This window comes from Aulonocara stuartgranti (genome assembly GCF_965226115.1).
Source record: "Aulonocara stuartgranti genome assembly, chromosome: 7".
Classification (NCBI taxonomy): Eukaryota; Metazoa; Chordata; class Actinopteri; order Cichliformes; family Cichlidae; genus Aulonocara; species Aulonocara stuartgranti.
Window position 1 is genome coordinate 18519968 of NC_138945.1, and position 70540 is coordinate 18590507.

General features: G+C 40.0%; 4 protein-coding genes and 2 long non-coding RNA genes across 9 annotated transcripts; 4 read left to right on the forward strand and 2 right to left on the reverse strand.

Annotated features, from left to right (window-relative positions):
• Positions 1-2327: 2327 nt before the first annotated feature.
• st6galnac6 (ST6 (alpha-N-acetyl-neuraminyl-2,3-beta-galactosyl-1,3)-N-acetylgalactosaminide alpha-2,6-sialyltransferase 6) lies at positions 2328-8626 on the reverse strand. Its single transcript, XM_082538717.1, has 6 exons — positions 8452-8626; positions 7991-8063; positions 6223-6423; positions 4895-5307; positions 4705-4812; positions 2328-4624 (listed from the first exon to the last, which is right to left on the reverse strand). The coding sequence occupies exons 2-6, from the start codon at positions 8012-8014 to the stop codon at positions 4438-4440; spliced, it is 933 nt and encodes a 310-aa protein (XP_082394843.1). The 5' UTR covers positions 8015-8063; positions 8452-8626; the 3' UTR covers positions 2328-4437.
• Positions 8627-10172: 1546 nt separating this feature from the next.
• On the reverse strand, positions 10173-14808 carry st6galnac4 (ST6 (alpha-N-acetyl-neuraminyl-2,3-beta-galactosyl-1,3)-N-acetylgalactosaminide alpha-2,6-sialyltransferase 4). 2 transcript variants are annotated; one of them, XM_082539462.1, is made up of 5 exons: positions 14453-14808; positions 14210-14356; positions 13233-13642; positions 12193-12300; positions 10173-12074 (listed from the first exon to the last, which is right to left on the reverse strand). In XM_082539462.1, the coding sequence occupies exons 1-5, from the start codon at positions 14627-14629 to the stop codon at positions 11888-11890; spliced, it is 1029 nt and encodes a 342-aa protein (XP_082395588.1). In that variant the 5' UTR covers positions 14630-14808; the 3' UTR covers positions 10173-11887. The 2 variants fall into 2 exon arrangements, with proteins under 2 accessions (XP_082395588.1, XP_082395589.1); XM_082539463.1 differs by having other exon boundaries at positions 13551-13642; positions 14453-14807.
• A 677-nt stretch (positions 14809-15485) lies between these two features.
• Positions 15486-23218, forward strand: miga2 (mitoguardin 2). 2 transcript variants are annotated; one of them, XM_082539636.1, is made up of 16 exons: positions 15486-15635; positions 16476-16647; positions 16726-16936; positions 17051-17166; positions 17281-17401; positions 17901-18028; positions 18776-18893; positions 19052-19158; positions 19308-19411; positions 19818-19890; positions 19983-20069; positions 20180-20278; positions 20910-21044; positions 21144-21197; positions 21299-21415; positions 21985-23218. In XM_082539636.1, exons 2-16 carry the CDS (start codon positions 16552-16554, stop codon positions 22183-22185), a joined length of 1767 nt encoding a protein of 588 aa, XP_082395762.1. In that variant the 5' UTR covers positions 15486-15635; positions 16476-16551; the 3' UTR covers positions 22186-23218. The 2 variants fall into 2 exon arrangements, with proteins under 2 accessions (XP_082395762.1, XP_082395761.1); XM_082539635.1 differs by having other exon boundaries at positions 15487-15635; positions 16412-16647.
• A 5093-nt stretch (positions 23219-28311) lies between these two features.
• On the forward strand, positions 28312-32896 carry dolpp1 (dolichyldiphosphatase 1). Its single transcript, XM_082542043.1, has 8 exons — positions 28312-28448; positions 29122-29222; positions 29399-29483; positions 30555-30654; positions 30953-31051; positions 31996-32124; positions 32262-32351; positions 32760-32896. The coding sequence occupies exons 1-8, from the start codon at positions 28373-28375 to the stop codon at positions 32794-32796; spliced, it is 717 nt and encodes a 238-aa protein (XP_082398169.1). The 5' UTR covers positions 28312-28372; the 3' UTR covers positions 32797-32896.
• An 18614-nt stretch (positions 32897-51510) lies between these two features.
• LOC309710858 lies at positions 51511-51858 on the forward strand. The gene is made up of 2 exons (XR_014277816.1): positions 51511-51640; positions 51722-51858. It is a non-coding gene; the product is annotated as an uncharacterized lncRNA (long non-coding RNA).
• A 784-nt stretch (positions 51859-52642) lies between these two features.
• LOC309709715 lies at positions 52643-56795 on the forward strand. 2 transcript variants are annotated; one of them, XR_014277583.1, is made up of 4 exons: positions 52643-52845; positions 56139-56350; positions 56428-56577; positions 56659-56795. It is a non-coding gene; the product is annotated as an uncharacterized lncRNA (long non-coding RNA). The 2 variants fall into 2 exon arrangements; XR_014277582.1 differs by having other exon boundaries at positions 56428-56795.
• The last annotated feature ends 13745 nt before the right edge of the window (positions 56796-70540 follow it).

Sequence of the window (70540 nt, forward strand, 5' to 3'; positions counted from 1 at the left end):
AAGTTTATTAGATTGATCAGTGTTGCTGAACTATGAATATTTTGGGCGCAGTGTATTTTTTACATACAGGTATAACAGAATAGCGTTAGTGTTATTTATTTAAACTTGAGTATAAACTTATACAAAATGCAGCAAGATATTAAAAAAACGTTTTATTAATTAAAAAACACTATATCGGATTCATATCGGTATCGGCAGATATCCAAATTTATAATATTGGTATCAGACATAAAAAAGTGGTATTGTGCCATCTCTAGTAGAAACGCTTGAGTCAAATGTGTGACCCACCTGCCCCTGGGACTCAAACCTGTATTAACAGTTTTGCTTCACCTTTTATTAAAATAAATAAATAAATGCATATAAATATGCAACTGTACATACTTTGAATTTCTCCTCTTACTGTGGCTCCCCTGCAGTACTTTCAAAGCCCACCAGGGGGCCCAGGACCACACTCTGGGAATCACTGATCTAAACCATTTAAGAGAAAAGGTTCCTTTAATGCCCACACAATTCTCAGTCCAGAGACTAGGATACTATGATCCACTGTGCCAAATAGCATAATCATTCGAGTCTGAGATTAATAGAAGATGAATAAAAAACATCTAAAAGTGCTTATTCTGTGCTATTGTGTGCTTTGAAACCAGACTTCTCACCATTGAAACCATTTGACATCTTTTTCCAGCACCTTGGACAGGAAAGGAAGTTTAGAACTCATTCAGTTTTTCTGTTTTTGTTTTTTTGTGAGAGAGAGCTGGCTGCACTACCACATGTTTGAAGATGGCAGGGAGAAAGACATGTCCCTTTTAGAAGACAGACATCAATAATGGATAGCACCCTAGGCCTGACTGTGTCTTCTTGAATAAATGAGTGGGAATAATGTCTAGGGAGACACACAGAGAGCTTAAGATGGGTAATCATTTCAGCCAATTTAGACAGAGAAACAGGCTCAAAGTGATAAAAAAAACCAAAACCAAACAACCAAGGATTTTGGGGGAACCGAGGGATCATAGGCAGCTGGAGTCATTACCGATAAAATTTTCACATATAGCTGGAGTCTCTGGAAGAGAAGTGGTAGGTTAGTGACTGATAACAGTGGTAATGGTACCAAGTAAAAAACGAAACCTGTCGCAGTTATTTGAGATGTCAGTGTGTCAGATGTGTATGTGGCTAGAGACTGGCCACAAACATATGTCTTAGAAGTTATTTTTAATTTAGAGACCACAAATAGGTTTTCAAATTATATTTGACCCTTTAGCATTTGTATGTGTATTTTCTTAATCTTTCTCATCTCCTTCTTCTCCCCCCCATTTCTACCTCATTCTCTTTTTCCTCACCTCAAGCCTCATTTCCTGAACTGCAGTCAGAAAAACCTACTTAATCGTTTTCAGTATTTTCAGTTACTTATTGCCAGCAGACTAGACATGCAACCGTCCCATCTCCAGACAGCTGACAAGCCAGCTAAACAACAGCTGGTCAGGAGCTAAGATTATGCCTGCTGATGTCAGGCTTGAGTGTCTAAAAGACAGAAAAATCACACTTTCCCTCTGACAAACAGTTTGATTACATTCTCCTCCAAGTATCCCAAGTTTCCAACAAAAATGTTAGAGCCATTTCAAAGAAAATATGGCTAACAGCAGCTAACAATGACAAAAAAATAATGCACAGAAAATTTCAGGATATCCCCAACAACTCACCTCATTATCACTGTCATTGGACAGAAGTCAGCTTCACGGCTCATGGAGTCCTTTCACAAAGTTTTATAGCTTCCTCTGGAGTAAATAGATATTGACACTGGTGGTCAGAGGGCCCGGTGGCGCCAGTGTCCGGCAGCCTCGCCTCTGTCAGTGCGCCCCAGGGCAGCTGTGGCTACAATGTAGCTTGCCATCACCAGTGTGTGAATGTGTGAATGACTGAATGTAGTGTAAAGCGCTTTGGGGTCCTTAAGGACTAGAAAAGCGCTATACAAATGCAGGCCATTTACCATTTACACCCGAGGTAGACATCAGACTGACAGCTTACAGTCACAAAAGATGAACGATGGCCAGAGGTGCTTGTTCTTTGTCTTTGGCCACAGATTTGCTGGTACTCTTAGCTAGGTTTATGCACTTGAACTTAACCTAGTTCCATTTTTGTACTCCCCTGACTGCAATCTACTGACATCCAGTGATGAGATTTAACACACTGTAACTTTAAAGTTGCAACTTAATTTTAACAAATTAACAATATGAAGGAGCTAACTGTGCTAAGCTAACAGTGGATATTTAACCAGCACAACACCAGTGGTTCATTAAATAGTCAGTCAAATATTAGCAGACAAATCATACAAATGGCATTTAACACATGTTGTTTATTATCCATAACTGGGATTTTTTGCATTATCTCCTGCAGGAAGTCAATAACGTATCTGTTAATGATGTAACCTAGTCTCCATTCATTTCTAAATGGCAACAAATGTTTATTAAAACACAAAAACAATTCACATGCTTGAACTGGCACTTAAACGTTTGTTTTTTCATTAAAGAAACAAACAAACAAACAAACAAAAGAAAACACACACGTGGAGAGCAGAATGGACAAATGAATGTCCCTCTGAGTCTGAGTTTCTAAACCAGTCAGTTAAACATACATTTGCATTTACAAAAAACCCAAAACATGTTGCTGCCTTTCTTCAAGCTGGAAGCTTTTCTTGTAAGATTACAAGACCTTTCAGCTCTCAAACTTTTTGTATGTGTTTTGAATGTCACTGTCTCAGGTTCCAAACTTAAACTGACTAAAGTTTTTTGGTACATCTTCGCATTTATCGTAATCCTGCATTAATTCAGTCATGTTGGTTATAGCTGTTGAAGCAACACTTGACATTGTTGTACTGCATTCTGTTATATACACATTCTGATATGCCTAAAACTGTGGTTATTGAACGCCTGAAAATCTGGGTTGTATAAATCTACTTCAGGCTGTTATCTCAGTATATATAGCAGGCAACCTAGTTGTCAGCAGTCAGTACAATTTGTGTATCTTCATAGTCTATAAAAATTTATTTATTTATTTTTTACTAATTTTAAAAGAAAAAAGGCTCAGGCTTCTGGACCTTAAAATCGCATTTCATGCACAGTGATGACAGTTCAAATTCTTAAAGATAATTGCAAAATTCTTGTCACCATTTAGGAAGCTTCTCTGCTTCAAACTGAGATTTCACAGCAAGAGCACGATCTGAATTACAGCCACATGCACCACGACACCACTGAGGTGAAACGGTTTAAGGTCAGATTCAGGCAGACAGTTCACTAGTAATCTTCAACTGGCACTATACTGTAGAAAAGATATTGCTCCTTTCAGAGAGGAAACGTGTGAATTTTACACTGTACATAAGTAGCTCCCTTATTTTTGACCCTCTAATATGCCCTGGTCTCAGAATATTGGTCATTTTTGGAAATTAACCTTCTGCATCTTTGTTTGAAAGTCAGCGCACAGTTAGTACCTATAACTAAAAAGGTCTTCCCATAATAAATTGGGTTCCCATGTGATTTAAGAGGTCTGATTATGTCCACAAAAGTAGCATTTCTTTTTCTGTCAGAGTTGACTCAAGAGCAGTGAAATATTGTTAAATTAATATTTGGTGGTACTCTTATTTCTAAGGAGCATAAACACTATATTATAGTTATTTTAATTGACACTAAATCTTAGGTCAGATTGTCTTATTATTTACATACAAAGTGCCGAATTCAGACTTACTAAGCTACTGTTAGGATGCTTTGTGTCAAGAGCTGAAAAGTGTACTGTATGTAGACAAATTGGATTCATCCAGCTAAGATACTGACAATGTATTGTCAATGGTTTCTTGAACTTGTGCTCTTACACTGTATCATAAGGCCCCAATATAGATTATAATATAGATTATTTGTACACTGGATTAGGGATATACTGGCTATGGCTGCAGTGATGGCAGAATACGATTCCTGTGTATGAAACAGAAAACTATAGCTATAAAGAGTACTTTATAGGCCACTTAGTTATAGTTGATTAGACATGATTGCTGATCCCCTTTCAACATGAGAAACTGCATTTTTCAATATTTAACAAAAAAAATAAACATGTAAAAAATCTTTGTAAATTCATTTTCTATTTACAAAAGACAAGTCAGTGTGGAATATACACCAGGTTTCAGGAAAAAGGCTTGAAACTGAGCTTTTGTAAAAAACAAAACAAAACAATAATAATAAAAAAAAAATAAAAAAATCCCATGCCTCTATTCCGAGATGTGGTCCAATATTAGGCTTTTCATCGGTTTCTGAAAATATCCATCATTCATACTTAGTCTGGTTTTTTTTTGTTTTTTTAAAGAGGTCTCATCCGGGGGGAAGTTCCAATGAAATCAAACCGATAAAGCTCATTTGTGCACCTGTTAACTCCAGAGAAAAGTCTTCAGAAAAGTGCTTTTTACCATTTGGGATGAGTGAAGCTGATGTTGTACTGCTTTCCCCAGCGTGCAAACACCTGTTTCTCTGTAATAAAGCGATGGTGGTTTCCTCTTCGGCTGCTCTCGTGCTGGATGTATGTTACACATTCATCACCGCCCCTGGGCTTGTAGTAGTGGTATGGCATCTTCTTGGATCCAGATTTTCTTCTGGAAAAACAAATTGATTTCTTTATTGGTTAACTGGTTTAAATTCCCTGTAATGGGTTGAAGTCAAATGTTATACTTACCCACAGTGATTGGGTGGAACCATCCCATATACTTTGATATTATCACATATTTCAATGGCTATGACCATTGTGAACCAACCTGTGCTCAACCACGAGTGAGATTTTTGTCTGAGAAGAAAAAATAAACATATAGGAAAACAGCATTTGGTTACATTTATCAAAACATTTTATAACCACCCTTAACACTCACCGGTCACGTCCTGTCTCTCTTTGGAACAGGCTGTCAAATCTGCGCATTTTGCTCGGTGTGACAGTGAAACAAGAGAAGTCTCTGTAGGTCATGCTGACTCTCTGGATCAATCTGTACAGGGTTCCTTTGGCATCTTTCCCAATCTTGTTTGGGGGTCCCCAGAAAATGATCACTGGGTGGCTGTCTGTATGTCGTAGGAATTCATTAGGTCTCCGGACCACCCTGAAAACACTGGAGTGGGCTACGACCCTCAGAGTGGTCCGGTTCCCGACGTCAGATTCATACCCCGTCGTAGGGGCGTCGTTCATGCGGATCACACACTCGGTGCGGTCAATCTCGTCTCCCGCTCGACTACCCAAGACGTGGCTGGAGCTCGTCACCAGTGCACACTCATGACAGTGCATGGTCATACTCTGAAAAGAAGCACAAGATGGAGCTTTTTAAGATAACATATTAAAACAATAGCTGTCCGCAACAGTGGTGTGGTGTCTATATTTTACCAGTTTAAGTGCTGATTTAATTTTTAAAAAACCTAAAAACACTAAAACTAAATGCTAAATCCAGCTGACAATGCTCATAACAATGATAATAAGTTAATATAGACGTTTTCAGCAACACGGGTCATGCAAATGTGTGTGGGTTTAGCCACACATAGTCTATGATAACGTCCATGTATCTGCCCAGTCTTAACAACTACAGCCCAGTGTGTTAGGCAGGGTTATCACTATATCAGATTCTCGCTACCTGATTAAAATAATAAACTTTATTGACATGCAGTATAAGAAAAAAACAATAAGGGTTTCTTTCAGGGAGTTTCCGGGTGTTTTTAGCTCTGATCACATTATAACGGTTGGCAGTGGGACAATTTGGAGGCAGTGCACCTTATCCCAAGTCTCTAACTTCAGATTGGGTTGACATCCCAGTCAATGCAGTTTTTTCCTGAAGAGGAAAAAAGCAACATTTTTTCTTTACTATTGGCTGGTTCAGGAAGCCACCCCTATGCACAGATAAAACTCAACTTGGATATAGCGTTCACAGGACAGCCTGAGCTGGGCCCAGTTTAATGACATCCTGTTACAGCTTCTTCCAAAATACATATTAGTAAATTACTTCAGCAGCATTTGATGCACTCCATTTTGTCTCCATACCTTCACAGGTATTTAGAATAAAACACAAGATTATATATCCAAATGAGTGTCGCAGTCAGTCTCTAAAACTAAATTAATTTCACTCGCATTACCAATCGGGAAACTGACTCTATATTGATTTCTGTTTCAAAGTTCACTTATAGTTCCAGCTTTAACTTTGAGTGTTTGTGCACAACCTACTTTGTTCCCATAAACTGGCACATAGCCGTCTTTTCCTGTCCATTTCCTCAGGTCTGTGGTCTTGGTGGCATGGTTGGTAGCCACATGGAAAGAAGCGTAGACAGCATCGATGCTGCTGTTATTGTTGGAGCTGTACAGGATGAAGAGCGTCATCAGGATGAGGATGGCAGCAAAGATCACCATCTTGTGGCTCTGTTGTCCCTGCAGAGTAAAACACAATGGTGCAATATACAGAAAAACCATTTACTAACATGGAAACTAGAGGCAATACTTTTACTTTTTATTGGATTAAGAAAGGACCATGAAAACCACAGTGTGTGAGAATGCAGCAGCAAAATTAAATGTTTTAAAAAAAAGTGAAACTGCACACAACCACGTTATTTTAGATTTTAATACACAAAAAGGCAAGCTCTAACTGGCCCTGATTCTTGCTATGAGTGACTTAGTGTAGGCCTAAATCATACACAGTGTAACAAAAAGATGTTTTAGTGGCCCCATCTGGCATACTTACATACATGCAGAGTGAGACAAAAGCTGACATAAAGTTGTTTCCTGTGTACAAACAAACTGTTAATGGAGAGGCAGCAGCTAATGAGGCTAACCCTCAAAACGCACATGCTCACTGTCTGAGCCACTCACCACCGGCTGACCACTGAGTGTCTGCATGATGCAGCTGACTGACAGCATGAAAATAGCAGCCTGTGACATGCCAAGAAAGTGGTTGTTTCCCAAAAAATGGCCGCCAATATTAAAACTGGCGGAAATCACTTGCTGAACTATAATATGTCAAACATCTTGAGGCATGCCTCTCAACTCTTTAGGCACTACCAAAGCAGGTCATCTCTTTGCTTCATGTATAACCCTTTCGTAAATCCTGTTGACTACATCCTTTTTACTAATATAAACAAAGATATTAGATAAGAAAAACACATACAGCCACAAGTGCCTGCTTTTTAGCACCAGCTGCTGCAGCATCATCATCATAAAGCTGCTGGCTCACAGGCTGATCGACCGGCTGATCATTGCAGCATTATCATATGTCACATCTCCCAGAGTGACATACCACTGACCACTTATGAGGTTTTTTTCCTCTTTCTATCCAGGTATGCTTTTACTACACTGTCAATGTGATTGGGATCATTGTCATGTTAATAAAAATGAAGCCACAGTCAATCAAATGCTTTCCAAATAGTACTGCTTCGTCGAACACACTCTGATCGTAGTTTTCTGTATTACTAATCAGTTTTTATCAATTTTGTTAAAATCCCAAACTCCACTGGCTGAAAAACAGCCCCAAACCATGACAGAACCGCCACTGTGTTACACAGATGGCTGTAGAAAAGGGGTGGGCAACTCCAGGCCTCAAGGGCCCTGGAGATTTTAGATACCACCCTGTGTCAACACACCTGAATCAAATGATTAGATCATTACCAGGCCTCTGGACAACCTCAAGACATGTTGAGGAGGTAATTTAGCCATTTAAATCAGCTGTGTTGGACACATCTAAAACCTGCAGGACACTGGCCCTTGAGGCCTGGAAGTTTCCCACCCCTGCTGCCGCCGCTCATGGTTTCCCGTCAACTGAAGCTCCATATGCATCTCTCAGGTCTTTGTGCCAAAAAGTGCCAGGGACAGAAATGCTCTTGATGACCAGCAACCTTCTAGCCATCAGTCGAAAGTCACAACAAGTGCCTGCACTTTTTAACAGCACTAACAAAGATACTAAGGGCAAGAGGTATGGTGCCACCACACCCTCTAAAGGTCTTACCTTGCCACCCAGCCTGAGCCCCATGCTTCCTGATCAGTTCCAGCACACGGACTGTAATTGTCTGTCATCATACCTAAACAGGAAAAGGTAGACTAAAACAGACATGCACACAAATTCATCCCACTTCATTTAAATGGCGCCACTCGTAGTGATATTATCTAGTTAGCTGTAATTAGTCTAATAGCATGTTTAGACACGTAAGTATTTACAGGCTATGTGCTGGTGTACCTAGCAGCCGTCATACAGCTGCTAGGTACACCTGACAAATGTTAAAGCCAAATATTACACATTTTGATACAAAAACACCATCTTAAATGCGCAACCGGCCGCTTTCCGCGGGGTTACGCTTTTCTTTACTGGTTATTCTTAAGAGCAGCGTCCGGCTAACGGTGCTAGCATATCAATGAAGTTGACGGGTGATAATGGGTTAACGGGGGCCCGTAATGGTCCGGGTTTTTTACCTTTTCATGGTCTGTTTAGCCTCCGTTAACGCTCTCCCTCGTTTCTCTCGTGCCTATCTTCCTGCACCACTTTCTGACGTCATTGCCCCCGTCCTCTCTGTGTGCCTGCAGAGCAGTGAGCACAGCTGCGGACTCCGGAGCTCATAAACAAACGTTGCTACGGTAGTTTCCAGGATGTAGCCTGACATCGTCACAGATATGTCCTTTGTAATCAGGTTTTATTTTATGTCTGTTTCTGTTATTGTTTTCAGTTCATTTTAGTTTCACCAAGTTTTAGTCTTTTAAATGCTGCTCCATATTCCATAAATTAAGTAACAGATAATATGCATTGCACAAAGTCTACATAAAGCTTTGTGAAGACAGTTGATTAACAGGAAAGTAGAGAACACAACCCAGGTTGCCAGTATTATCTAAAACTAATGTGTTAAACATTTTGAAACTGAAATCAGGTAAGGAAGCATCTAAACTGAGGCACAACAGCACAGAGCTTTAAATAAAGGCAAAAAACAATCTCACATCAACTGAGGGAGTTCTTCAGCCTTAAAAAACAGACAATAGTACAGAGATGAGTAACTGTTGACAGCCTCTAGGTGAGTGAGGCCACCTAGACACAGGAGGAATCCCACCTCTGAAACAGACAATCTGAGTCCACCCACTACAACACTGATTCAGATCAGATTTGTCACTGAAACCTACCTGAAGCTTTGCTGCATGTGTTTATTCAGACCTGGGATGTCTGCATAATTGTGAGTCATCTGCCTTTGCAGTGTAATGAGATGTATTGTAATATCTGTCCCAAATTTTCCAAATCTTACTTCTAACAAAAGGCCTTATAATAATAATAATTAACAAATTAAACTAATGAAAGCCAAACTAAAAGTAAATTCTTTATAAATAAAAACTGAACTGAAATAACTACTTCTACTCTGGGAACTAATGAAGTAAAATGAATTGAAAACACAAATCCAAGACAAAATAACAATAACATAAAATAAACTATAAATTGAGATTCATGGGTAAGTGATCTATGTGGAGTGTCAAATTTGTTTAGCGTTTCTTTTTGGGGTTTTTTTTAATTTTTTTTATATGAATCTTCATAACTTTTTCAATTCTGGGGGGAGCATAATGGCATGAAGTGACACAAATTTAGACACGAAATTAGTTGATTTCCAGCCAGACACAACTGCCCTCTGAGAGAAATACTAAATGGCCTTTGCCTTCTGCTAACTAGTCTTGTGCTGATTATTAAGCTAATTTTGAATCTGTGACAAAGTTCGGCACAAGTGAAGAGTCTCACTTTCCTCACTTTTCATTTCTTTAGTTTAGTTTCAGTTTAACACAGAAGGCTCCTCTTTGAAACATTTTCTGTTCCCCACAATCCCTATGCTATGTTATACTGGAAACTTAAACAACAACAGTATATACTTAGGACATGCAGTCTATGAGTAACACATTTGGATTTATGCACTTTATCCTCCCTTTAAAAGTAATGTTTTATTTAATCCTGTATTAACAAAATGGAGGTATTTTATACAATTTTAAAATAACAAAAGCTAACAGAAGTGAGCCAATCGTCTTTCACATCCGCACACTGACTAATCGGATATTGGTGAAAGCACCGAGGGTAGACAAAGAATGTCCAAAGCACTGAACTGAATTCAGATGCACATATTCAAGTAAACAAGACTCTGAAATCCAAACTCGCACATACAAACAGAAAGTGTTCTTTAGCAGGTTTATTCATGATAACACTTATCTTACAGTGATGAGTGTTTACATTCAAGTTTGTGCCTTCAAAGGTTGTTTTTTTTTCTTCCTTTTACCATATACATGGACTTTGGCTGCTAAAACACAAGTAAATTTAAACACTTCATGTCTGAAGTACACATCATAGTAAAACGCTTCCTCACTAGTGCAAATACTGATGCAGTCTCTGTAATAAGCCACCAAATAAGCATTATGCAACTGAAAAGGCGGTGCTATGTTTTTAATAGTAACAGGCAGCAAAATATAAATGGTAAAAAACTTTAAAGATGAAATTTAGTATTAAAACAAGACAATGAGTCTTCCTTTGCTCACAATTGTTCATTCAAATGTAACATTTTGTCACACACCCTAAAGGGTTTTTTCAGTTTCCGTGAGTGTGAGCGAGTATGTGGCCACCAAAGCAGATGTGAAAACAGCAAACTGCAGAATCACGAGTTCAACGGCACCACAGAAAGACCTGAACACGTTAATGCACATTCAATGAAATGTTGCCACTTCGAGCATTTTAACACTGTAACTCGCCCATATTGTTACAGTTACTGTGTTAGCAACAAATGCAAGCATAAAGCTTTCAGTAGAGAGCTTACAGCATAATAGCAAGAGGTTTTTACAGAAATAAACACCAACTTCAAGTTGCTCAAATATGCTTATTTGTTGAAAAAGTTCAAATGAAATGCAACACAAAGGCTTGTCTGAAAACAGCTTTCCTTTTAAAATGTCCCGGGGCCATAAATACACTATTACCTCAACTGTGCTTTAATGCTGAATCGGCATTGTCATCTTTTGATCACGATCATGGACCAAGAGCGTGTAAAACAATAATAGAAGTGCTGAAGGGATTAGTCATTATTTGTTCTAATCAGCTGGATTTTCTGGTGGTTGACTTTCTTATAATAAGTTATCTTTCATACAAAAATGCTAAAATGCCACTATCTTATGCGTGTTTAGATTTCTGTGATGGTAAAGTAAGTGCCAGTTATTTTCTGACAATTTGTTATCGATTCAAAAGCAGCATTAACCTAATTGTGACCCTACATAACTATAGGCTGTATATAAAAGATGGCCATGATGGCATAGTCATCATGACACCCATTGGTTAGTGAGGTTCTTAATGAGAAATTGAGGGACAGCGTCCACCACAAAGTAAAGCTTAATCTAATTACTGTCTGTTTTGACTCTGAGGGATATAATTTATAAAATCAACATGTTATATTCAGTAAAACCTGAAACTGAGACCACAAACTCATAACAAGGGTTGAAGGGCTGTTTTCGTGTAGACTTCTATTAAACCAGATGAAACCAGATGGGTCGCCCCCTGCTGGCCATTTGAAATGAAGCACCTTTAAAGAACATTAGCTTTTTTTAGCTAGGTATATCTTTTATATACAGTCTGTGTATATAATTATAATGCACTTTCTGTCTCAAATGAAATGTATATAATTGCAGCTTTATATTACACAGGCCAGATTGAAGCATGAAGTAAAAAAAACTGTGCAGAAAAGAGCAAAAGTCAAGGCACAGTTATAAAGAATCTAAAAGCAGCTTTGGTATTGACTGGTTTTAATTTATGGTGTTGTGTTTTAATATGTTTTTTTCTTGTAGTCCTACTGATCTCTGCAATACCGAGGGGCCATTATCATTTGTTACCAGTAAAGCTTAATCTCATTCTTCAGAGGCTCCAGGAGGGGTGTTTAAACTCTATCCTGTGGCGTGCTGCCCATTTGGCATAGATGGCTTTCTCAGTGATGAAGCGATGGCCTCCACGTTGGGTGTGCTCATGGACCTTGTACATCTTGCACTCATTGATTCTGTTTTGTTCATAATAATGGTAGGGAACAACACTGTGATTGGCTCGGCTGTTGACAGGAGGGAAACAGTAGGTCACTAAAGATAGTAATAAGCCACTGTATGTACATAGAATATATACACACATAGAAAAAAAAGATGGAGCTTGATTATGGATCATAATCTCACCTGCAGTAGCCGTCATCAATCATTCCATAAACATGGATGCTGTCGCACATTTCTATGGCCAGAATCATTGTGAAGAATCCAGTGCTGAGAAACGCCCCAGTTTTCATTCTGAGTGAGAAACACAGAATATTTGTTCTTCCAAAAAAAGTTTTGCAAATTCTTACAAATTCAAAAATAAATCCTACAACTGCCACCAGTCATAATCTACACATTAGATCATAACTGTATCATACACTGTACAGAAGAGGGTATGTAATTATTTAATTTCCTGTAGAATTTGTAGGTTTGCTCATTTTCCAAATGAAAGAGAACAGCCTCTATTTTTATGGTAGTTTCATTTTGATGGAGAGAGACAGAATATCAACCACAAATCCAGAAAGAAAAACACATAACATTAAAGTTAGAAATTGATTTGCATGTTATGGAGTGAACTGTATTTGATCACTAAGCAAAACATGAATTAGTACTTGGTGGAGAAACCCTTGTTGGCAAACACAGCGGTAAGATGTTTTGTGTAGTTGGTCACCATGTTTACACAAATCCCAGACTGGATTACTTATTTTTATTTCCTCCACTGTATTTCTTTTTAGAGACCCTCATTTCCTCAAGAGGTTTTGCCATTAGCCAGGCTGTCATTGTGTAAAGAACGTCCTCAGTAAATGACTGACCTGATTAAACAATGGGAACACTGAGTAGCTTCACCCCCTTGTGGTAAAAATATGGTATTACATAGAGCCCAGCCCAAGCGCAGCTTCAATTGATATCTCTTTGACGCTCACATTTTTGGATTTCAGATTATAGCAGTTATTTCCTCACATTCTAACTGTAATTCATTTAAGAAAAACTTAAACTTTGAACACAAGAATTCACAATAACTTCCTTTAAAGTAAGGTATCAAGATTTAACTGAGTTGATTTAAGGCTGAAATGGGTAAATTATATTTTCACCTTTAATATTTTGAATTAGAGAACAAAGTTATACAGTGTGTAAATGGCTACACTTTCTATTTGTACAACTTACGAGTTAAACTCCTACCGTACCTGTTTTTTCCCGTTTCGTTCTGAAACACCCCGTCACAGTACTCAATCTTGTCTTTCGTCACAGCATACATTCGGACATTTGGATATTTTTTTGCCATTTTCAGGAGGGCATTGAAGATGTGTCCTTTGCCATCTTGCCTCATGTTCCTTTCAGGACCCCAAAACACATATGTGGTCTCTGCTGACTGCTGGAAATAATACTGCTCATTTTTTACCAGCAGGGGAACGCTGGTGTGAGACACAACACGAACGGTGGTGCGCCTCCCAACGTCTTTCTCAAACCCCTTAGTGGGCGCGTTATTCATCCGGATCACACACCCGATTTTGTCTATCTCCTCTCCGGCGCCAACTCCGAGCATCTGACCTGAGCTGGAGACCAAGGCACACTGACTACAGTTGATGTCCAGTATCTGTGGAGAGAAAAGGGGAAAGATGAGAATTTTTTAGGCTGTGGTTTGTGCACATAAATCAGTAATTGGATGGTTATAGCTCAGCTGTTATTCCATTGTAATTACAGAATGTGCTTTCATAATGTTTTGTGTTGGGCTAATTAAAATAGACGAAATCAGAATTTTAGGTCAAGTATGTCTTGCTGGGAACAATCGGAATTGATTATATTATTTACTGGGTTCAGCTGTAGACTCTGGATGTGCAACTCAGGACTTTCACAGACTTTTTCCAAAGCCACTCCTGTGTTCTTTTGTGGTACGCTCTAGCTTTTTGTCTTGTTGAGATGCAAATGTATTCACAGTCTGACAGAAATACTACAGATCTGTAGTAATGGTTTTCACCCTAACACACACAAATACAATCAACAGAGACTGACAGACTGACAGTTGCATGCCTTTGTTATTTAGGTTAAGAAATGCACTGTATAATTAATATGAGTGGCTATCAGTTTTCACGGTCACCATGAACTAAGGGAACCAGACCTCTGTAAGCTTTTTTTGTGTAATCCTACCCTCCTCGTGTCTCACCTGGTCCATTCTGTCGGGCTTGATCCTCTTGTAGCCCTCGAGTCCCTTCCTGGCCGCAGCAGGTGATGGGCCGTCCCGTATCATCACATGTCCAACCCAAAACAACAGAGGGAGGCTCAGGGTGAGCAGGCAAAGCCAGCGAAGCATCTGCACAGGCGGATAAGATGTAGGAAATGTTAGGGTAGTGCAGCTCCGCACACATTATTAGCGATCGGATGGGTTAAATAAGCAAGTGACTCTTACCAGAACGTTCATATCAAGGCCTTCGGCAAACCCCTGCTTCCAATGGCCCGGACGACACTCATTTTTCACGCCGACTCGAGAGAGACATGCCCAGTCAGCCACCGTCGATTCATGATCACAAAGGTTCCATATCAAAAGATTTTTAATTGCCTTTCCAGCTCTGTCAAATTCCAGCATCCGTTTCTTTGTGCGGTTACTTTCATTTTCATCACGTAGCCGACCACATTATTCTAGTCTTATTTGCACCATGTTTACATCAACTACCATCCGAAATCTGCAAGCTGCCCGTTTCTTCCCCAGCTTTGTTGACACAGTACCCTACAAACAATTCCTAGGACCCGCCTTGTAAATTATAACGTAGCCCGTCTTTACAGAATACGGCTTCCGGGGCCACTATTTCGCAACAAACTATCACCGGAACAAACTTGATTAAAAAAACATTACTTACCAGAAATAACTGTAACTTTAATAACAATAACTATAATAACTATGAATTTAACTATATAAACAATGATGGTATACGTTTTTATTGTTAGTATTTAAATTCATATAATGACATTAGACATGCGGAGGGCAGTCACGCCTTTATTCTGAAAGAAACATGCCAAAACCGGAAGCAGTCTTCTCAATACTTTTGGTTACTTTAAAGTAGCCGTCCATGCGACGTTCCAGTACCCCTCGTAAATTTTCTTTCCCACAATAGAAGGAAAGTAATTTATAAACATTATTTCAGATGGTTAAACTACGCCGTCTCAATACTTTTTCTCGTTATACTATTCTGGTAGCCTGACTCCAATGTTATGGCCTTTAGCATATAATTAAGAATATAATTATTCAATAAACGTAACCCATTTATGTCCCTTTAGCATTGTTTTTAATTATAAAGTATATACACCGCCTTGAACTTTCTAGCAGTATTTCCCCTCTGTTTGATCAGGATAGAGTGACGATATTTCAAGAACTAATATCTGATTGGATTAGAAAAGTCTTTGCCCCGCCTACTCTTTTATCTGATTCGTCAAGAAATAGGTAACTGTCTTCACACCTCACCCGACTGGCCCGTGTCCGCGTCGGTATTCTTGCGTTAACTACGTAGGGCCTTGGGGAAAAAAAAGAATCCACCGTGCGACTTTCACTGACTGTGACACGGGGATGTCCTTCCTTGAAGCCTCGGATGATCACGGTATGTACCTACGCAGGGATTATGTTATTAGTTGTGCCTCTGGGGAAGCTGCACACAAAGCCGCCTTGAAGTGTGTGAGCTGTCAGCTCACAGACTTTGCTCTGAAGCCAGCTTGACCTGGTGATGCTATGATGCAGACTGACAGATAAGGCTAGCCGAATAAGCTAGCTGACGTTAGCATATGCTCATCTAAAAAGATAGTTTCATCTTTGCTAGTGCTAATATTTAGCTGTCCTTGACTTGAGCTTTAAAGAAAGACATAAACCCTGCTGCTGAATTTATGGGGAAAGCTCTAAAATAATTTGTGTCAGTTGAAATTACTGTCTTCTGCTTCCTGGACTGGCTAACAGCTAGCTTTCGCTTTAACATATTGTCAAAGTTCTTTCAACTAGCAGCCTTGTTTTCAATAACTTAAGTCTGCATGGAACATAGTTGTGCTTTATGTACACTAGTTTGCTTCAGAGACGTAGAAAGTCAACCAGTTTCTCATGTTGAAGCCACAACTACTATCTTTTGTTAGGCTTTGTCTCGTACAGTATGTTGAATGGCGTGCTTGTTGCCTATTTGCATACCAGACACTCCAGACTGGTTAAGTAGTAGCTGGCAGAGTGTCAGTCTGCTCTCCTTCCAGGTCAAACCATAAACCTGTACAAGTTAAGTTTTTGTCTGGAGAGTGGTACAGTGAAAATAGTTTCTACTAATAGCTGGTATTATAATGGCTGTGCAGTTAGAAGCACCTACACTTAGGTACAAACCTTGTGCCCTATCTGTTGTAGAACAACAAGACTGCAGTTAGCCACTGGATGAGAGAGTGGTTGATTACGGATGGTTCATCAGCAGGTCCTGAGCTGGCTGATCTCAGACCAGAGGGGAAACTTAATTTTTGCTGTGGCCTGAAGGCATTATAATTCCTGAGATGTCAATGAGACGAGGAGAAGGGATGTCCATCGCTCAGGCTTTGGCCATGACTGTAGCAGAGATACCCGTCTTTCTCTATTCCACATTTGGGCAGGTAAACACCTTTATACAAATGCACACACAGAGTGTACACTATGTTTGGTCGTATCCTCACTGCTTCTTCTGCTGTCAGTCCATATTTTCCCAGCTGAGGCTTACACCTAGCCTGAAGAAGGTGCTGTTTGCCACAGCACTGGGCAGTGTGGCTCTAGCTCTCACTGCTCATCATTTAAAAAGGCGAGGAAGAAAGAGGAAGCAGGGAACACAAGAAAAGGATGGCCAGAAGACAGTGGGAATACCAGAGTCGCTCATGAAGACAGGACGGCCCTCATCATTAAAGAGAGGTGTGAAGACAGAATATTATGTTTCTTTTTTAGGGGAGGGGGACGCTGTTTAGTGTCTTTCAGCAGTGGTTGCTGTGAAACATTCAGTGAGGAAATGTTTTTCCTTTGGGACAGCCCCATTTACTGGTCGACAGATGATGAGTCCCAGCACTCGAAGCAATGATACGATGAGTGGAATTTCCTCCCTGGCTCCCAGTAAACACTCAAGTTCATCACACAGCCTGGCATCTGTAAGTTTCATACTTTTTTTTTGTCATGTTTGCTTTATCTTTGACTTATTTATTTATTTATTTTTTTCACCATCTTTGGGTGTATATGTGTCTGGATGCTCATTTCTGGCTTAGATGCGAGTCCCAAGCTCTCCAAATCAGTCTGCCAATCCATCCACACCTTGGGAGGCAGAGCCTGTGGTGGAAGAGTCAGGGGCGGTAGAGGACGCTAATGCAGAGAATCTCTATTTAATGGGTAAGTATTCACTAAAACTCATGTTTTGTTTTTTTTGTTTGTTGTTGTTGTTGTTTTTATTGTTTAATATAAAAACAGCGTAAAGCCACTTTTTTTTGGGTCTTTTTACTATTTCATGCTGACATTAGAGCACAAGCTATCTATAATTACATTGCAACCAATATTAATCCGTATCAATTTAATGCAAAAATGCCAGTTCCTGTAGCTCTGTGCCACTGGTACTTGTAGTGCAGTACCATTATTTTTCAACTCAAGAGTAATGTGCTTAAAACTGTTTTTGCACATGCACTGCAGCCTTTAATTTCTCTTTTAATTAACTGGGGAACTTTATGTGAGTAATAAAATCTTTCAATGAATTGGACCGACATACAACTGGTTTTAGTCTATGTAAAATCTGATTGAGCCCATGTGTGAATTGAACTGTTGTGTGCTACATTTAAGACGGGGCAAAACTGCAGACAACGTTGGGATTTGAATCTAATTTTTCGCTTCCTGTTAGGCATGGAGCTGTTTGATGAGGCTCTGCGAAAGTGGGAACAGGCACTGAATATTCGCCATCAACCCCACTCAACATCCAGCAACAACAGCCTGGCTCTGCAGGGAGCAACATGTGGAGACGTTACCACGGTAACTATTAAACTGTTATTACCAGTGTGTGGTGGGATTGCTAGTCATTAAATGATGTCAAGCAACATTTTGAAAGATACAATGTCTGAAATTCAAAGTCTGAACCTCAACATATTTTCCACTGAAGATCACTCAAATCACTCTGTGGGTCTAAGATGGGAGTGACTCCAAACCACCTGAAGCTATCGTTGGCTTCAGTTTATCAACTATCATAAGCTTTGTCGTTTCCCAAACCAGATATGCATTGGAGTCCACTTGCACAGTGGGACTGTGACTGAACTCTCACTATGAAAAGTAACTCAGTAAATCATCTCTGCTATAGCTGCTGGAGAGCTGTCATCTTTCAGTGAAGGCTGAGGTCAGAATATAAATGGTTACACTGGGGAACATTAAAGCTGAGATTTCCTGTTAATCTTATAAAGCATTTTTATCCCTCAAAAGGCAGAAATAATCAAATACTTTACCTGATGTTGTTGCAACACATCAGTGCATTAAACAACTGCCTAATAATTATAGAAAAAAAGAACTGGTCATAAACTGTTGCAAGACTTTTATTTATTAAAAATAAAATAAAATGATTAAATTTAACTATAAAATGTGATGCGGTTCCAGAAAAGCTGATCAATTTCGCTTAGTCTGCCTCCTGGATTAGAGCCCAGTGCCAGTTTAATTTAACTAAATAAACTAATTCTTGGGTTATTTATTATATAATATTAAAGTGGTATCTTTATTATTTTTATTTTACAGGGTGAAGCCCAAAATAAAGTGTTTGCTGAGAAGTTAGAGACACTACTGCACAGAGCGTATCACCTACAGGAGGATTTTGGGAGCAGTATCCCAGCAGACAATGTGCTGGCAGACTTTGGTAAGAATTTCTGTGTGACCCTATCAGACAATATAAATATTATTAATCAAAGATCATACATTTCGACTGTTGGCTCTTGGCCTCTGTCACTGCTTAGAGCTATATATGTGTGCTTCCGGTCTGGCTCTGGCAGTTAGCTTGTGTTGTTCGTTTGGCAGAAAGTGAAGGAACGCTAATCTTGCCTCAAGTGGAAAGTTTCCATAGACTGCAAGAGGACGATGCTACTACTGTCACTTCTGATGACTCCTTCTTTTCGGCTGCGGAGGTGAGCTTCTTTCCCCTGCCCTCTAAAGACCGACCGTCAGAAAACACAGTACACTCCAGACCCTTCAAAAAACCTCCCCCTCACTCGTGTATTCATCTGTGTACACACACATACAGGCTGTGCACTGAGGTATTTGTGTTTATGTGCAGCTGTTAGATCCCATGTCTCTAGGGGAGGTCTATCAGCCAGCAGCCCTTTATGAAGAAGCCCTGTCTCTGGTCCATGAAGACAAAGTGGCCTATAGGACCCTGAGGTAACTGTTATGTGAGGCATTTTTATTTGTATACTTAAAGATGCACTGACAAATACTTTTATAAAAATAGTATATATTACTGTAGATAATGTCATATGAGTCACTGTCTGTTGTATCTGTGGTCCCTCATAGACTTTCAACTAAAACTACTGAGAAACGCAGTTTAATTGTCAAACATCAAAAAGCCTTTAGCAGTTAAACTGGTGGAGACCAAAACTGAGCAAAAAGTGAATTTTTTTTTTAGACTCCAAATTAATGCTGGTGTTACTTTTTGGATGTGAAAATGCACATTTTAACAAAAGGTAATAGTGGTGCTAAAAAACAAAACATCTTATACTCCAATACACAGCAGCCAAGAGAAGCATGAGCCTTTGTTGACTTAAATAAATCTTTCTGTGTTTACCAGGACTGAACTACTTGAATGTTATAGTGACCAAGACTTCCTTGCCAAGCTTCACTGTGTGAGGCAAGCATTCCAGGTTGGTTTCAGCAAACCCACACTTCATACGTATATACATGTTTAAAACCAAATTACTACAGAAATTAAACCAGTGATGCTTTTCTTTTCCAGATCCTATTGTTAGATGAAACCCATCGTACGTTTTTCATGGAGACCGGAAAGCAAATGATTGTTGGTTTAATGATAAAGGCGAACAAGGTAAAATACTCCTCACTGGATCCTCAGTTATGAATGTCCTTTTGGACAATTTTAAAGAACTGTAATTATTTATTTTAATTGATCTCATTTGATCTTTTGCTTCATCTCAGAGCCCCAAAGCTTTTCTAGAAAGCTATGAAGACATGCTGCTGTACACTCAGAGAGAGGAAACGTGGCCCATCACTAAGATGGAGCTGGAGGGTCGAGGAGTGAGTAATCATGCTGTTATTCAAGTCATCACATCAATGTGATAGTGTATGTGTGTTTACGGTAAGCATGAATGTGACAAGTGAATACAATCAGTAGCTATTAATTGCAAACATCAGTTAACATTTGTATTTTTTTTTTTTGTTTGTTTGTTGCTTTTTGGTTTTTTAGTGAAAATATTTAAAGGGACCGATTGCTTAATTTTTTTAGTTTCTCTGTGACAGATATAACCCACTCATGACCAACACACATGACAGTGTGCTCAGCTCTTTGAGCTCTTTGAGTCAGATGTACATAATTTTAATATGTTGCACATTGCTGCCACCAGCTGTTCATCAGTAGTATAGCTTCAAACTATCCATAGGACATGTTCACACATGCTTGGGTGTGTGTATATCTGAAACAGACCGACCAGGAGCCCACTCTTACAAACCTCCATGTCACCACAGTAGATAAGAAAAAAATACAGAAGTTTTTTTTCTTGTACAACAGTTGCACAACACTATCTAGTCCTTTATGTGTTCCAAGTCAGGTATGCCTGATGCCACAGCAGTTCAAAACATTACTGCTGCTAAAAATAAATAAATAATGCCTTCACCATTCCTCATGGTCCACATTTCCTGAACATTGCAGGTGGTTTGTATGAACTTTTTCGACATAGTGTTGGACTTCATCCTGATGGATGCATTCGAAGACCTGGAGAGTCCTCCTGCCTCTGTGGTGGCTGTGCTGAGGAATCGCTGGCTCTCTGACAGCTTTAAAGAAACGGTTAATATGATGCACATGCATCAGCACAGACACTTACTCCATATTCCACCAACATGCTTATAACGGTTTCTCTAATAATAGTTTTTAATTTTCTGGCAGGCTTTGGCGACTGCTTGCTGGTCTGTCCTAAAAGCCAAAAGGCGTCTTCTTATGGTGAGTTTATACTAGTTTTAGAAATTAATACTTTTTAACAGCTTTATTTAAACCTAAAAAAATTTGTTTATTCTGATAGCTTGTTCTTCTGCTCTCTCCAGGTTCCTGATGGATTTATCTCCCACTTCTATGCCATATCTGAGCATGTAAGCCCAGTTTTAGCTTTTGGCTTTTTAGGACCCCGGCAGCACCTGAGTGAAGTGTGCACAATTTTTAAGGTGAGGCCATACAGAGTATATGGTTTAAAAATATTTCAGTGCAAGCAGACACTATCCTCTGTGCAGGAAAACCACTAGCATAATGTACAACTCTACAATTCTTACAGCACATGACACTAAATGTATAATTTATACAATTGTATAGTGAGATGTACAGCAGAGGATGCAAGATGCTGCGAGATACTTTCTTTAATCGGGTTATAAAACTTTATAGAAGTGCAGTGTTGGAAGAAAAGAGTCAGAGTGAAACTCTTAAACCTACATTTCCTTTAATGCAACTCTAAAGGTTCTTTGCCTGCTGCTTTGTTAGAGCACATTTATATACAGTTTGTGCCAAACCTAATTTCAATATTTTTTAGATTTAAGTAGCAGCTCCTGAGCCACAGACATCATTACATGCAAGAGCCTTTACAGTCAAAGTAGTAGTAGCTGCAGTAACAATGATGGGGGAACTTGCATTCATGTGGCTCAGAGCTAACTAAGCCACATGAAGTTGTCTTCACGTGGCTTAACAACACACACATTATCATACCATCTTTTCATTTTGTTTTCTCTCCTTTCACCTGCAGCAACAAATCGTGCAGTACCTTAAGGATATGTTTGACCACGACAAGGTCCGCTTCACCTCTCCACAGTGTTTGGCCGAGGACATCCTGAACCTTTCTCACCGCCGAAGTGATATTTTACTTGGGTATCTGGGAATCGATAGCCTTCTTGAGATCAACGGTGCCCTGCCCAGTGACCAAGAGGGCTCTTCAGGGACCAACTAGGAGGAGTAGGGTAACAAAGAGCTTCACTGGGCCTTGTACCAGCCAACAGCAAAGAGGCTGACGAGTTGGGAACAGCAAGAAGTCACAGCTGAACAGTGTGTCGATATTAAGACTGGAAAGAATCATCCTCCTGTGATACACTGAGAACCAGCATTATTCATTTATTCATCCGTGTTTCATTAAACATGACGGCTTAAGTAGGACATACTTTCACTAGTTCTACAAAGTCATTGGTCCTTGTACTAAGGAGTGAGTGTAACGATCCCACCTCTTTTATGTTGCTGCTGTGTAGTCATCGAGAATACAGACTGCAGTCATGTAATGACAGACGTGCAAGGACTTGTCTTTGCCTTGTTGGGTGAGTTCTTGAAAACAGGCCTGACGGGAAGCATTACCAACCCATGAAAACTGTAACTGTGCCCGCTACACTTTTACTCCACATGGATTGAGGGCTTTCAGAGAACTCTTCATCACCTCTGGAATTAAGGGGAATCATGGTGTGGGAAACAGCATTTTGTGTTTTATTTTAAATTAAGTAAGCTTAAATGTTTAAAATGATGAGATTTCCTGAGAGTTCTTGAGCACTTTGGCCAACTGATTATTAGTGCTGCTGGTTAATGCAAAATGGGGTGGGTTTGTCTCCACACTTGTCCTTAAATCCTCTTTAATGTCTTTATTTATTTTCTCCACTTTTGGTCAATCGAGCTTAAAATGTGGTGAAACCAAGAAAGTCTGTTGAATGCAAAAAGACTTGAAATAGTGTAGGGTTCTGGCATGTTACTCATGTTTGACACCAGTGTTCACAGTTGCAGTAAACATGAGTGTTTGAAGAAGCATGTGCTAAGGGATTATGAAGGTTTACTTTCTATAAATTACAACGCAAATATTCAGATTTAAATGGCAACAAAAAACAAAACAAAACAACACTCCAAACACAAAAGAGTGTGAGATGTGAAATACCTGTCTGAAAACTATTACATAAAACACAACAGTTTAAGAAGACGCTAAAGACAATAAACAATGTAAGACTTGAGTTCTCTTGATTTGTATTTGCTAATTCTAAAGTCTGAATCTGAGACATTCTCCCAGTTTAATTGCTTAAAAACATTTGGGTCTAAAAGTGTCCAGTCGCAAGTTGTACCAAATAAGCCTTTAACAAAGTGGATACTACTCACTTGTCCTAGCAGGGAAAGTACGTGTTACTAATGGTACCAGTAGCGCTGTGTTGTTCACACGACATGAACAGTAGAGTCTTTCCGTGGCAGTTTCACTGGTTAACATTAAAAATGGCTTTAAAGTAGGTGAGCCAGTGTTGGGGCCCGAGCACTGTGCATGTTTGCTCACTCACTCACTATCACACCTTAACAGCACACCTACTGAATCATTTATGTTTTTGTTTACATCTATACTTTCAGTGATAAAAGCTCGCTGTGGGGTTGTTTTGGGGTTTTTTTTGTGTAAGAAGGTGGACACCTGTGGAGATCTTGCTTAGAAAAAATATATGTAAACAGTGACACAACCTCTAAATGAAACATTGCCATTTAGTATTCTTAGGAAGGATATTTCTGATGTTATAAAGATCTGTAATGAAGAACAGGGCATTGTACAGCTGGACTGTCATCCACATAAGTGCACTGATGATAACGTCTGAGTCTGCTTTGCTATCCAAAGTACTGTGAACTTGTTATTGAATGGCATTTATTCCGCAATTATCGCATCGATTACACCACTACTGCACAGGCGCATTTCTGATACGCAGATATATACAAAGTAAATCGTCTTCATGAAATTGAATTTAAAGATTATTTATTTACAGAGAAGCACAGTTGTCTGAGGGGAGGAAAAAAAATTTCTCTGAATACTTTGGGCCGTTTTAGTGTCAGTAGTTTATCTTATGAGTCCATACAAGTGTATTTCTTGTGGCAGTGATAATCCAAATCAAAGTCTCTTAAATTAAGAGCTTTTATTTTCTTTTATTTTGATTCAGTATTTGCAGGGTTATTTGGTGTTTCTGTCTAACATGAACCAAAACTGTAAATTGAGCTTTTACAGAAAATCATTTGGTTCCTCATTGTGACAGATGAGCATTTTGCACTTTAGCAGAAAAATCCAAGAATGTCCAATAACCCTTTTTTAATAGCTGTTGATTTATTTGTTGCATCAAAAAACTGACATATTATTGATAATAAAGAACATAAATGTTGTACAGTAGAGAAATTATCTTTCCCAGATCACTATACATATGATTATTGTTAATCTGCTATCTAGGTTTTGTTTATGTGTCCATCTTGTTCAAATTCTCCCCTTTTAACTGTTCTAGTAATTTTTATACCATTATTTGTCATGCAGGTAAATGCTGTTATGGAAAAATGCTTCTGTTTAGTCTTGTGTCCATAGATTGGTCTGCTTTTTCTCAGAAATACATCAGTGTATAATGCTACTTGTAGACCCAGGCTTAGCCTTTAGCTGTAAGTTTTAAAGATCCCAGATTACCAATATTTAGGAATTTCTAATTTTAAAAAAAATTATGCATGGAGTCTTCTTAACATATATTTGATGCAAGAATTTCAGGTGGCCAAACTATAGAGAAAGATTGGTTTTGTTTTGAAAGTCACTGCTATGTTTCAAGTGTCCTACTCATGCCTTTTGTCTTTTCTATTGTTAATCAACAGCAGAAACTAATCTGATTTTAATTTTCCATATTAAATGTTATTTTTTTGTTAAATGATATTGAGTTATTTATTTTACTTCACAAAAGTCAAACATTCTAATTGAGAGTTTTAAAAGAATATTGTTAGAATAGGTATATCAAAAAACACTGGCTTAATTTTGCGTGGGTTCCCTCCGGGTACTCCGGCTTCCTCCCACCGTCCAAAGACATGCAGCTTGTGGGGATAGGTTAATTGGAAAATCCAAATTGTCACTAGGTGTGAATGTGCGAGTGAATGTGAGTGTGAATGGTTGTCTGTCCCTTTGTGTTGGCCCTGCGACAGACTGGCGACCTGTCCAGGGTGTACCCTGCCTCTCGCCCTATGACAGCTGGGATAGGCTCCAGTGCCCCCCGCGACCCTGAAAAGGATAAGCGGCAGCGAATGGATGGATGGATGGTTTTTAAGGAAGTACATGATCATAGTAGATAATAAGAGGAAAAAAATCTAATGTGACTAAAATATTGGTCAGGAATTTTAAATCATTATTATTATTATTAGTAGTAGTAGTAGTAGCATCAAAAGAGGGCAAATATCATCAGTATTCCCAATTGTTCAGGTGATTATTGTCATCATGTAACTGTCCCCTATAAAAGTCCTGAATTTAAAAAGTACAGTTCTTACATACTTTATCTTTATTTTGTCAAAAGATGATATATGCGTCCGTGGTGCTACCACCCTTTAAAAACCTTCAAGACTGATGTTATTTATTTTTTTTATCGGCCTCACGTGCAAGCGATTATTAGCTAGCATGCTAACACACTAGCACCTACCACAAAATTACAAATCTACTAACATTTAGCTCGATTATAGCACTGCTCGGGTGGATACAGGCATAGTTTAAAGTCAAAAATGTTTTTGTTTCATCATTTGCTGCTCCTTTTAAACTATTTAAAGTAATAAGAAAGAGATGGCGGCACACAAGAGGTAAAAGCTCTGTAGTGATTCAATAGTAAGCCACAAATCTTACAATAACTTTGTATAACAAGTCTGGATAACTTGTTACTTTTTATCCCAAAAGAAAGACATTTTAATTTTTGAAAAAAAGGACATAAATGGGAATCAAAAATTCCTTACACTGCATTTATGATCAGGTTTGTCTTACAGCCTGAAAGTTTGTATTCAAAGTTAAGGCTGTTTCCAATATGAACTCATGCAACCAATTTAAAATAAAATTATAATATTTGAATCATCTAATTTTAAGAGATAAGCCATGATCTTGATATTAACCTCTGTGCAATATTTGTTTCCCTCCCCTGTATAAAATGAGAGTTACGCCTGTGGATGGGTGAGGTACACCAAGCGGAGTTTGTAAATACATTTGGCTAATACAACAGCCAGACAAAGGTTATATGATCACTAATTGTTAAAGCTCTTTTAGAGAAGTATTGATGTTTGTGTGTGAACTTTATAAGCAATTTAGTTTATTTAAATTATGTTAAACTGACTGGCAAATTGTGGTATAATATACAGGTGTTCTGATTATTTTATATAATGTCTTTGATATAAATAAGGTGTACAAAATACCTAAAAAAACAAACAAAAAAACCCCAAACTGTATAGCTCCAAGTTATAGTATTTAACCATAGATATTATAAAGAATAAACACAAAGCAGGTTGTGCCAGAGTTTTATAGTTTTGGATTTACTAATTAGTTTATATTTTGTTTTGTATTTTGGTTTTAATTCAGTTTAGTTTAGTTTTTACTTTTCATTGCTTGACAATGTTTAGTTTTACTTTTGTTTTTATTAGTGTCAGTGTTAGGTTTAGTCCCTTTTGTATAGAGTGCATATGCCAGATGCAAGATTTAGAATTCTCAGTAGAAGTATCATTGCAATAAAAAACTGAACTTTTTTGAAAGCAGTTGACTCTCAGTCTTTTAGACATCCAAAATTTCAATAAACATGTCTATTAAAGCCTCATCAGCTCAATTATGATAACAAATTTTCCCTCTGTATTAGTATTTTTATTTTAGTTTGTTTGCAAAATTGTTTCAGTGACTTTTAGCTTTTCTTGAAAATCTAGTTTTTATTTTAGTTAAGGAAAATATTTTTCACATCTAGTTTTCATTTTCAGTTCAGCTTTATTTAACTATAATAACCTTGGCATGAGCACATCCCCTGCAAGTGTGGCATTATTGTATATTGCACACGTATAACCTGAAAGAGACTGGTCATCTATAGTTAATGTGGGAACCTATGTGCTGGAGTAGCATTACCCAGCACCTTGGCACCACTGACTGGTTTGTAAAGACCGCTGCACTCTTCATTGGCTAACAGCTGGTTAATTCCAAGGCATAAGTCACTGAGCTTCTGGCTTCCTGACATTTAGAATGATAAAAATTTGCAAAATGGACACAAATATGACACAAAAGGAATGACTGAGCCCATAAAATCATCAGGAAAGTGTTTACAGGGGTTAGAGCTGAAGGCAGTTTTCCCACAGACTTCTGTAGGACTAAAGTCTTTTTGCAACCACAGCGATTTGCCCCTTGTGGTCAAGAAATAGAAAGCTACGCCCATGTTTAGTTGTTTAATATTCTCAAATAAACCCTTCTGGCTTTGAACATTGTTCAGGAATGATGGCGGGCCAGTAAAGTGTAGGATAGTGAAAAGGCTCAAATTAATCTTAATCAGTAATGAAATTAATTCAAAATGCACTGATACCCCCATATTGGCCCTGCCATTCACCTATTAGCAATTAAGATGACATTTATGTGTTGTGTGAAGGCTAAATGTACAAATATTTCAAAACACTTCAGTTTTTAAAAAAAAAATTAAATAATCTGCTTCTTGGACACAAGGTGGAGTAGGCATCTATTCCAAATAAAACAAGTAAAATAACACAAGTAAATATTAAAAAACAAACAAATCCACAGACCACTTGCATTTGTGTTTACCTTAAAATCTTAAAGTCAGTGTATAATTAGTTTTGAATGACAGTTCCACTTTTTAAGTGGCTTATAATGGATCTATACAGTATTAGTCACAGTTTATCAAGTCTCCTGTAAGGATAATTTATACCTTAGCCTTTGTAAAGGTTAGCTTAAGAGTACTAAATTATGTTTTGACATTTGACAATTTGGCTCAAATTAATTCATATTTTAACACACAAAGAAATCTCAGATGCAAATTAGGTCAGTTATTCAAGGGGTAAGCAATAGTCTGGGTTCATGCCTTAAATTAATTATTATTATTAATTTCATGCCTTAAATTAATTAAGACAATTGTAGATCATACATGTTTTTGAATGAGTGCATTTTTGGTATTTTAATGTAGGCGGCCCGTTTTTTTTTGTTTTTTTTTTTGTTCATTCAATAATTCTTCTCTATGGACAAAATAGCTCGTCTGCAGATTGCAGCTGGGATTGGTCGTCGCTTCCACTCTCAGGGGACGTTTAAGTGCTGAGCTCCGCTCTCCATTGGCTGGACACGTGTCTGGGCGTTTCACTGTGGGACTGCCCGGTTGTGTCCGGGTAAGATGGCGTTGGAAGAGCAGTGCTCGGCACCACCTCGATGGCGGTCCATATCTTTGACACACGTAGAGTTCCCCGAGGGTACGTACACTTAGCGTCTTTATGTGTCTGCTGAAGCTCTGTCGACACTGGCTGTTGTGTAATTTTTCGGGCAGTGCGTGTTTTGTTGCTGCTGAATGAACACGGCCGTCGGTGTTGCTGCCAAATTGTGAGCTGCTGTAGAACCAGCAACACAGCGGGAAATGTAACCCGGACTGCAAAATTGTGAGACAGCGTCGCATGCGCAGTTTGTCACAATGTCCACAATGAAGGCTAGTTAGCCTGCTAGCTGTCTTTATATCGTCTTCGGTATTTTCTTTCCGCTCTCTGCTAATACGCCGTGTACTGTAACGGTTATTTGGCCAAACTCAAGTATTTAAAAAATAGGAAAAAAAAGGTATGACTACAGTAGAAATAAATTGGTACTCCTCGGAAAGCATTGTAGCCAGCATTGTAGCTAACATACTAGCTAGTCCCATGGCCTGATACTGATCAGTGTGACTGAATCTCATTGCACGTATATGTTTGAGTTGCACCCAATAATGTGCTCTGTTAGTTTAAATATGGCTTAGCTACTTAACCACACCAGCTTCCTTCTTGTAGCCACAGTGTCTTGGTCATCCGGGTTCACTGAGAGACACAACTTGTCACTCCCACCAGTGACTTCTACTGTTTATGTGCCATTTAATATCTGTAATCTGTTAATGTGTTTTAGATGATCTGACGGGACACTTGCTGGCCTACATCAGCCTCATCCCTATAGCAATTCTTGTGGGCTTTGTTACACTCATAGTGTTTAAACGGGAACTGCACACGGTGAGTCCTGCACATGTACTTGACAAAGTTGTGGTTTTAGAAAGGGCACAATATTTAAAAGTCCGCCTGTGAAACTGTCAATTGTCTCACAGGAACTTGATCAGCATTGTCAGACAGGGCAGAAGTATGCAAACACTCATGCATTGCCTTTTTTTATTTTTTTCTCATAAAACTAGATTTCCTTCTTTGGAGGGCTTCTCCTGAATGAAGGAGTGAACTGGCTGCTGAAGCACATTCTCAGAGAGCCGCGCCCATGCGCAGGTGGGTGAAGGAACAAGTTTTTTCTTTTTTATGTATAGCAGGTTGGGTTGGGCAAGCATTACAAAAATGTAACGGTAGCTAGAGTTCATCTTCTGCTATCAACCACAATATCTATTCAGGCGCACAGCACTGAAACCTGAGACTACAAATTTATCTTGCTATTATCTCTTTATCTCCGAACTGTGTGATGATGGCATCAAGATGATTCGAGAGCCCCAATTTAATATAAAAATTGGCTTATAGCATCTATTTTTTTTTTCGTCCAAAATTTTTTTTGTTTTGTCAAATATTGAATTAGAGCTAAATAGAAGTACCTGTAGAAAATGCCGATATCCACTTCAGCTTTATGAGTAGTTTTATTCTTTTACTAAACCCAAAACAGTGCCTGCACTGGATACGCTGATCAGCCACAACACAAAAACCACTGGTCACCTCATTAAATGGAGAATATTGGGCTGATGGCGTTTCTCTTTAGTTTGTAGTTGCAGTCCACCTAACATGCCACTCCTGCCTTATCCTCTTGGTGAAAGTACTCAGTTTGAGGCTACATAATAGATGTGGCCCAGTGGCTACACCCATCTTTTATTTTGTCCTAACCTCACTACTTGACAAAAACTCCTCAGGAACATAATAATAGGCCATATCCAGCCTCCAAATGTCCCAGGATTCTATCATCATCATTTGCTGGAATAACTGGAAAAAGCTCACTAAAAGACCCCACCCCACAGCACCCAGGGGATCATCTGCCATTGACCCAGAAATCCTGTGCCAATGCTCCATCTGTTTAAGAGTGGGACGTACACATTGTTAGACACATGGTATTATACTTTTGGTTGATGAATACTTCATTGAAGGGGAGAAACGTTTTATTGGCTGATAATAATGGCTTTTTCTTTTGTTTTTTTTCCCTCTTCTTCCAGGTTTTTGGACAAGAGCATTTAATTGTTTTCTTTATGCATGATTAAAAAAAAAACTGAATAATTTTTGGGTTTTGTTTGTCATAGCCGAACTGTTGTAAATAAAACCAATATTGTAAATTAATGTTTATAAGATTCTGTTGTCTCTCTGCAGGGGCTCACACAACCGTGCACACAGAGTATGGGATGCCCTCCAGTCATTCCCAGCTTATCTGGTTCTTTGTTGTTTACTTCTTTCTTTTCCTTTATTTAAGGTGAGTTATTTTGTTGTTGTGTGGGGAAGTTTAATGATAGAAACATAGTTGTGAAATAATTCAAATTGCAGCAGCTACTTGACAAAGTGAATTTAGTCTAGCAGTAGGACTAATGCAAACATGCAATGTGTATTGTGTGCATCTCAAACAAGCATTTCATTTCTAGTTTTCATCTGGTGCTCAGTTTGGTTATTTGAGGTCATTACAAGAATGGTTTGGGCTATCAGTAATTATTCCACCTTAACTTTAAAATGTGCCAAACTGCTGTATATTATTATTTATTCTTTTTCCCCGTCAGAATGCATCAAACGAACAATGCTCGATGTGTGGACCTTCTGTGGAGACACATACTGTCCATTATCCTCTTGGGCATAGCCTTATCAGTGTCATACAGCAGGTAAAATCCAATCCCTATCCTCTGCACATATCCCAGATCATTGCTAAAATCTGAAGTTCATAGAAGAGTACTCTAACAAACAGTAATATTAGTACTTGTTTTACTAAAGTTGACCCTCATTATATAGGTCTTATGCATGCACTGTACACCACATCCTTGCCCTTTTTCTTATTAACTGTTTTCTTGGCCCTTGTTATGATAAACAGGAAGGTTGTTTTATTTATTTATTTATTTATTTTTGCTGGTTCAGGAGGTTCCCAGCATGTTATGTGATCATTTGTGACACTAGACTACATGCCTGTACTCTGTTTACAGATGCCCATTCAAGTCTGCACTTTCATGAGCCATCTTTATTTGTTGAGTATGTTTAGGACTTTAGTCCATTCATGACTGTTCAGTAGTGTTACAGAGTGAAGCTGCTTCCCTCGCAGGTGATCTTTGGGGGGGGGGAGGGAGAAACGCGTTATTTCAACAGAAGTCGATTTAAAGTCAAGGAAGTTTTGACCTGAATTGGCAACCATTACTGATGTGATGGGGACGCAGAGCTCAGTGGTTCTGTATTGGCATTTCTGCCAGAAATTGCATAAGCAACACTCGATATACTTGTATATTCTTATAGTGCTTTTTATGTTCTCTTTTCTATAAATAATTGAGATATTGACTTTTTTTTTTTTTTTTTTTTTTTTTTTTTTAATTAGATGGTGGCAATTATTTGATGAAATGAAGGACTTAAGTTAACTGTCTCAACTTGTGAAGCATGAATGTCAGTAGTGGGTGTAAAACTCAGAGATGACATTTGACCAGGCTGCTCACACTTTGCAAAGAACTTGATTTCCTTTGTAACAGCATCACTTTTGCTGAGCCGATAACACTTTGAAATGGTTTAAAATGCATTTTGATTTTTTTTTTTCTTCTTTTCTCTTACTTACTTACTCATTCTTCAGAGTCTATTTGTTGTATCACACCTGGAGCCAGGTTTTCTACGGTGGAGTGGCCGGTAGTACGATTGGCATAATCTGGTTCTTTATTACACAAGAGGTGCTGACACCAATATTCCCCAAAATAGCTGCATGGTAAGTAGTTCTCTCATTTTCTGCTTCCTTCATGTGTCACAGGGGAGGGCAACTCATCCTCTGCCTGAGTTGCATGAAAATGGTCTAGTATCTATTGTCTAATGTTCATATTTTTCTTTCTTTTAAACAATTCACAGGCCAATATCAGAGTACTTCCTGGTACGAGACACAAGCCTGATCCCAAACATCTTGTGGTTTGAGTACACAGTGACCAGATCAGAGGCACGGTAAGATACTGTGGTGGTGGTAATGGCATTTCACTCGCTTTTCTACATCTGTGATTATCGAGGCCTGACTAAAACACTTGGTGATGGTAGCAGCTAACATGTTGGCAAGCCAGGAATAATTCGTTGCTAATTAGACGTGACACATTTAGAGGTCTTCCTGTTTTCTTTCTACTGTGCCGTTAACTGAATGAAAATTTGACAGGAGTGTTGTTCAGCACTTTCAAAGCTAAGTTCAGCTTCAGTAGCGCTGAGAGCTTGAGACAAAAATATTCATGTCACGTAGCTCCCTGCTTAGCAAGACCGTTGATCCATTGAAATGTTTGGTGCTTTAAATATGACTGGGTCTCCTAATATTTTGAGTTTGCTAATTTTCTTTTTTTTTCTTTTTTTTTTCTTTTTTCCTTCCAGGAACAGACAACGAAAGCTTGGAACAAAAGTTCAGTGATCTACAAAGTTCATTTGTGAAACTGAGTTTAGGACCACACGTGCACACAGATACATTCCCATTTACAGACGCAAACAAATGTTCACTCAACCCCTCCCCCCCCCCCCCCCCCCACCAAAAAATGGCATAAAAAGTAAACACAAAAACGACACTGGAGAACCATCACCTGGACTGACGTGGTTGCAAAGGAGTAAAGGGCAAAAAAACAAACAAACACAAAAAAAATATTTACAGGTGGCAGGAGTGCCTGGACCTGGCCCGGAGCCTACAGCCTGAGCAAGTCCGTCCCCACGCCTCTCCTCCTTGTACAGCTTGCCTAAAAATGCTCTTCAGTGCATGCAAGACTGTGTAAGAGGCATACTATTTAATGATAGATTAATATATATATTTTAACTATAAACTCGCGCTGACAGTAACGGTGTGTTGCAAGAGCTTCAAGGGGCCAAATACAGGAGCCTTTGCTCAAGTTTCAAACAGATTGATGGGCGTCATTGCAGCATGTACTTAGTGATTCCTTTTTTTTTTTTTTTTCTTCCCTTTAAAAGAAATATTCTGATGGATACTATAGCTGGTGGGGTGGGTGGGTTGATTATGGCTTTGTTAGGGGTGATGTGGAGTCGACCATTTTTCATTGTTATAGACTAGAGAATGAACAGTTTCTAAAATTGGTTATGATGTAGTATAAATATGAAATTGCACTTTGTTAAATTTACAAGTTAAAATAGGACTAACACTAGTTAAGTATCATGAATGACCTTCCCTGTCTTTTTCCCTCATTGGGTTTTGCTTTGTGTCTCTGCCAGTCCTCATAATAATGATATTAGACTCCAAAGCTGATCTGTAAGCAGTGTAAATTTAATGAACCTTCTGAACTAACAAGCTATAAGTTATGGTTTCTGTTCATATCAACCTTTAAGTGGCACAGCAGTGGGTTTGAGTTATTCTTTTGTTGTTGAACACACTTTGGACCGAGGTGTTTTGTTAATGCCTCTTGCATAGTAGCAGCCTGGGAACAGAATTCTGGGATTTGTAATTTTTTTTTCTTTTTTTTTTTTTCAGCAAGTTTCAGGTCTTTTCTGCAGTTGCGGAGACCCTTTTTAAAATTTTCCTTCTCCCCACTTTTCCCAACACAACATTCCATATCAGATAGTGAGAAAATGAGTGCTGAGGGTGGACTTTTTTTTTTTTTTTTTCTCTCAAGACAGGAAAAAATCCTCAGGTCAGTAGCAGCATGTGATTATGCTTATTCCTCAAAGCCTGCGGCAGCTGATGTTGGAAGCTGTCAAGTGAGCGCCGAAGCTGATTTTTAAGTGTCACCATTAGCTCCACAAAGGGAAGTAGATCTATAGTTTGTTTTGGGTTTTTTTTTTTTTTTTTTCTCGTATCTTGGTTTTTTTTCCATGTGTAACCTATATCAGGCTGAATAAAAATGTGTTTATGTACAAGTGATGGTCAAATGTCTTACTTTGAAATATAGTGACACCTTGTAATGGCTAACACATTCACTTGACTAGCAAAAGGTTGCTGGTTTGATTCCAGCCCTTTGGGGTTGAGTTAGGAAGGGCAAGGCCAGTGTGAAGTTGCCAAATCAAACATGAACAGCTACCTGCTGTAGTGACCCCACTGTGACCATGGATCAGTGGAAAATGGTTTCATTGCTTACATATAAAATTTTACTTTGTAGCATATTTATTGAGCCAATAGGGCACTTAAACAATAAGACAAACACTACTCTGTTTAAAAGGAAAAAAAAAATGCATTAAAAAAAAAAAAAGTTCAGCTTGGTTATAATTTACAATTTGGACTGCTACATCTTTTCCAGCATTCTCAGAAAAAAAACAAAAAAAAAAACATCCTCACTTTTTCCAGTGGCCCTGAACCTCTTCTGTAGCCTACAAAGTTTTACCAGAATTTACTCAAAACTTTTCAAGCTATTGTGTTTGCAGACATAATGACACACATGCAAATGATGCCAAAGGCATAACCTTGGCTGAAGCTATTACAAGCAATGACACACACAGTACGTGTCATTGCAAATTTTGCTAGGAAAATGTTAAATGTGCAGTGATTTATTGAAATTTGCAAACATACATGGAAATGCAGCAAACAAGGCAAAAACAGTTTGCACATTTCCAGCAAGTCTGAAAGTCAATATTTGGTACGACCGTCTTTATTCTCCAACATAGCCTGAGCTCTCTTGGGCAACTTTTTTTCAGCTTTGTTTCGTCTTAAGGAATAGTTTTCCAGGTTTCTTGTTGGACATTCAAAGCTTTTCTTTTGATTTTGTCTACCTTTTGTTCTTTTCTCTGTTAAGATGGTCCTGCATTGCTTTAATAATGTTGGGGTCCATGCTCTGGGGAGGCCAATCTGTGACCAGTGGTGGTCCATTGTGTCGCTTCTATCCAGCTATTCTGTTACTGTTTTAGCAGTGTGCTTGGGATCATTGTCATGCTGTAAAATGAAGCCAGTCCTGATGACATGCTTCTCAGATTTTATTGCTGGATAGATTAAAATCTGACAGTACTGATATATTTATTTATGAGTCGATCAGTTTTGAAAGCATCCTTGACACTATCATCAGTGTCATCACTCTAACATGTTCAAACGAATCACTTGTTTCCCCAGTCCCCCTTACTCTGCTGTAAAATGACAGTGAAACGTTGTTGTGGAAAATATGTTAAAATTCAGTTTTTTGCTTCATTTGCCAGACTGGGGAATTTAAACATGCACCGTATGTTAACACGATATGACCCAGTGTTGGTGACAAATCCATGCATCCGTCTGTTTAGTTGAAACAACGAACAAGCTCTCTGTCTTGTTAAGGGAACTTCATGCACTTCTCTTCCTCTATTCCCCAAAGTGACTGCTGAACACTGCTGAGAAAATACTTCAGGCATATCCTCACGACTTGCACGGCTCAAAAGAAACGTCTGCCCTATTTAAACGACCCATTCCATTTTTGATTCACTTTTCAGGTCCTACCTCAGGCTATCCCCAAACACCCATCGGGAACAAGAATAGCCTAAATTATGAAGACTGCAGTCTATTTCTGTTCCTTCAAGCTATTACTTCTGTGTTGCACTGTTCAGTTAAGCAGCAAGCACTCCTGAAGAAAAACTCTTTGGATGTGATTCAGAGGAATGGCTCAGAGCTGTTTGGTCAGTCTCCACTCCAAATATGTCAGATGTTTAATTCTGGTTCTTCATAGTTCATCAAAAAATGAAGGCATCAAACTCTTGAATTAAGAGTCACAGAGGTATCTTGAACTTAAAGAAATGTAAATCAAAACAGAAACCTCTCGGCACTATTGTTATCAACTCAGCCAGACTTCTGTTTTTTAAGCGGTTAATAATGTTAAACGTGTGACCAGCTATCTCAAACAGGAGAAAGATAAAATAGTTTCTTTTAGGAAGAAAAAGCTGGTTGGGCCTATTTATTAAAGAGGAAATGAGATGATGCAAAATAATTATTCATCTTAAGTTTAAGTTTGTTTCCTGTTTTGCTTTTAAAAACTCACCATCTCCAATTCCTGCCCTTGTGTACTTTTCCAGCACTCCCACCTTTGCGTATTTAGTCTACATGTTCACTTTTTTACCACAACTACTTCTTGTCAGATGCCCTGCCTTTGTACTGACAGGATCATCAAACTGTTTATTAAACCACATTGAAAGTAATGATTGAGTTTTAAACTTTTTTCATCCTACTAAACCCTTCTATTGAGTTCATATTTGTCCAGCCAACCTGCTGAAGTTCAAACAGAACATCAAAATGGACAAGAAAGGTGATTTAAGTGGTTGTTCAAACCCGACCAGCTGGTGTGAGTTTTTCAGAAAGTGCTGATCTGCTGGGATTTCCCCACAAAACAACCTTGCCAAAAAACAAAAAAAGCTAAAAGAGATGAGATGTTTCCAAGTCCACGGATCTCAAACTCAGTGGGAGGGAGTTCCAGAGTTTGGGGGGTTACTGATGCAAAGGCTTTCGTTCTCATCCTTGTATGACGTACAGCCAGCAGGCCCTGATTACATCACCTCAGGGACCTGTTGGGGATGCATTGATGAAAAAGTTCACTGATGTATGTCAGTGCTTGTCCATCCAGAGCTCTAAAAGTCAAAACCAGAATCTTAAAGTTGACCCCGAAGTAATAGGATACTCCGTGTATCAACCATTTGCAACAGCTTGTTTTGATACTTCTTAAATTTGACATTTGTTTTTATATTAAAACATGTTTTAAGAGCTCTTTGTGCAGACAATAATCAACATGAAATTTCTTCTATAGACCACTCTGTAAATATCCTCTGTTGTTCCCTCTGACGTTGCAAAACCATTATGCACCACTGTCACATCGGTTGACGTGTTCATCAGCCTAAACATGAACATTGTTGTAAATCCTACATACAGCATCCTGCCGCTGTGAATACTTGCATCGCCAAAAATGTATCAGTCCACAGATGAAAATAGTCCCAAACAAATGCATTATTTAGTCCTGCTAAAAACTACAATGCCCAGCATATTCATGGAGAACAAATGGCTTCAGACTAATGCATTTCCAGCCTTTTTGTTTGTTTGTTTTTTGGGGGTGCGGGGGGTGGATTCTGCGCACCTACTGATGTGCGCTTTAATTAGTTCCCCGGAGAACAAATTAAATTGCTAATCAAACAGCAGCCCCAGTTAGATTAGTAAGCAGCTGTGTAATTCAGCTCCTCCACAGTGGAATGATTTGTTGGGATCTTGTGTGCCATGTTAATCGCTTAACGGCTGGCTGATATGTATAAATGGTACGTACCGATTTCAGCGAGGCTTTGTATTGTGTCGTGTTAGCCTGGCATTTTGCTTTTGTAATGGCAGCTAATGACACATGTGAGTTGTGCCAACCTGTGGCTGTGCGAAACCGAGACAAACAAAATGTCAAGCTCCTCATTCCTGTACAAATGACGTAATCACATGGTGGCGTGCTCGGAAGCATAAATATTATTTGTATGCACAATCTGAACATGATAAAAAAAAAAGGGGGGGGGGACAGAGAATAAATCAAGTTTACTGGTTGTATTTTACAAGCTTATTTGTATTTGTCCCCTGATTTGGTTTCTTTCTCCTTTAAAAGCTAACCAGGCTTCTGTGAATAAAGGGCTGCCTCAACATTTATTACAACACACACAATGGCTATCTTTCTAAGTTGACATTTCTGTAAGATTTTTACTTTCAGACAAGTTACATTTGTGCCAGCAGACACTGGCAAGAATTACAGTGTGTAATCTCACTGGAGGTTGGCAGCAACTTTGAGTGTGTTCTGTCTTGGCAATGGAAGCTGTTCAACATCTCTGTTCAGATTTAAAGAAATCAAGAAGCTTATAAAGGCTCCTTTCCCTTTCTGCAGTATTTACATGGTAAGAGTCGTACCATGATTTGACACAGTGATTCCAAAGAGTCTTCAGACAGTTAAATTATCAGCAAATTTCAGTGAAGTCCACAAGGCTTATTATTATCCTTAATTTGCTACATAAACTGTGTAAAACAAGCATTTACAACCAGTCTACATAAGTGATGTCCTACTGAAATAAATCGCCCCTTTAAAATACCGGCGACCACCAGTGCTACCCCTCAGCCTCCTCGTAGACGTGCCTATGGAATCAATTTCAAAATCCTCTTGACCTCCGACCTTGAACTTGAGGTCAAGGTCACTGTAGATCCCATCAGGGCAGATTTACTGTGGTGGCATGAGGTGGCCACCCCTAGTGCCACCCTAATTTTGCATATGGCAGTGTTGTTTATGAATATAAGCTAGCGTTAACACTTAACGCTACAATTAACACTGAATATGATTTCTAAAACTGAATATATACATATTGTAACTCCCCTTCTTTGAAAAATGGTTTACTCGAAACTTCAAAATGGCACAAGGATAAGTGTTATTAACCCAATAAATCAAAATGAGGTTTACATTTTTGGTGAAAAATACACAATTTTGTTCATGACAGAGTAGATTTCTGACTTTCTTCTGTCAATTTAAGCACGTAACACTTAAAAAAAAAAAAAGTATGTCCAACGCCGCCCATCTGGTGGGGTGATGTCAATACCCTAAACTAAGTGCTTTCTATCTAACATTCACACTGCAATGAACACACTGAGAGCAACTCAGGGTTTAGTATCCTTCCCAAGGATACTTTGGCTGGAGCAGTCAGCTTTCCAATTAGTAGAAGACCTGCTGTACCTACTGAGCCACAGCTGCCCCAGAAAGTGAGGCAAGTTAGATTAACTTATTTGTTTTTAGTAAGAATTACTTAAGGTTGATGCAGTCATTTGAAAAAAAGTTTTCACAGGGCTTAAAAAAGCTTGTAAAATCACCATAAACAGCAATAAACGTGCAGTGTTTGTTTTCTGTATGAATTTATCAGTCACTTACATTGTTATGGAGGGATTTTGGACCACTCTTCCTTAAAATATTGCGTTGGCTTGTTGATGCACAGCTCTCTTAGGGTCCTTCTACGGCATTTCAGTCAGGTCTATGTCTGGACTTTGACTCTGCCATTGCAGCACCTCGATTCTTTTCTTTTTCAGCAGTTCTGTTGTAGATTTGCTTTGTACCACTGTGCTCGATAGTTGGTTTGAAGTGCTGGTGCTAAGTTGAGATGTTCGGTTGTCTCCAAATGTAGTGCTGAGCATCATCCCCAAACATCTTCACTTTGGTCTCATTTGTATGCTGCACTGTCAGTGAACTTTAACATGCCGACTCAGCATTATAGAGCCTGAGATGTAAGCTTTTAGGCTTTTTGCCAGCTTCTCGACATTGCACAGTCTGAACATGGGGTGAATTTGCTGGGACATCCACTCCTGGTAAGATTATGGCATTGTGTGAACACACACTTGAATGCTCCAGACCTGGATTCTGCTTTTATAGCAGAGCTTACACTTCCTGATCAGGTGCATTTGATTAGCAGCGCCTAGTTGCTACTTACCCTCTTAGTTCTGATGAAAGCAATCAGGATGTAATTAGTTTTGTATCAGCTGTAGCACTGGTATCACTGGTATGAACCCAAGAGTGTAACGAGGCAAAGAAGCTCTACTTAATTACAAGTTAAATGAACGTCAAAATGAGTTTATTAAATGGTAGTTAAATCAGTGTTCCTGTCCCTGTGTGGTGTGGGGCACCCAAATACAAGAAAATCTTTACATTATATACAAAATGTAGATATTATGTTTAAGTTAATGTTATTTTTTCTCTCTCGAGGCATGCAGTGAGTTTACATTTTTAAATAATAAATAAAGGTAAGTGAATTTGTCACAGAAAGACAACTTTCTGAAAGGCAACAGCATAAATTTAGAAGAACATATCTACTGAGAATTGGACGATCTTGGAACTGGATAGTAGAATGAAACTGCAAAAAATGGCAAAGACAAGTGAAGTATGCTCAGAGAAAAGGTCAAACACAGAGAAGGCTACTCTCTTTGTCAGCAAAAAAACAAAAAGAAAAAACTTTTTCTATCCTCCACAGATGGGAATATTGTCAAGGACTGAAAACAGGCATACCCAGAAATACCAACAGCAGATTGGAGCACAATCTGAGTGAAGCATGAAAGACCGCTTTGGAGATGAACAAAATGTCCTACTAAAACCTAATGTACTCACAGTTTTATGATCAACAAGGAATAAATAATGATGTTCATGCAAAGAATCATAGCAACACTTTAACCCTATTTTAACCCTATATTCATATTATAGTTATAGGAAGAATGAATTAGCAGCAAAATTTTATATATATATATATATATATATATATATATATATATATATATATATATATATATATATTATAATTATTAGACACTCAAACTGCAATATTTATTGAAGCCAAATACTTTATCTTCATCTTGAACATCAATCCCAAATACATCTTGTTGCTGGATATTTTTGGTTTAGAACAGTGTGGTATCTTCCTTTAAAAAAAGTAAAATCATTTGCTTAGATGTCTGATTGCCAAATAAATTAAATTCAGTTATTGAAGTTAGTGTGTCTCATTGTATTGAAACTTTGTATCCTCATATTGGGAAATGTTGACTTTATTGTGTTATGCTGCGAAAGAACCCGATGACTGCATATGTGGACCCCCATTACTTAGAGATGTGTGACTGCTATGGAACAAAGTAATAACTTCCTGCTCATAGAAGAAGCTTAGTATATATACTTATTAGGTTCAGCAAATCACAAATGGCTAGGAGAAATTAAAAATGGATTGCAAACAGGAGCTCGGGTTTAAGGATATTAAAAACAGGATTCAGTCTCTAGGAAAAATGGAAATAATGATTTTTAGTATATTTAGTATGTTTTCCTCTATTTGCATACCTAATGAAGGTAATTTTCAGCATTTAGATAACATATGCTCTAACTACAACTATAATTCAGTCTACATGCTATGATGGAACAAACCTATGTATTCTGTATGCTTTATATTTGACTTTACTGTTGAATGAGTACCACTAGATGGCACCCAGCGCACATTGGCAGTGAGCAGGTTGCCGTCACACACACAAAGATAGTACAGGTTTATTGGAACTCACCACCAATCAAAACACAAACACTGCACCAATTTGCACCTGCTGTGTGGCACAGTTAAATTAAATAAAACACAATGGAAAAAGAAAAACCCCCAAAACAAGATACAACAAAAAGGACAGTAGAAGTGTTTTTGGGAGAGGTTGATGTGACAGAACAGCTGTGAAGAATTGCACTTACACACTTAAAAGAAGCAAAGGATTCATTGGTGTTGTGACAGAGAAAAAGCTGCAAGTTAATGTGTGTTTTAATCATGTGATTCATATAATACTGTATGTACGTTTGACATTAGCCATTTACTATTAGCTTGTCACGTTATTGTCTTCCAAAAACCACTCCCACTGTGTTTTCCAAGTTGTTGTTTTTTGTGTGCTTTTGACGCATTTTTCATTTGCTGATGTTTTTTGAAAAAAAAAAAAATGCAGTGGATATGACCTTTCAGGGCCACTGTATTTTATGCTTCAGATTTGTTGAGTGAAATCCCATTTAATACTCTGTCTCTGTGCATTGCACTTGCACAGTTCTGAAATTTGCTTGCAAACTATATTTGCTAACAATAGCTGATAAGAACTCCAGCCTCTCATCTAAATATGGTAACTTGTAGCTCCCAAATACTAACACAGCATCCTCCAAAATGCTAAAGAAAAAGGGAATTCCAAAATCACTGGGTGATGGCTCTGTCCATCTTTGATATATAGTCCAGATACCACAACAAGACTGATATCACCTTAAAAAATCTAAGTGTTTCACAAAATACTTTGGCAGTATACTTGCTCGTTTCCTCACACGGATTTCTTTTTCTCCTTTTCTTGTTCAATAGTGTTTAATATGTTGGGAGCGACTGTCTTAATCCTAGCTCACTGGGTTCATTGATTAAGTCATAAGTCAGTTGATATACAGCCAGTGCATGAGAAATACAGTATGAGAAAATATGGCGAAAGTTCACCCTCACGTTGGTTTGATTTGATTATCCTGATTTTGTTTCCAGTTTGTGGATGACAACAACACAACTCTCTGTTTTATTTTTCAAACAGAAGATCTTGCAGGTGTATAAATTCTTGCTGTACTGCACACTGAGAAGCTATGGGCAGACACAACACTTGTGGAGCACTGGAACACATAATACAACCAAAACCACTGTGCATCACTGGATACAGGAAACTCCCAACAACCTGCTGTTTTGAGCATCCTGGTGTCCAGCCCTCACAATATGATTTTCACATTTTGCCTATTTTTCTGCTTCCGGCACATTGAACTGTTCACTTCCTGCCTGTTTGGTCCAAGTCCTTGATAGGTAGGATATGAGCAGATAAACAATGTTATTCTTTCCACTTTCAGCAGCTTTAATGTTGTTGGAGAACTATTTGACCAGTCTAACTGATCAAACTGGAGCTAATTTTGACTTACTGGGCATTTTAGTGTCTAGTGGTGCAAATTCTTCTATAGCTGAATGAAAAAGAAAGTTAGTGTTAAAAAAGTTAGTTGGTAAAAAGAAAGCGAAAAATGAAGATTCAACAGCATCTTGAACCATCTTTAGCAGCAATAGCATGCAGTATTTGTTTTCTGTATGACTTTATGAGTATTTTTCATTATTGTGTAGAAATTTCAGTTCACGGAGGTGAAGGCATTCATTTAAATACAGCCGTCCTAAGGTTCCACCACAGCATTTCAATCAGATTGGAGTCTGGGGGATTGTAAGATCTTGATTCTTGTCTTTTTCAGCAATTCTGTTGCAGACAGTCTGATCTTGGAATGAGTTTCTGGGAATGTCCACTCCTGGGAAGATTGTGGTATTTGGGTTAACACACATCTGAATGCATCAAGCCAGCAAACTGCAAAAACCTTTGCTTTTACAGAGCTGCTCGTACTTATTGATGATGAATTAATCAAATAATTAGATTAGCAGTACCTGGCTGCTACTAACCTTCTTATTTTGTATGGAAGCAGTCGGGATATAATTAGTTTTATATCAAGGATAACACTGGTATCAGATTGCTGTAAGTCACATCATCTCAAAAGTGTAACAAAGTACTTGAGCTCAACTCAATCTGATGTAAATGAACTTGGCTTATTTATTTATTTGTAAAAAATACATTCAGAAAATATCACATGAATGACTTTATTCATATATTCATTTGTTCCCCATTTAAGTGGGCAGAGGTCCCTGTGTGGTGAATGGGGGACCTTAATCTAAGAGAATCTTAAAATTACATACAAAATGTAAATACTTAATTCCTATGGAGGCAGTAAGGATGTACTCTGTTTTTTCCACAGGACCACACAGAGTCCAGGGAGAAATTTCATTTTCACACGAGTGTATTTATTAAAGAAATTTCTCTAGCTGTTAGCTCTACCTGTTAAATAGAGCTGTAAAAACTTCATTTCGTGCAGTCAAAATCATCTGTCATATGCATCGCTGGCTATTCAGCCTGCTTTAATTAAATGTGATTTAAGCAGGCTGGGGAGTTATTTCTAAGAAGATAGACTATGGCATGTTGCTGCACTAAAATTATGATAACTGATTTGCAATTAAATACCGGAGAGAATGTTTTACAGCTCTAATGCATTTTTTTTACATGCAATACAATAGGGATTTAAATCAAGATATAAATGAATTGATAAAGTAATTAAATGCATCTCATTTTGTTTTGTTTGAATAGAAACTGAAGTAACTGATGGAAGCTTTCGTGGTAAATGGAAGAAGAGTAACTGGAATAAAAATACATTCCCATCTTAAATGTAGTGTAGTAATAGGATGAATTACCATAAAATGGAAGTACAAATATTAAAAAGTCTGATGCGCTTCAGTAAATATCATTTATGTAAGTAAACATAATTTTCGTGTAAATACTTTTAATGGCCAGACCTCTCTCCCTGTCTTTACATAGGCTTTCCACTTGGGGGCAACAAACACTCACCTGCACGGGTTGTTTGGTTCAAGGACAAAACCGCTATTTAAAGGACAAAAAACTAAGGTAATTGATATCGTCATTAAATGTTACTGAAGTCTACTATTAGTTTCACTACACATCTAACAAATGGCTGGTAGACTTAAGAAGTGAAAGACTTTGTAAAAGCTTTGATTGCTGAGATTTCTTTTTTAGACCTGTCCTCTCACCTCCAGCAGTTTTATTCTTTATTTAGACACAGAGAGAGAACACTGAGGGAAAGAGACAAGAGTCTCCGACAGGTCCCGCTCCTGGGCCAGTTTCTAAACGTGTACTTCTATTTTTACACAATATCAAGCTCATGTTGCAATTTTAATATTCTCGAGGATGGAACAAACAGAGCAGTGGTACAGTTCTCAAGCTGTGGTCTGGCACTATTTATACCAGATATTGGTGTGCGTGAAACATCTGTTTATGTAGCCTACAGCTGCTTTTGTGAAACCCCAACACATTCTTATTCCCAAGGCATCACATAGTGATGCTTGTTCGGAAACCTTGGGTGTCAAATTTTAAAGCACTGGGAAACCCTGTAGCATAAAGGTAGCATTATGTCGCATTGTAAGCAGCTGATTTTGACTGTTTTGCTTTTTTATCAATTAGCTCTGAGTACCTATTCTGCTTGTTTAGATTACTGATAAAAAAATGCATTATATTGCCACAAGTATTCACTCAAACATCCAAATCATTGAAATTGATATGTTTCAATCACTTACATGGTCACAGGTGTAAACAAAACAAAAAAACACAGAGGCATGCAGACTTCTTCTACAAGCATTTGTTTAAGAATGAGTCGTTCTCAAGAGCTCAGGGAATTACTTGCTATTAAATATTCCATAGTCAACTGCTAGTGCTATTTTAACAAAGTGGAAGTGATTGGGAACAACAGCAACTCGGGCACAAAGTGGTAGACCATGTAAAATCACAGAATGGGGTCTGTGGAAGCTGAGATTCATAGTTAGCAGAGGTTGCCAACTTTCTGCCAAGTCAATCTCTCCAGACCTACAAACTTCATGTCATCTTCACATTAGCTCAAGAACACAGCGTAGAGCTTCATGGAGCAGTTTTCCATGGCCAAGCAGCTGCATCCAAGACTTAACTTGCCATACTCAATGCAAAGTGTTGAATGCAGTGGTATAAGCACATCGCTACTGGACCATTGTTACGCCGGTTTATTGTCGGTTTATGTCCGACAATAATTTCACGGACCAGCCTTTAAGGTGTTGTAGATAAATACAACAAAATAAAACCAGTACCGGTACAAAAAAAAATTATTCACAACACAAGGGAAAAGAAATAACGCTCAAAACTCATAAAAATCCTGAAAACCATAAATTTCACAACCGAGCCTCAACCCGGTACCAAAACGACTCACGGACCGGCCCAGGGGTTGGGGACCACTGCTCTAGAGCACTAGAAATGTGTTTTCTTCAGTAACGAATCACGCCTCCCCGTCTGGCAATATGGGGAGGCAGTTGTGACTGTGGCCACGTCCACACTGATCTCTCTGTCTTGGCCTCCCGTCCACAGCGAAAATGCAGACTTTTGAAAACGATGACGCACGTTAGTCATATGATGCAGTCATGTGAACAATTAAACTAAGATAGCAGAGGGGATTATACAGCAGTTGTTTTGTTTGCTCTCAATTTTGACAGCCCCATTGAAGCTTAATATCAGTTTGTACATGCTCCAGATAGCTTTTCTTCAAATTCTCAATTGCTTTTTCAACTTAGTACTTTTGTGTTACTCGCAGCAACAACGCCACCTCATTGTTAGTCCATTTAGAAAGAGCCAGAAAGTGAATAAGCGGCAGACAGAAATGAGGCAGGTCGAATCTTCTTGCGTTTACTGCAGTACTGGAACGTGAGTGTTTTCGGCCGTTTCAATGTGGATGTGCAACTCTGTAAAAACGACTGAAAACGCTAGTGTGGACGCGGAGCGTTTTCAGACGAAAACGCCGTTTTCAAATCTATCCGGGCTAGTGTGGACGTAGTCTGTATTGTGCCAAGCGTAAAGTTTGGAGTAGGGGGATTATGGTGTGCGGTTGCTTTACAGGAGCTGGGCCCCCTTAGTTCTTAATACTTCAGCATACCAGGACATCCCCAAACTGACTTTACAAATATGCTTCTGGAAGAATGGTCAAGAATTCCCATAAACGCTCCTAAACCTTGTAGAAAGCCTTCCCAGAAGAGTTGAAGGTGTTATAGCTGCCATTAGATTAAACCCTGTGGATTAGGAATTGGATGTTACTGACATTCTTATACAGACAAATGAGCAAATACAGTGTAGTTTGGGTTAATATACAGCCTTTTACACTGGTTTTCAAAACCACATGTTAGAACTAACATCTGATATCTGCAAGAGGCTGATAGCATATGGTGTTTATGTAAAGCCCTTACAGTGCTGCTTTATCAAAGCTGCCCGCACCTCAGTGATATACACTATGGTCCAGATTTACTAATGTGTTTACTAAAGCGCAAACTGGGCTTTGACTTCCAAAAAACCCCCAAAAACATGCTGTTGGTCTTTACAAAGAGAGCGCAGCGAGAAGTACAACAGCTTATCACTTACTTGCCATAATATAACTGTGACTCGTAATTTGCTTTGCACTACGAAATTTGATCCTGGTCATTTAGCTCACTGGTCTGCCCACTCTTTATTCCTGACCCCCTCTCCATCTTACGTTCGCCATCACACTTTCGCCTCCTTTGTCCTTTCTCTCTGTGCCCCCCTCCCATCTTCCTTTCTACATCTTTTCACCTGTTTTCTTTTACAGCAACACTTAACCTCTTCACGACTCCAGATCATCACTTTGCCTTACTACCTAGCCTTTTATGTCTTTTCAGTCTTCACTTCCTATTGATACCTTTTCCATTTCACAGCCGGACCTTTTTTTGTACTGCCTTCTTCCTTGTGCTGCAGTTGCTTGTACGGTTAACACAGCAGCCACGAACTGATTCAGGTGAAGGCCGATTTCTTTCAAAATTCCCCTTACTTTTGACTTCAGGGCACAAAGAAGATGTTAAAGGAACCAAACAACAAAATGTCTTTGCTAATTCACATCGCTTTAAAGTAAACTAACATGATAAATAACAGATTGCAAGACCATGACCTGTGCATTATTAAATGGTTTATACATGAGACTGAACTCAGTTAAGTTGAATCTGCGAGTAAAACTGTGCCAGTATTGACCTCGTTGTGTTTGTGCTTTTCTTGAGCTTTTGCTTCTTTGTATTATATTCACACACTTTCAGAAATAAGAAATAAGGGTACAGTAAAAGCTCCTTTCTGTCCTTACAGGAAGATGAATGTATCCCCTGGGGCTATTAAATAACATAAAGGTAACTGTGTGTACTTTTTAGAGCGCCAAAACTGGCACATATATGTTCCCAAATAGTAAAATCTACACACTTTCACTGTCTCCTCTAGATTTTATGAATAATAACAAAAATATAATATAAATAAATGGGTTCCCCTGCACTGTTTTGCACCCTTTTTTAAAGGTCAGTTTTTGTAGACCAGAATTTATATGGCACTTTTCTAGTCCTACTGATCGCTGAAAGCTTTAGACTGAAAGCGACATTTAAGCATGTATTCATAAAGTGCTTTTAATCTTTACACTTCTATCCCACATTTGGCTCACAGCCAATGCCAAATCACCAGCTAAGTCAGTGGTTCCGCGCACATGCACGCACGCACGCACATGCACAAACACATCCTCCAACCACACACACCCATATGTTGCTCCATTGCGGTTTATTTCACATCTCAAACATTTAGTAAACAATTAAGCAAATACAAGTAATCTGCAATAAATTACAGGTAGTAAGGAAATAGACTACTAACTCTTTTAAGCAACGTCCGCACCTACACAGGTATTTTTGAAAACGCAGTTGTTTCATCCACACGTAAACGGCGTTTCGAATCACTGAAAACGGAGATTTTTTTAAAACTCCTTTTTTTTGTTTACTTGTGGACACAGAGGTCAAAGGTATGTGCCTTTTTTCACGTCACGCTGTGCGCCACGTTATTGTTTACATGAGATGAATTGCAGAATGGCAGATAGTCAGATTAACAGTATTTTGTCTCTATCTTCAGGTTTTACAGGCTTACATATACACACGCAGTTACTGTCCCACTATTTAGAAAGGCAGAGGCGTCACAGTGTAATTATTTTACATGTAGTTGGATTTTTCCTGTGTAATAATATTCAACATTGCTATCAATACATTTTTCAAAAAAAAAAAGCCTCTCTGTGCAAAATGGGTTTAAAAACATAAACAGCTGTGGGATACTGTTTGTCCGTGATTTATTGTTGACTATTTTGAATGAAACGCTTGATTGTTCGATGATCACGCTTCAGAAGCTTTGCAATTTTGAGACTGCTGCATCCCTCTGCAAGATATCTCACTGTTTTTAACTTTTCTGAGCCTGTCAAGTCCTTCTTTTGACCCATTTTGCCAAAGGAAAGGACGTTGCCTAATAATTATGCACACCTGATATAGGGTGTTGATGTCATTAGACCACACCCCTTCTCATTACAGAGATGCACATCACCTAATATGCTTAATTGGTAGTAGGCTTTCGAGCCTATACAGCTTGGAGTAAGACAACATGCATGAAGAGAATGATGTGGACAAAATCTCATTTGCCTAATAATTCTGCACTCCCTGTAATTCTGCAGGGGAGACCTACCTTTGCACTTGTGCAGGTGAAACCAAAGGGAAGATATGCTTCACCATATTTTCTAGTCTTTGGCTTAGAATGAAGTTGGTTTGGTAACATGTTCAGCAATGCTTCATCTCCTGTTTTGCGTTTGTGTGGGCGCCCCGTGGTTGCAGTGTACAAGCATTGTTTTTTTTTTTTTTCCCTTTTCATACCGCGCCCCCCCTGCAATGGCTCTGCGCCTCCCCTAGGGGGCAGGCCCCACACCTTGGGAAGGTCTAAGCTAAGTAAACACGCATGTGCTTGGACTTTGGGAGGAAGCTGAAGTTACCCAAGGAAACTCATACAGACACAGCAAGGACGTGGTTACTCTACATAAATAGGTTACAGCCATTCTTGGCTCAGGAGGTAGAGCAGTTTGCCCACAAATAAGTAGGTTTGTGGTCCTTCGTTGGCTACAGACTGTCCTTGGAAAAAATATTAAATATATAATAAATGTTTGTTTTTAAAAAACAAACAAACATATAAATGTTAATAATTACTGTGTATGGCCAATCTTAATTCACAGTTTCACCAAGATCGGCTCACCTGTTAAGGAGGAGACAGACAGACATATCTTTCTACAATTATAAGGCTGTTGTTGAAATTAAACCATATCAGCCTCGCTTCCCTAACTGTACCCATTTCTAATCTTTTCTAATCCCAATAAAAATGTTAAAATCATCAGCTCTGCCACCTCCAGCTCAGCAAACCACACATTTTAGCCGGTCAGTCCTCTTCTCTCTAGAGCATACCTCCACCTCTTCAGGCTTGCTTGTTCCCTACGCTCACTACCAGAGATGGGCAGTAACGCGTTACTTGAAACGCGTTACTGTAATCTGATTACTTTTTTCAGGTAACGAGTAAAGTAAGGGATTACTACTGCAAAAACGGTAATTAGATTACCGTTACTTTCCCGTAGGAACGCTGCGTTACTAAAACCGTGATTTTTTTTGCGAGAATGTCTCATGACAGTGACGTAAGCGAGTGCGACCTTCGTGACAACAGCTGTGTGCAGATCAACAATGGATCATATATCGAGTGTGGGAGAGAGTATGAGCGTGCAGCGTTTAAAGCGTGGAAGTACTGACCTCATTTTGAGTTTGATTCCATAAAAAGTGACAAAAACATTAGTGTCCGTTGTATGTGGGAAGAAAACATCTTTTCACAGTGAAAAAAACGAGTGCACTACCACGTAATGGGAAACTCACAGAGAAACTCGCGGATTCTTCCACTGACCGCTGCGGCACACCTGCACCAGGGTAAACCTCCGCCTACCACACTCCTGCTTTACAGGTGAAAATAGAGCAACAGGACCGCTAGTCTTTGATGTTATTTATTTTCTTCTGTGTTTTACTTGCATCTATTGGAAAGAGTGAGTGTAAACACACACACAAAAAAAATATTTTATGTGCTGGAATGTGCAGAAAATAGGTTTAAATGTTAAACAAATTTCTTCCAGTCAGAGAATGTTGCATTTAATTAAATTTTTGCTTGATGCATAAAGTTAAAAGATTAAAACTAATAAAACAAGTTTTAAAAAGATACTTTTCCATTTGATTACATTTTGTATGATGGATTATGTAGAAAAAGTTGAATTGGGCTGAAAGATCTATCGCTTTATCACCTATTCAGGTTGTAAATCGTGTTTTTAAAAAGTAAGTAACTTAGTAACTAAGTAATTAATTACTTTTGAAAATAAGTAATCAGTAAAGTAACAGGATTACTTTTTTTGGGGAAGTAATCGGTAATTAGTTACTGATTACTTTTTTCAAGTAACTTGACCAACACTGCTCACTACAGATCACACTGTCATCTATGAACATCTCATCGATGGAGACACCTGCCTGACCTCTGTCAGAGCTGATCCTTGATGTAGTCCCACCCCTACTTTGAACCCATCTGTCGCTCCTGTCTGTCCTCATACAGGCCCTTCATGACCCTCTTGTACTTCTCTCCCACTCCTGATTTCCTTATGCAGTACCACAGTTCCTTTCTTGGCACCCTATCATATACTTTCTTTAAACTGACAAAAACATGGTGAAGCTCCTTCTGACTTTCTGTACTTCTCCATCAACACTCTCATAGCAAACATCGCATCTGTAGTTACTACAGCTAGATCAAGCTATCCTTGATCTTTAGAATCAGTACCAGTACACTTCTTCTCTCTTTGTCAGACATCCTTTCAGTCTCCAAAATTGTGGTAAACAATCTGGATAAAAAGTCCAGTGTCCTCTCGCCCAGACATCTCCATACCTCCACAAATATTGTCATGGTCCGCGGCCCGGCGTCTGAGGTGCTGATGGGATGCCCACTCCCGTGGGCGTGGCCGCTGACTCCACACCTGCATCCCATCCCAGGCGATCACCAGGTGGACCATTTAATCCTGCCCAGCCTGCTGCTCCACGCCAGTCCGTAATCGTCTTTCAGCGGTAACGCACACCTACGGGAAAGTCCTTAGGCAATCCTATCCGTGTGAACTAGTACTAACTCTGCCTTGTATACCCAGATCACTGCTCGGCGTGTTTTGAGTCACCAGCCTGTCCAGAATTTGGATCACGATCAACCCCAGCCGCCTCGCCCTTTCTGGAGCTTCTCCCCACGGACCCTCACCCCTCCCTCCGGTTCCCTTGGCCCCGCTATCATCGTAAGACGCGTACACTACCTCCCCTCGTATGCTGCCGGTTTACCCGCACCCCAATAATCCTTTTTTCTTTTTCTGTTTCAGCCTCCCACGGTCCCGCTCTCGGCGTTTCCTGCGCGATTCTTCTCCCGGTCCCTCGGTTTCTCTGGTTCCGTGCGTTTTCTCCCTTCTACTCTCCCGGGACACTCTCAGTTATAATAAAGTTTATTTTTTCTCTCGTACCGCTGTGTGTGTGTTCTGCTCCTGGGTCCAGCTTGTGTGTTGAACTTCGGTTCTTGACAGTACGGACTGGCCAGTATGGACCCAGCAGATCCACTCCACTCCGCCATTAATAAGCAGGGCGCTATTCTCGGTCGCCACGACCAGCAGCTTCAATCGCTCCAGGACCGCTACCAAGAACTCAGTGACACTCGGGAACAGCTGTGAACCAAGCCGCCCGATCCCGTGCCCCACGGCGTTTCGCCTCCGCCTTTGGAGCCCTTCCACGGGGAGTTAGACCTGTGTGGGGGGTTCCTTTTTCAATGCTCCCTGTTCTTCAGCCGCACGCCACACGCCTTCCCCACGGATGCAGCTAAAATCTCCTATTTTGTAGGTTTATTACGGGGACGTGCTTTAACGTGGGCTGAGGCCTATTTAACATCTCACTCCATTCGTGATTGCGATTACGATGATTTCCTGGAGGAGTTCCGGGCTACGTTCTCCCCTCCGGTCTCGGAAGATGACGCCACACAGAAGTTGCTGGGGCTCCGTCAGGGGCGGCGCAGTATCGCGGAGTACCTAGTCGAGTTTCGTACCAGAGCGGTCGCCGTGGGTTGGCCCGATTCAGCTCTCCGTGGGGTTTTTTTACGGTCACTAACCGACCAGATGAAGGACCAACTAGCTTTTCACGAAGAGACTAAATCCTTCGAAGAATTGGCTTCCCTCGCCCGTAGGATCGATAGACGCCTGCGGGAGAGGGATGCCGAGCGGCTGCTTAAACCTATGGGCTCCGTATTGCGCCCCGGGATCAGTGTTTCTCCGCCCACGCCCACGGCTGCGTGTGCGCGCTCTCCGTCGCCTCCCCCGCCCGAACCCATGCAGATCGGACGCTCTCGGCTTTCTCCGGAGGAGAGGGAACGCCGATTTCGGGCTGGAGAATGCCTGTACTGTGGGAGGCCCGGTCACCGCATCGCTGTCTGCCCGGTCCGCCCAAACGACCCGGCCCACCGGTAAGTCCGGGGATACGGGTGGGCAGCACGTTAAGCACTACTAGACCCCGATTATTACTGTCCGTTACCCTCGTAACTAATAACCAGACCTTTACATGCTCCGCGCTGGTAGACTCCGGGGCGGAACAGAATCTTATGGATGAGAGACTGGCTAAGAAATTAGCTGTGTCCCTCACGCCACTCGAGCCGCCCATCCCTGCGTCCACGTTGAATAATCAAGTGTTTGCTTATATCACCCACCAAACTGCACCCGTACAGTTAGTCACATCAGGGAATCACCAGGAGCAGCTTTCCTTTTTCACTTTTCCCGCTCCTGACACCCCGCTTATCTTAGGTTACCCCTGGCTACAGAAACATAACCCTCGCATCGATTGGGCCGGAAAGAGGATCGCGAGCTGGAGTGTGTTCTGTCTGGCGAACTGTTTGGGGTCGGCCGTTCCCTCCGTCTCAACGAAACGAAATTCAACCCCGCCACCCGCACCGGACCTCTCTTCCGTGCCCCCCGAATATCACGATCTTCGGCAGGTGTTCAGTAAGGACGAGGCGCTCTCACTACCTCCTCACCGTCCTTATGACTGTGCCATTGATTTACTCCCGGGAGCTTCGCTGCCCTCTAGCAGACTGTATAACCTGTCTCGCCCCGAAAGAGAAACCATGGAGAATTACATCCAAGAGTCGCTAGCGGCAGGACGAATCAGGCAGTCGTCCTCCCCTGTCGCTGCGGGTTTTTTCTTTGTGGGAAAGAAGGACGGGACGCTTCGCCCCTGCATCGATTACCGGGGTCTTAACGACATCACCATCAAGAATAAATATCCCCTCCCACTAATTAATTCTATTTTTGACTCACTCCAGGAAGCCACAGTCTTCACCAAGCTGGATCTGCGGAACGCCTATCACCTGGTTCGAATACGTGAGGGTGATGAGTGGAAGACCGCCTTCAACACCCCACTGGGGCATTTCGAATATCTGGTGATGCCGTTTGGACTAACCAACGCCCCGGCGGTTTTTCAAGCTCTAGTCAACGACGTGTTACGGGACTTCCTAAATGTGTTTGTTTTCGTATACCTAGATGACATTCTGATCTTTTCCAAAACACCCGAAGAACATCACATCCATGTGAGAAGCGTACTACAACGGCTGCTCGAAAACAGGTTGTACGTCAAGGCGGAAAAATGTGAGTTCCACGTTTCATCCATCTCCTTCTTGGGCTACATTCTAGCAGGTGGGCAGGTGAAGACCGACCCGGTGAAAGTCAAGGCAGTGTTGGAATGGCCGGTTCCGGAGTCACGGAAGAAGCTTCAGAGCTTCCTGGGGTTTGCGAACTTTTACCGCCGCTTCATCCGGAACTACAGCCAGGTGGCAGCGCCGCTCACCCAGCTCACCTCACCCAAAGTGCCCTTCACCTGGTCCCCTGAAGCCCACGCAGCCTTCGCTAAGTTAAAACGGTTATTCACTTCCACACCCATCCTAACCCACCCAGACGCTGCTAAGCAGTTTGTTGTAGAAGTTGACGCGTCTGATGCGGGAGTGGGAGCGGTTCTCTCCCAGCGGTCTGGGCCTCTGAATAAGCTCCGGCCATGCGCCTTCTTCTCACGCCGACTCACCCCCGCAGAGAAGAATTATGACATCGGCGACAGGGAACTGCTAGCCGTTAAACTCGCTTTAGAGGAATGGCGCCACTGGCTGGAGGGGGCCGCTCAGCCCTTCCTCATCTGGACAGACCATAAGAACCTCCTGTACCTGAGAACCGCCAAGAGGTTGAATCCACGCCAAGCTCGCTGGTCCCTATTCTTCGCCCGCTTCAACTTCACGCTCTCCTATCGTCCAGGATCGCGGAACACCAAGCCCGATGCACTCTCCCGTCAGTACTCCTCTGACAGCGAAGCGACTCCCCCCGCCACCATCCTACCCGCCACCTGCGTGGTGGGCGCCCTCACCTGGGAAATAGAGGAGACCATTCGCCGAGCTCTCCCGGGAGACCCCGATCCAGGGACCGGACCACCCGGACGGTGCTTCGTTCCTGCTGCCGCCCGTGGAGCTGTCATCCACTGGATCCACACAGCACGATTCACGTGCCACCCAGGCGTGAACAGAACGACGCACCTCCTCAAGAAACATTTTTGGTGGAAAACGCTAATAAGGGACGTGAGGGACTATGTGTCTGCCTGTGCCGTCTGCGCCCGTAATAAGTCATCCACCCAGCGCCCCGCAGGCCAGCTCCACCCGCTCACTACACCCCACCGGCCCTGGTCTCACATCTCCCTCGACTTTGTTACCGGTCTCCCTGCCTCGTCCGGAAAGCGTGTCATTCTCACCGTTGTAGATCGGTTTTCCAAGGCTGCTCACTTCATCCCGCTAGCCAAGCTGCCCTCAGCCGCTGAGACTGCCCAGTCGTTGGTTGCTAATGTGTTCAGGCTCCACGGAATCCCCTTGGAAATTGTCTCCGATCGAGGTCCCCAGTTCACCTCACAGGTGTGGAAGACCTTCTGTTCCGCTCTCGGCGCCAAGGTTAACCTAAGCTCCGGCTTCCACCCGCAATCCAACGGACAGACTGAACGTCTCAATCAAGAACTGGAGACTATGCTACGGTGCGTGGCCAGTCAAAACCCCTCCTCTTGGGTTACCTACCTGCCCTGGGTGGAGTACGCCCACAACACTCTAACCTCGTCCTCCACCGGTCTATCACCTTTCGAGGCGTCTCTCGGATATCAGCCTCCGCTCTTCCCTGAAGAGGACTTGACTCTCTCCGTCCCGTCGGCTCCACACCACCTTCGGCGCTGCCAACGTGTATGGCGCAGCGTTCGCAGCGCCATCCTGCGTGCGAAGGAACGACATGCGCACTACGCCGATCGTCGCCGCGCCCCAGCCCCTGACTACCAGCCGGGACAGAAGGTTTGGTTGGCTGCTGGGAACATCCCACTCCGGGGCACGTCCCGCAAACTGGCTCCCCGTTTCATCGGGCCATACGAGGTGGGCCGAGTCATCAACCCGGTGGCGGTCAGGCTTCGGCTTCCAGCCTCCCGGCGTGTGCACCCCACGTTCCATGTGTCTCAGCTTAAACCAGTCCGCCTCAGCCCCCTGTGCCCTCCTTCCGTGCCCCCTCCTCCCGCCCGGCTCGTCGGCGGCCATCCGGCCTATGCGGTCCGGCGTATCCTGGATGCGCGCCGGCGCGGGCGCGGCTGGCAGTATCTCGTGGATTGGGAGGGGTACGGCCCCGAGGACCGCCTCTGGGTCCCGCGCTCCTTCGTTCTGGACCCTCGCCTCATCTCTGCTTTCCATGCTTCTCTCCGCAGGCGGGGTCCCGGCCTGTCGCCTGGGGGCGACTCTTGAGGGGGGGGTACTGTCATGGTCCGCGGCCCGGCGTCTGAGGTGCTGATGGGATGCCCACTCCCGTGGGCGTGGCCGCTGACTCCACACCTGCATCCCATCCCAGGCGATCACCAGGTGGACCATTTAATCCTGCCCAGCCTGCTGCTCCACGCCAGTCCGTAATCGTCCTTCAGCGGTAACGCACACCTACGGGAAAGTCCTTAGGCAATCCTATCCGTGTGAACTAGTACTAACTCTGCCTTGTATACCCAGATCACTGCTCGGCGTGTTTTGAGTCACCAGCCTGTCCACCTGCCTGTCCAGAATTTGGATCACGATCAACCCCAGCCGCCTCGCCCTTTCTGGAGCTTCTCCCCACGGACCCTCACCCCTCCCTCCGGTTCCCTTGGCCCCGCTATCATCGTAAGACGCGTACACTACCTCCCCTCGTATGCTGCCGGTTTACCCGCACCCCAATAATCCTTTTTTCTTTTTCTGTTTCAGCCTCCCACGGTCCCGCTCTCGGCGTTTCCTGCGCGATTCTTCTCCCGGTCCCTCGGTTTCTCTGGTTCCGTGCGTTTTCTCCCTTCTACTCTCCCGGGACACTCTCAGTTATAATAAAGTTTATTTTTTCTCTCGTACCGCTGTGTGTGTGTTCTGCTCCTGGGTCCAGCTTGTGTGTTGAACTTCGGTTCTTGACAAATATGGCATATGGACCAAACACCTTTCCTTCTTCTTTACATGTCGCTAATCCTATGTTGACTTTTGAAATATATACATTTATATTTAAAGTAAAACTAAGCTTTTTTTGTGCTCATTGGATGTGTGTACTCCTTGTGAATTCTTAAACTCTAAGCACCTTTCCTATTAGGTTATCAGGCAGACATCAGGCTCAGGATTACAGCCAGGATCTGTCTGCATTCCTCCCGCATCTTCATAATCCTCACAGTCTGAAAGAATAGCTTGTGAGCCTTCTTGTGGTTATGTGTGTTGTCACCTGTTCATACTTCTGTTGTGTCTTAACAGGGATGTTGACGCTTCCCATTATAGCTTCTTATTATCATCCTGTACCGTAGATGGGCTGCTACAGCACTCTGATACAAAAGTTGTCTTCGAGGGAGTTTGAGTGAAAACCAATCAAAGACAAGAATTGGCGTAATCCAATTCAGGAAAAATTTGAACTGCTATATTTGTGTAATTTGTATGTGGAGCAGCAGGTGAATCACTATCCAGTAATACACAAGAAAGAAAAATTAATGGAAATTGTAATATAATAACCATAAATGAATGCATCAGATTTGTTTTTCTCTTCTCTCTCATGGCAGATTTGTCCTTTATAACTCAAATATAACAAGACTTTTTGCCTATATCCATCTCCTATGTTTTCCACTGTTTACAGGAATCACTCAGATAGGCTTTGTAATGTTAAACGACTCAACAGCCCAATCAAACTGATGAAGGCTTCAAGATAGTGAGCACTGGACTTTACTAGATGTAAAATTATTATGATGATTTCAGTCTCACATCTAAAATATGACAAATCTTTGGTTCAAGTTAAAGTTTTGTGCAATCTAATGTTCTCATTTTTGGTTTTTGCCATGATCTTTGCAGGTTAACCTGAACAGAATGCTGCCTGTGTGATTACTCAACTTTAAGGGCAATTCCGACCAATACCCTAAAAATACCCCAAAATCTCAGTTTACAAGTCTCCGGCACTCATTTTATCAGACCACAGTCTTTTGCATCATGCACTTAGAATCTTTCAGTGCCTTTTTGTAAACTCCTGTCTTCTGCCATCTGGCCACTCTCCCACACAGTCCAGATTTGTGAAGTGTAGCACTGACTGTTGCCTCTCCAAAAAAATGTCTCGTTGCAGCCAAGCAGTGCTGTAGCCCGGTTGGGCAGGTCCTGGGATCCCTGTCACCTGCACGACTGGGGCTGGCCGTTGCATGTCCGGATATCCAGTTGTGGAAAAGAAGCTGAACTCTATTGACGTCCATATTTCTTACGTTCTCATCATCCATAGTATTTTTCATGCATTGGCGTATGAATTTACCAAAACAGTGACATGAATTTTCTGCGCGTGTGATTTGGTGGCTCGGTTTTGTTGTTTTTCACTGCAGTACTTCTGAATACTGCACTGAGTTAAACAGTAAGTTATTCCTGAGAAGCTCCTTGTCATGCTTTGTGTTTAACTGATGGTACGTGTCACAAAGTGTGCAGTGATGGACAGCAGAGATCCATCTGAGAGCTGCGGGGAGCTTAGTTCACATGCTTTTCTGATTTCTTGAGCTTTCTGACAGCATCATGAATATTTGCCCGTATCGACACCCTTCACCACTGCAACGTTTCTGAATGTTTCCTGAATCTCGTTAAATTTTCAAACACCACAGGGTGTGCAGCTTTTAGGCAAGCTCTAGTTATTTGTTTATTTATTTTTAACAGCAGCAGGCCAGCAATTAATAATTTTCCACCGTGAAAATCAGAGCAGCAGTTTATCCTCGAGGATTTGCCTTTGTACATCAAATCGTCATTTGAATCAACAGATTTATTGATTCCCTAGTTTGAGGTCAAGCGCAAGGCTCAATACAAGGTAGTTATTGGAAGGAGGGATTAAAGGAGAATCGCAGCAAAGCCTAAAAAAACAGAAATAGAGTGCTAGTAAGATAAATGTTGCTCTGTTATGCTTCAGTCTGACTCTTGTAAATATATATATATATAATGTGTGTGTATATAGATCTATATATTATTATTACTGCTTTGACCTACATCTCAGTCTCCTGACCTTGAACTTGATGTCAAATATGACATGATATTTTAAATCTTTATACAGTACTTACACCACAATTTCAAAGGTGTAAGGCTTTTTTATCAATTTTTGACCAATAAGTGATTACGTTGACCTTGGCTGCAGACTGTTAACATGAGCACACTCTACACCCCTACAAAGTTTTATCAAAACATTTTCAAGCTATTGTGTTTACAAAATTTAACCTCGTAACAATAACACTGTTACATGTGTTGGCAGGAACTTTTGTATGTGTAGTATGATGTATAATTTTTTTTTAGAAATTTTTATGGTAATATTTACAGACTTTGATATTTTTATGGGCATATTTTTAAGCATTTTAAGGTGTTTACATTCAAAGCAGCAACAGTAAAGATATGATAATAATGAGGATGGTGATGATAATGATTATTTTTAAATGAGCCATTATCTAGGATTAGTTACTCCTTTTTTGACAAGTCAAAAAGTTTCTATTAGTAATGGTTTAACAGTATAGAACTGCATGGAGCACTGCTGCTCTATAAATGCATTAAGGAAATGCTTCCAGTTTGCAACACTTCAATCCATCTGATAACGGTGTGCAAGCAGTTGTAAATGTTCATTTTAAACAGCAGGTACAACATCGGGTTTTTGCGGCATATCTTGCAGTTTTACAGAGGACTTTATTTATTTATTTGTTATCTTACCTTTGTCAGAGCTGGGTAATAAGAAAAAGGAAACAAATGACTTAATAGGCACTGGTCTAACACTAGAATGCTCCTAAAATAAATGTCACTTTACTAAATTTGGGCCACTGAATTTTGGTAAAAAAACAAAACAAAAACAAAAAACATTTTAAGTGTGCAGAGCAATATGTGTGAAAACAGCATTTCTCATGGCCACCAGGGTGTTTAAAGAAAGAAAAACAAATGACGCTATTTCCTGTTGGCTCTTATCTGCAGCTCTCCTGCTGTGAAAGCACAAGTCATGTGCTCCAGTACGTCGCCATCGTCAATGGCAGTGGTACAGCATATGATGGCATGGCAGACCTGGTCACAGATGGTACACTTAGGCGCCCCAGAGGCTGCCTGCTGGCAGGACACACACATTACACAAGAAAACACTGTTATGTTCTGCTTCCGCTTCAGACACGCTGACCAAACACCTTCGTTAGGTCCTCGCCTGTACAAATATCACTGATATGCTCTTTGGGTATCTGGCAGATTCTTCATAAAGCTCAGTCTTTCTTTCTTTCTTTTTTTCTTGTGTTGAGAGCGGTGGATATGCAGTGGATTTACAGCAGTTGTGAATGAAGTCTTGCTTTCCCTAATTGTTTTGAACGTGCTAAAATCAGATCTGCAAAACATATGCCGCAGCATGCTGCAAAAAGAAAACAAAATTCTAGCAGTATGCAGTACATTTTAAAAGCTTGACACACAGATGAGTGTATTAGTATTTTCTCATATCCTCAAGATTGAAAATCTTACATTTTTGAATTATGTTGATTTTTCTGAAGAGCTATTTTAAACACAAGCAGAGTTTTATGTAAAATCCAAAGATGTTGATAACCGGTCGCGCGACAGATAATTGCACTCCCTGGTGTTAGTTCTGAGTTCGGGTTCCTAGGTCTGCAGGGAGACGCTGAACAGGCTGCCTTTCTTGCTCTTTTTAAATTGACCTTATTGACTTCATCTCTCTCTTTCTTGTGATAAAGTGCTTTTGGCAGATCTCATTAAAGCTAGACTTTACATCTAAAAGAGGTATATAGCAGATCTCCTCAAGGCTTTGCATCTCTTTAGCAACACTGAAAAGTTGTTGAACTACTCAGAATTTTTAAAGTCCCTCCGTTTCTTTTCCTAACCTCTTCAGTCTTGATATTTAGAGAGTTCAGTGGTGACGCGAGCTCTAAGACGCCAAAAATAAAAATGCAGATGAAAGGCTAAATAAAAGTAAGGCTTGTAAGTTAACTCATTAGCAGAGTGAAAATGACTGTGATTGCTTGGTTTCCTCATTTTTGGGGTTGTTCTATGGATTATAATGGGTCCCAATTAGCACACCTCCTCTCTTTGATTTGGACTGAAAACTCTCATATATTATTGGAAGGATTTGTGTCTTCAGAGTGAAATCTCTTGAGAAGTATCGGATTACCATGAAATTTACATATAAGTCTCCTGTAAAGTCAAATAACAGCAGCTTCGCCAATGCCAAATTCAAATCCAAGTCACATGTTTATTCCTGCACAGCAGTGTGGACTTTGAAAACCTGCAACTATTGTTTTCTTATTTTAGAAACGTATTTCTTTTTTCCCCATCAGTATACAGTAAATGCACATCTGAAGCTTTCATTTGATCATTTAGACGTGTGACAGTAGCTGACACAGTGCTCTGCCATCCATGAAGAAGCTCCAAGAATGGGATGACTGTGAGAGGAGCGTTTGAGAGAGGCACGCAAGAGCAGAGACCGCAAAAGGGATGGAAATATATTTCCTAACAGAGTGTTCAACAAAAGCAGGGCAACTTGGGACGTCCTTTCAAAAACTGTTAAAAATGGAAAGAAAACAAATACATTGAAAAAAGGAGTCTTTTCTTGAAGAGATACAGGAGGGCAATGTGCACTCAAGATTTAATATAGTATTTAACACCCACAGGTTAAAGAAAAATAAAGAAATAAGCAAACAAAAAAATACTGCATTAAAACAGTGGAAGCATATATGTTACCCTGGTCAAATATTTTCACAGCATCACTTTTACTGACTTTTTGCATGCCTTCTCCAGTTTACGCTGACAGTTTCACTGAGAAGAGACCGAGCTGTTTTGTATTTAAGGCAACATTCTCAGTCTTCAGGTGACCTAAACGACAGGTAGCGATGATGTTTACTCTGCAGATATGCTTTTCTTAAATCCTGGTGATACTTTGCTCATGTACCAAGCTTATTTAGCTGCCACGTTGTCTCTCTTGTGTCTGTTTCTTTTACAGTATAGTTCTTGCTGTGCTTTGTTTTGACCTCCATATTGCTGAGTGGCGCAGTCCTCTCGGATCTCATTTTTAATCGGCTCAGTTGGACAGGCTGAAATCAGAGAAGCTGGTTTGTGAATTCCCTCTCGGTGCTTGCACTGAATAAATGTGTAAACCTAACTGCCTTGATGTGTGATGGTTCAGCGGAAGAGGACCCAAACACGGGACACCAGAGAGAGATAAAAATAGAAAATCCAATTCTTTACTGCCAGCCTTAGGCGTGAGATTTTTAAAATAAGAGCGTTAAATATGTATCTCTATTCTTCACAGAATATTTCTTATTTTCTGCAATAAAATCTCAATTTGTCTTTTTTGTTTCGTGACAGAGTGAAGTCAGTTCATTTTTTCTGGCACATTTTTGTAAGCCTCTGTAAGCCATCACAGAGGATTTTAAATAAGACAGTCAAGATGTGATCGAAGCGCAGACTTTCAGCTTTAATTGAAAATGGTATCGCAAAATTATCTCATTAACTGTTTAGGAATTACAGCCATTTTTATACACAGCTCACACATTTTCAAAGTTTCAAAAGTAAGGCGACAAACTGACATCCTTTTAAATATAAGGGTTACTTTTAATACTCGAACGAAGATCTTTTGCAGTCAAAGACGAAGAACTGTCTGATCGGGTTTGCAGCATTTGACTGAATTTGAGCAGAGACTACAGATGTGTACACTTCACAATTCCTTCTGATACTTCTATTAGCTGTGACATCATCAGTAGACACCAGCGAAATGGCGGTGATACATGCCACCATGTTTAACAGACGATGAGGTATGCTTTTGCAATACTTTTATCTTCCCATCACTCTAGTGCAAGTTAATATTGCATTTTTTTCAGAAATGTCGCCTTCCTCTTCTTCAGTGTAACCAGTTGAGTGCACCTTGATGCAAACCTTTAATATAGAAATTAAAACATCTCTTGGTTATGGACTTTGGCATTGCACATCTATCTACTTAACAGTATCCTTGAGTTGTGATGTTGTTTTTCTTAACCAAGGAAACAATTTTGCAGTCGTCTACTGTAGCTGTTTTCTGTGGTTTTCCCCACCTTTTGATGTTGCTGAGCTGGCCAGTGAATTAGCTTTGAGGATGTGAAAGATTGTAGATTAGGCCACACCTAGCATGTCTAAAGTTTATTTGGCTTTTTAAGCCCAATAATGGGCTGATTCACTTGTGTTAACAGTTCGACACTTTCCCTTTGGTATCTTGTACAGCGCTTTCTGCTTAATTTGTCATGGTATAATAAAAGCACAGGCCTTACCATCTATGACCCTTATCGTCTAAACTCTTGATAAGTCACCAGTCACATCTTGTACATCTGATTTAAAGGCTCTGCGTCTATCTGCAAAGGTATAATTACAAAAAATTGTGCCGCTGTCTAGCTGTAAACATTAAAGTACATGGACTCTGGAACTTGAATGTGGATGATGGGGAATGACAGTCAGGTCCCTGGTGTCCCTTAATGGCTAAAGTTCCCTCATATGAATAAAAGTGTCTAGTCTGCAGATGGCGGCACCCTGCACCTGTGATTTTGGCATATCATTGCCAAAACGCATACCAGATGTATCAGTGATAAAAATGCAAAAATATTCATGCTCAACATTTCATGCAAACGTTGAAATCCCGCTGTAGAGCTTCAAACATTCTCCTTAGAACCATTTTATCAAGTGCAGAACTTCTGTCTTACATTGCAGAGACAATGCAGATGACAAACAGTGGAGACATTTTCTCCATGTGTAGAATTGGATCAATGAACTCACCACACGCTACAACAGACTGCGAGCGTGCAATATTCTCAGCACATTTCTATTCCATTTGTTTTGCAATTTTCAAGTAGGGTCATGCTTTAAAATAGCTGTATTAGCTCATGAATGTCCTCTTTTTAGTTTCAAAGAGACATGAGGTACTTCCCAAAGTCTGACCTGCACAGTGTCCTCCTCAGTCATGCTAGTTACCACTACAGGATTGCTGCAAAAGCACCAAACTACAGTGAACCATCAGTAATACGGATGTTTAAGTTTACATCACCAAATGGTATGCATTATTATAACCTAAGCAAAGTGTAACAGCAGAATTCAGCTGTGGGGGAAGGGTGATTTTATTGGGTGGACCTGGACCTCTGAGCCCCGTCCATAATGTTGACACTGGTGTGGAACCAGTTTCAGATCAGATATATTGCTGTGTCACTTTGTGTGACTTTACATCATCCCGATCGGTTTCCTTGTCACACAAAAGTCTTTGTTTTGTTTTTACATTTTTGATTTGGATAGTTTTACAAAGTTTTGCAGAATTTCTTTTTCTCATTTTTTCATTACAAACTGAGAGGCAAACAGTGTTAAATTTGCATATCCGTGAAAAAAAGTAGTTAGCACATTTAGTAATGAAAAACACGATGGAGTTAGCTTGTTACTGCTGTTTTTCTGACCTCCTCGTTTTGGCTAGCTGCAGTGTTTGTGTAGGAAATAAGCCACTGCTGTGAGATGACAGCAACAAATAGGGCATACTAGATTAAAGGACTATCTCCACGAAATAAACAAGCGTGGACTTCCACGAAAAAGTGAGTCCAATTCACACCTCGTTTGCCTTGTTTTTCCTGTTTCTCTCACGCTTTCATTATTCGTGGTTAAATGTCGTGCCATCGCTGTTTGCACAGTATTTAACTACCTGCAGTGAAGTTCCTGCGGAGGTTTTTCACAGGCCTGGGAAATCAGGCATTCATAGTTTTCCCAGTGTGATGTTCATTCAGTCACCTGTTGTCTTTGTGATGATTTATAAAATGTGCAAAAAGGCTTAAAAAAAAGTCCTAATTTATCCATTTATGTTTTGTAAGTTGTGTTTCAGTATGAGTCAGGAGCTTATATAAGAAGTCAGGAAATATTAGTATTTAAAGCTGAACCTTCATCAGTGTACGGTCTGAGTTCTCGTTCAAACTCACTCTCATTTTTATTTTCAGCAGCACAAATGAAAATTCTGAGAAGAAATAAGAAACCTGATGATGATGATGTTAATGTAGTATTGCAAGATATTAGACTTAATATTGTGAGTGCTTTGATTCACTTAATCTGTGACCCACCCTGCTCTCGTGGCCTCTGCTGCTGTGGTGTGACAAAGGCTCCTTTTGCAATGAAACAAAGCGTCTTGTCTGCAGGACATGCTTTCTCATCCGTCCTCTGCCTTCCTAATTGTCTCCTATTTTTCTATATTGTGTGTTGCTCGAGAAAGCGATGAAGTCAGCATACGCCAAAAAGCTGATTGCCAGCAGTGGTGCATTGGAATCAGTCTTATTCATGATGATTTACTCATCTATCTAGCCTGCGCTCACAGTGCCCTTGACTGTCCAGGCCAGAGTACAGTTTGTCTCAGCATCTTAACTCCTCTCTCACCCTCGCTATCTCTGTCTTTCATGCACAGCAGGGCTTTTGAAATGCACTCCAGCAGAGCTCACATTTCAAGATTTTATGCATTTGCAGTGACACACTGTCCTCTCACGTATTAGCAAAATTTGATTGGTGGATTTGATTGATTTTTATTTCAGACGCTGCTGTCACCGAGGAAGCATTGGGGATCTGTGCCTGGGCATGACATGCAGCAATCATGTCAACCAGTCAAACAAACTGGACTTCGCACTCAATCAGTCACTCTTGGGTACCGTACAGGTGGCCTAGTGTGAGTACAAACTAAAATGCTGCTTCAGCAACAGAAAACAACCCCCTTCCTTTTTCACCTCAAGCCTTGTGTGTACTTTGGTGCCTTCATTTCCCTTTATCTCTCTCTCCCTCTCATGTGACTCTTTTTTGTTTGTTTGTTTTTTAATGTGGGAAGGTTGCAGATATTCTAGTAAAATTCTTAAAATGTCAGAATATAATTTTTCAAGCAATATAATTGTGTCAGTGGAGGTGGGAAGTAATGAAGTACAACACTTTGCTGCTGAACTTTTTACTTTTACTCCCCACATTTTCTACTTTTTCACACAAATACCTGTACTTCCTACTCCTTACATCTTCAGGCTTGTTACTTTTGGTTTTGGTTATTATTTCTGGTCAGTGCAAGCCTTCAAATATCAAACCAATTTAAGTCTAAACAGAGACACATGAAAGGCAGTCCTGTTTGTGTATTAATCGCCAGGGCATGTAGCTTAAAAACAGATGAAACCTCATGCCATAGTCAGGGGCTTTGTTACTGGCTAAAGGTCCAGCAGCTGTATTTCACAGGGAGAGAACAGAACGAGAGCTAACTTCACTCAGAGATGGAGAAAGATAAGAAAGACAGGGCAGGAGAGGAAGAAGAGAGGTTAGATTTAAAGATAAGAACGGCTCAGTAGGATTTGATAAACTGGAAATGTAAAGGTTAGATGTTCATGTTTTTAAATCAGAGATTGGGTCTGTACATGTGACATTATGTTTTTTATATTGTGAAACATGCTGCAAAACAAACTAAGGTACACTAACTGTGTTATTTAAAGCTTGTATGAAATGCAATGCATGGTGCACAGTGGCTGTGGTTCTTATGGTTGGAGTTAGGTTACATGAAGTGTAGCAGAGATTAATATAGCACACATCAGCTGATCATAGCCTTTATATCAACAAAGTCTCTCTGGAGCTCTTAATAGCAATTATTGTGAGTTGTTTCCCCGTGTTGAGTCACTACAACCGATTTCAGGGTTCCCCCAAATGCTGAATCCCACTTTAACCTCGTTCCCACTCATCTTGCTGTTTAGAGGTAAAGTCACTCCCTACAATGTCGGCAACAGAAAAGAGAGATAATGTTTTCCCGTCTTTTCTTTGCTTGTGTTCTACTTCAGTGATTCAAGCTGATTACAATTAGAATTAAAAATTAGGAATACAAACTTTATTTTAGTCTCTCTACTAATATTATTTTATTATTGCATTAATATAGCACAAGTTCGTTTTTGACTTTCTTTGAGTATATTTCAAAGTACCATCTGTGTGTCGGTATAAATGTGCTGTTTATATGCATTTTACTTAAGATGCATATACAGATTAACCCTGTTCCTTAAAAGGCACTCCAAACTGTGACCAGCAGTAGTAGGGATTATAATGCAAAGAAATTAGACTAGAAAGTTTTTTTCCCCTAAATTTGTTTTCAATTTTTCTGTAGTTACTAACAACAAGTATGTAAAGTGTTAGTTTATGAAGTTCACAGACATCAAGTTGTACATTTCCACATTAATGTACATTTGCAGAAGCAGCATAAAGGCCAGACATCTGAGCCCTTAAGTTTTACAACTGGTATTCTGGAGCGTTGGTGTCAGAACCACTGCTACCCTGAGCCTGACAGCTCAGTGAATTGACAAAGATTTTATTTTCTGGCCTGAAGCACCGACAGTTTGAGGGTTACATGCTGCACAGCAGCAGCCATTTCTCAGACATATGCCAACACATTTGAAATATGGGACACTGATACTTCAGAAGTGCGAGTGCTACTAAAGGACAGTGTGAGAAATAAGAATAGGGAAGACAGCCAGTCTAAGGGCCATTGTAAGCTCTTCCCACTTGCTTATTCGTCAAACAGTCAACAGACAATAAAACCATCACCTTGAATGTTTCAGCAGGTTGTGACAACAAGGTTAAACATTTCATTTTAGGTGGCAAAAGCATTGCCACTTAAGGATCTAGGACAACTAGAGTGTGTAGCTTCATATTTAACACACTGTAATGTGTCATTCAGTGGGCATCACTGGGCGTTTACCTTTATAGAGATAATAAAGATGGTAATGTTGCATCTTTTGCAGATGTTACACCTGTGCAGGGATCCGTGAGGTTGTTAGGATACGATGATGTGTGAACAGACAAGTTTTATTGTTTTCTGTGAACAATCTCTGGCCCAGTACTTAAAAAATATATATAGGGGGACTAATAATTATGTCCTCATCTGTACATCCATAAATACAGTCATTCATTTTCTGTATGAGAATACACCACTGAGACATGTCAGCCTTCCTGCTCCTACACTTTTAAAATATCCATTATGGGTATTAGTGCTTGACATCAGGGGGTGCACAGCAGCAGAGACTGCAGCCCCAGGTGGAGACGAGTGGCTGTGTAACCCAGCAGCCAACTGATGTTCTACATTTATGACACTAATAATTATTTCAATAAACTAGTATTTACTAGAGAAATTCTCTATACTGTGGTGAAATCCCCAAAAAGTATTAAGGTATGAAAAAGGGCCCTGCTAAAGTCAGAAACCCTATACAGCATAAACTTTGCATGCTTAAAATCAATACTGATTCTGTATCATTTATGCCATATACAAGTAATAAGCTCCGTTATAAGAACATTATTAGTATTTTATCCCTGCTGTCATTAGGGATGCTTCTTTGTGACCCAGCACTAATTTGATTTCCTCTTTAGGTAGATTTCATTATTGCTGACATGAACTGGCTGCTCCTGTGTTCATGAAGTTGTACATTGTTAGTAGATTCTTTTGGACCGGCCACTCCTCTCAGCGCTTTTTGTCTTTTTTCTTTTTTTTACGGTAAATTTGCTCTGCTCAGCAAATAAGTCGCTCTCGCAAACTCACATAGCCGGTGTGTCGTAGTCTTACATAGGAGTAGTGCCTAGACACCTCACTGAACTATTTCATGTGCAGAATTTTAGCATGCTCTTTCTCTGTAATGCATCTGTGAACCTGTTAATTTGACCGGTTAATTTTTTTCATTTATTTTTAAATATTTGTGTTGGATTTTGTACCCAACAGATTTTTTACCTTCTTAAATATATATATAAATATTTTGCCCTCAAAACTGTAGTGTAGCAGTATATGGGCTGTTTCAGTTTTGACCTGTCATTAGCATCACTCACCTCCACCGTACATCTTGATCCAACTCGTTTCTTCTTAACTACAATCCAACATGTGGACTTCAGAGTGTTGAAGATACGTTTATTTCAGCATTTATTTCGGTTGGTCACTCTTCATCATCTCTGGTAAGAATTGCTAAGGATTAGAAATAATGTTGAATAAAATGAGTACCAGTATGCTAATTCTGAATGTTAATGTAGAACTTATAGTATACCCACATGACCATAGGTGGTTTAGTTTGTTTGCCATTTGTTAATTAAGGTATCTCGATGAAATATGTTCGATACATTTATATGGAAGCCCGTTTCCGCCACTAAAAAAAAAAGGATCCATAACTCAAAATTCCGAGTTACTTTCTCGAAATTTCGAGAAAGTAACTCGAAATTTCGACATATTAACTCGAAATTTCGATTTATTAACTCAAAATTTTGAGAAAAGTAACTCGAAATTTCAAGTTAGCGCTGCCAATCAGTAATCTACGTGAATGACGTCATTTCCTCGTTACCTGGAAGCTGAAGCCGTCAGCTACAAATGCTACAGCTAAGCTACCGGTATTACATCCAGCCGTGAATGCACAGATTGCTGAGTGTTTTCAGCCTGGCTTCACAAATGATGAAATTCCTGTGTTATTAGCTGAATCACATGGTGTTACTATCAGCAAACGTATTCGCGAAAGCGCCAATTTGTTGGGATCCGTTTTTGAGTGCGCGTTCCTCTGCGCCATATGCTTCCGGGTAACAAGAAAGCGACCTCATTCACATATATTTTTGATTGGCAGAGCTAACTCAAAATTTCGAGAAAATAACTCGAAATTTCGAGTTAGGATACTAGCTTTTTTGTTTTTATTTAGTGGCGGAAACGGGCTTCCATACATTTAGAACATATATTCGTAAGAATTGTTACTTCTTGCTAACCCTATCTGCTTTTGTAGGTTGCTTAACAGTTAAAAGAACTTCTGTTGCTGTAGCGGTTTAGCTATTAAGTGACTATTTCTAAAGCAAAATTCTTACGACTAAAGAAAATACAAAACTCTTTTGTGGTATTCTTGCCTTGGTGCTTTCAGTTTTTATCCTTTCTTCATGTACTTGCAATCAGTGAATTGGAGTCCTTCAATTTTATGGAGGTTACTAACTTCTAGTACATATCGGACGAAATTCAATAAAACATCTGCAAGATTTGAACACGTTTTCACAAATATTGCAATAGCAAAATACCAGATTGAACCTGGTCTCACAGACTTTTTATGTGACTTACTAGACTTGTCTGAACAGTAAACAGTTTTAGTCCGTTTTTGGTCTTAATCTTTTTATTTTGTTAATTTTATTCATTGTATATTTTATTGCTTATTTTATTGTTTATTCTTTTAAATATTAAAACATTTTACTCATGTTTTAATATTTAATATATATTCATTATTTTCATCTTTTCTTTTTTCATTGTATGTATTTATTTTATTCTTATTTTTATATATATTTCTTTGCTTAATGTATGGTTTCTAACTGTCATCTCTGTTTTGTTTTTTTTTATTACTGGAAAGCACTTTGGTCAACGATGTTGTTTTTAAAGTGCCCTCTAAATAAAGTTGGATTGGATTGGATTGAATGCACGCAGTTACATTAAAGCATAGACACAAAAACATTTGAGTGTGCATGCCTGTGGTGTATTTTTGTGAGTTGCTTAGCTCACAAAAAGACATGTATTTAAAGAATATTCCAAAAAAGCAGTACCATGATAACAAATGAAGGATGCCCACTCTAACGCTGTCTCTGTTGTTTGTGGTAG

What these genes read in the sequence shown, in the direction of transcription:
- st6galnac4 (XM_082539462.1), bottom strand. Translation starts at nt 14,629, where the DNA reads ATGCTGGAATTTGACAGAGCTGGAAAGGCAATTAAAAATCTTTTGATA. An exon ending in GCCTTGATATGAACGTTCTG is followed by an intron (nt 14,357 to 14,452) that starts GTAAGAGTCACT and finishes CCGCCTGTGCAG; the next exon opens with ATGCTTCGCTGGCTTTGCCT. An exon ending in AACGAAACGGGAAAAAACAG is followed by an intron (nt 12,301 to 13,232) that starts GTACGGTAGGAG and finishes TTTCTCACTCAG; the next exon opens with AATGAAAACTGGGGCGTTTC.
- st6galnac6 (XM_082538717.1), bottom strand. Translation starts at nt 8,014, where the DNA reads ATGGGGCTCAGGCTGGGTGGCAAG. An exon ending in TGCCAGTTTATGGGAACAAA is followed by an intron (nt 5,308 to 6,222) that starts GTAGGTTGTGCA and finishes GCTTCTTTTCAG; the next exon opens with AGTATGACCATGCACTGTCA. An exon ending in GTTCCACCCAATCACTGTGG is followed by an intron (nt 4,625 to 4,704) that starts GTAAGTATAACA and finishes TTGTTTTTCCAG; the next exon opens with AAGAAAATCTGGATCCAAGA.
- dolpp1 (XM_082542043.1), top strand. Translation starts at nt 28,373, where the DNA reads ATGGCGTTGGAAGAGCAGTGCTCGGCACCACCTCGATGGCGGTCCATA. An exon ending in TTTCTTTTCCTTTATTTAAG is followed by an intron (nt 30,655 to 30,952) that starts GTGAGTTATTTT and finishes TTTCCCCGTCAG; the next exon opens with AATGCATCAAACGAACAATG. An exon ending in GTGACCAGATCAGAGGCACG is followed by an intron (nt 32,352 to 32,759) that starts GTAAGATACTGT and finishes TTTTCCTTCCAG; the next exon opens with GAACAGACAACGAAAGCTTG.
- miga2 (XM_082539636.1), top strand. Translation starts at nt 16,552, where the DNA reads ATGTCAATGAGACGAGGAGAAGGGATGTCCATCGCTCAGGCTTTGGCC. An exon ending in CCTTCTTTTCGGCTGCGGAG is followed by an intron (nt 19,159 to 19,307) that starts GTGAGCTTCTTT and finishes GTTTATGTGCAG; the next exon opens with CTGTTAGATCCCATGTCTCT. An exon ending in CTGACAGCTTTAAAGAAACG is followed by an intron (nt 21,045 to 21,143) that starts GTTAATATGATG and finishes ATTTTCTGGCAG; the next exon opens with GCTTTGGCGACTGCTTGCTG.